This window comes from Phocoena phocoena, chromosome 21 (assembly GCF_963924675.1).
Source record: "Phocoena phocoena chromosome 21, mPhoPho1.1, whole genome shotgun sequence".
NCBI lineage: Eukaryota > Metazoa > Chordata > Mammalia > Artiodactyla > Phocoenidae > Phocoena > Phocoena phocoena.
The window spans coordinates 10,988,981-11,061,069 of record NC_089239.1 but is presented as its reverse complement, the minus strand read 5'-3'; positions in this window follow the sequence as shown (position 1 = coordinate 11,061,069).

Genomic DNA, 72,089 nt, shown 5'->3' with positions numbered 1-72,089 from the left:
ATGGATCCCATGATCATCTTGTCTGTCCGTTGCTTTTGCCCCCCTGCCAATTCTTGAATCATCTTCTGCCTGTCGAGTCTGCCTACTACTGTGTACCTTGTTGAAGGAGTCCCAACCAAGCAATATGACACTTTCTTTCCCCCAGTTCCCCCCGCCCCTACAACACAAGAACATATCAGAGAGGCTATCGTGATCGACTGGGTCCCGCTTGTTACCATGCTCTGTACAGACAGCAAGTAACTTCTTCAGACTCATGGCAATGTCAGTGTGGAGACCCACTCGGTCATGAAAGGGAAACTTGTTACCGTGGTCCTGGGAGTCTGGTGGCCACCATGGCCTAAAGGCACCCAGTCAGGACCAGGCCCTGCTAAGCTCTCCTAGAGCTTTAGTAAACGTATTTTCTCCATCAGGTCCATGATTTATCAATTCACAGTTTTAAGAGAAAATAAGGCTTCATTGGGTTCTTTCCTCCTCATTCTATCAGTAAAGCAAACTCAGTGTCCATCCTACTGCTCAGGGAAGGGCCTATGCATGAGAAATTGCCCACATTCTAAGACTTAGTCATAGAAATGAGGGTATTCCTTTTCTTCTTGAAATTAGTCTAAACAAAACAAAAGCCATATTTTAGCAAATAGATACTTGCATGGGTGGTACTTTTTGTATATTTCAAGCCTCTTCCTCACTCCTCCAAACAGAATCAGGACTTCTGAAGTGTATGGAGTCGAAGTCAGCAATCCTTTGAGATGACCACCGGCTTCCTTCAGAGTTTGAGGGTACCCTGAGTCTTCCCACCTCCACATCTGGGTGCAGTTCCTATGACCTAGTGATAGATCCATTAGCGTCACTTCCAAAGCAGTCTGGATGTCTAGGAGGTTCAAAGAGGGGACTTTGTGCCAGTTTTTTCTGTTTGTATTACCGAATTTCCAAAACTATTCAGAGTCCTCAGATTTGTAGCAATGTTGATTTACAAACACACACACACATACAAATTCTTCACACACTCTCCTGAAGTTATGACGTTCACTCATGTCCAGTCCACCCAGCCAGCCGTTCAGCACATCGAGGAGTGCACAGCATATTTAAAAATTAAAGACAAAGACACTTCGCTGCGTCTTCAACGTACAGCTGAGGGTTTGTCCGTCCCCCGAACTGAAAACCACAAGCAGCTGCCTCAGTAATTTCGGTTGAAATCGAGTCCGTGAGACATACTGATATTGGAGGTTGGAGCACGTGGGGTAGAGGGTGGCGTGGAGAGCAGCGAAGACGCACACGTAGCCACGTTCAGTATCTGGATAACCGTTACAATCCTCTGTTTACTTCACTCATGTACTCCTGCATGTCAAACCCAGGCTGGCTCTGCGGACTAGCAAACAGTCTGTCTTTGCAACCTATTGTCTTCCCCATCATTAGATTTCTTGCCTTTCTGTCCTTATGATAAATGACAAAGGGGCTTCAGGCCAGAGATTTGGGGTGAAGTGAGGCGATTCTGAGATCGAGAGGTTTGGGATGCTGGAATGAGTGGAAATTTTTGATGATCTCATGTAGCATCGCTTTGCACTCTATCTCTGACTTGCTGTTTCTACAATGGATGGGTAAAATAAATCAATGGAAACTCTTACTCCAAAAGACTAATTTGGCAGGAAACAGAAATGCTTTAAGTTTACAAAAGAGCCATCCTGCTGCTACAGGAAGCTGCAATATTCCTAACCTTTAAGGCTGTTGTTGTACATAGCAGTCAAACCCACTCCTGCGTGTACTCCTACTGCACTCCTGGGATGGCATTTGTCAGACCTCTCCAGTGAGCCTTTGGTTTTGAACTTCAGTGAGCTCCAAAACATCACCCACCAGGGGGATAGGAAAAGGCATTTGTTACCTGGAGGAAACCTATCATGACCCACCTAATCCTTTTAAAAACAGGAGAGGGAGACCAGTAGTTCCTAAAGAGGAAACAGAGACTAGTGTAATAGTTCCACCCGGGATCTTTCTCTAACCCTCCCCCTTCAAATGAACTTTTAGGGACGGAATTTGATGGAAGAAACAACACTTCTTCCCACCTCACAACATGCCAAAGAGGCTAGAGAATTATCACCTTTGTAGACATAAACATCTTTAATAGCTTATGTATGTGTTTGTTCATATGCAGAGATAAACTATTAAATATAATAACATTTTATCAAATTTTATGACTTAAAACATCCTGTATTTCTTTTTAATTCTCTTAATACGTTGGGATGTTGGTAGGCTAAATCATGAGGAAAACTTAGGCTCAGAAAGGCTAAGAATTTTTCCTAAAGCTACGTATCCGTCAGTTGTGGAGGTGATACTTGGACCTAGGTTTTCTGATTGTATTCCTCCTCTTCCCCCCCACCCCGAGCCAAGCACAAACAACTCTTTCATTTTCAGCTCTTCACCACATGGACAGTACAAGTTCCATGCAAAACCAAGTTTCTATTTGAAAGAATATGAGCCCTTGTGGCGTGGCATAAAGTTACTCTGGAATCCAATTCGCTTGGCTGAGTGACTCTATGCCCCTTTCCCTAAACATGGCTTTCCAAGGAAATGAAGTGTAGCCAGGGGGATAAATTCACAATTTCAATATGTAGGTAGCATCCTACAGTGCAAAGAGGAGGGGCTTTGCTGTCAAAGCTCTGTCCCCGCCACTTAGCGACTTTGAATTTGGACAATTTCCTCCTCCAAGCTTATTTCCTGATCTCTAACGTGGGAATTCAAGTGACTTTACAAAGCTGTGGTATAGTGAGGATTACATCTGAACACACCGAAGGAAGCCAGAAAATGTCTAGCTCATAGCGAGTATTCAAATGCTACCTTCCACTTTCTCCTTCCCCTCCAGTTCTTTATTTTGGAAACTAAATATTTTAGTCCCAAACAACACACTTTATATTGCACAAACTGATCGGTTAGACATTTTTTTTCGTATCTTCAATCTAGTGCCAGGAGGCAAATCCATTTTTAATAACAACTCTGTTGAGCAGCATAATTATTGAAAAAGATAGAAAGTTGTATCTTAAGTAAGTTCTTTATTTCAGGTATTTGCTTCTTATGTAGCCACACTGTTTCCCATAAAGTCTCTGGTTTTTTAATGGCTTATTGCATTAATGTTTCATTATAATTTCACGGAAATTTACTGAAACATAACGCTTCACAGAGTTTTCGTAATACAGTCTTCAACCTTCATTGCAAACATCTGATAAAACAACACAAAAGGATCCTAAGTTGATAGGATACCCACGCACACCCTTCTGCCTTAGCTTGCACCCAGGATGTTCAAACCAAATCCTTAGATTACATCCGGGATGTCTATTTCCTTAAAAAGCTATAATCCAGGCAAAGGTCTACAGAGTGACAAAATGAGAGGCGTCAGATCCCAGACTAAGTCCTACACGTAAGAGACCACATTATTTATGGACGGTTCTCAGCCACTTCCATTATCTAGCCCAGAATTTTTCACGCTCTATTCCGTCTTTATGCATGTATAACAGGATGATTTTTCTCATCGTTGAGTATGAAGCAATGAATAATTCAAAGACTTCAGCTTTTTCGATTCCATTCTTTAAAACTGCCTCCTACATCAAGGATGGTGGGTGACTTGGTCTTACCATACCCATCATCAGACTTAATACGGTTATACTGCTAAAGGCAAGAGAGTCTAATATCACTGCCCATACATTATCCTTCATTTAAATAAAAATGTATTTCATTGAAAATAAACCTGACTCCCTCTAGAAAGAATACATGAAGAAGTTTTCTTATATTTTTTAAGGAAATAATCTAGGTGTAAACTTTGTATCCTGTTCATTATCAGTTATCCTCAGGAGTTAAGCAGACACTTGTTTTCGATTCCATGACTTTCATTAGGTGATTCCTTCTTGCCTGACCTTGAGCCCTTTCTCTTGAAGTGAGGGGCTTAGACTGCTTCCCCAGGATTTGGGGGCTTCAAGCTAGGGTCGTTTTCTAGTGCCCCTGCAGTTTCCCACAGTTGAGCTGAAAGTGACCTTTCCGTCTTCTTTGGAGGAAATCTTCATTGGTGTGTACTTTAGCAGCTAATAAAGTAACAAAACAGACAATTTCCCCTTGGGTCCTAGACTCTCTACTATGAAGAATAGGGAAGAGAGAAAGTGCTATGGGTGAGAGCCACTTGTGCTGAGGTCCTGAATTCCCAGTAACCAGGTTCCTGCTGATTATAAGATAATTCTACTCTCGTACGAGAATCTTCCTGCAAAGATACCATCCTCCCTTCTGAATAACCTTTTTTTCTTTTCAAATAAAGACCTCCCTCAGTAACTCCTTAGTTTATAGACCATCTCTGATCTCTCTGACTTCAAATTCTGAAGTCATAGGACCATGTATCTTCACACTTTGATCAAAAATTTAATCAGAAATTATGGGGTTTAGGATTTACAGTAATTTTATTAACCTAGGAAATGTACCTTGATTTGTTGTAGGCACTGCAGAAAATTTTAGGGCAGAGCCAGAGGGTATCACATTTCCTTGACCAAAAACTCTTTCACAACGTGAAATGATGCTGACTCCACCGCTCATTTTGAGTTCTGCTCTGTTTGTCTGAGGAGTTAGATCTCTGGCCAGGAGTGTGAGGGGAAGACCTTGGAGCCTTCCTATTGACCTGTTAATGCAGAGTTCATGAGACTTAGGGTTCCACTCAGGGTCAAAATCATGTGAGTGATCGAGCAAAGGAACAACTAAGGGAAAACATCCCCTCTCCTGGCTAAGAGAGCCCCATGTCACCCATGCAACAGCCTGAGCAATATCCTAGATTTCTCCCTCCACATCTCATTGGTGACAATGGTGATTGTACCACTGACACGTCACACACAACCCTCCCTTCCTCCAGAGCCCTGCTGCTTGCATTCTTGGTCCTGCCCTCATCATGGGACCCTGTTAGCCTCCAAACTGATCTGCTTCCTTCAGCTCCTCTGGGGCATCCTTCACCTCCTGCTGGAAGGTTCTAACTTGCAAACCCTGTCGTGCCATTCTCCTGGTTCTAACCCTTCCATGGCTCCCGGTGAAGCTTAACTCAGCCTGACATAAGATGCTCTTCCCAGGCTGGCTTCTGCCAAACTCTTCCAGCTCATTTCCCACTTTCACACTTCACTCCATCTTATGAGTTTCTCTTTTCCAAATACACCCCGTCAGTGTTTATCAAACTCTAGTCATTGGTATACCGACTTCATGATGATTACCATATTCATGTACCACCTGTATTACTTTTAGCCTATGGTTTTTATTTCAATTGATTGCACTTCTAACTAAAATAAAATCATTTCCAATGAAACTTGGTATCAATGCTGTGAATGGAAAACTGCAATCAGTTGCCATAATTAAAACTGTAAAAATAAATATAATAAAAATATAACAAAATCATTAAGCTCTGAGAAGACACTGTTGCCTGTATCTGAGCTGGAAGCCTGTTCTCTGTTTGACACAAAGGGAAATCAGCAAGTGTCAGAGAAATGGGAAATAGATTCAGAAACAAGGAAAGATTTATTCCTTGAATTAAGCAAAATTCAGAGGCAGTTGACAGGGAGTTACTTCCACTGTTTTATTTAATATTATTTAATGCTAGATTCTAAAATCACTTTGGATGCAATGTTCAATCACCCACATATTTATACAACCGCGCAGTGTTATGCTTGTTATATATCCTGGCCCTTGTGCAGACCAGCTGGTTTTATAGGAACTGCCTTCTCCACTTACCCTTCTGACAAACTTCGTTCACCCTTTCTCTGGGTAGAGAGACTGTCCTTTTCTGGAAATGCACCCATGACAATTTTCCTCCTTTCCCAGATAAGTGCTTCTCCTTCGCTGTCTTAATGTGAGCTGTGTATTCTTCTACACAGAATTTTCCACCTAGCTTACAACTTCTAGTTAACTGAATTTCCTCCCTCAGTGGACCATGTACTCTTTGAAAGCAGAGACACTGTCCTATATGTGTATATCCAGTACCTAACACAGTGCCTGGAACACGGTAGATGCTGGGTGTCTAGAAAATGAATCATGGGCAACGAGAGACATGGGATGTTGACATGGGTTGGCAAGCATGTGAGGAATCTAGACGATCACAGGCATTCTGAAAAGCCAAAATCAAGGAAAGAGTGGACTGTAAGTCATTAAAACAAAATCGTAAACTTATGAGAGCGGAACCAAGCTCGCTAAATCATGGTCAGAAGACCAGAGGTCAAAGTCTAAGAGATGGAAGTTCCACGGCTTGACCAGATTTTGTAGCAAATGCTACATATGCCTTGTGATTTTAGCTTTAGCTCCCTCTCCACCCAAGAACCCTGGCTTAAAATTAACCCTTTATTCTCCCTTTTCCCTCCCACTTCTTTGCAAGATCCTGAAAATAAAGCCTTTTAATCGGGTATTGTTCGACTAGGTCAGTCTTATAAAGATGACTTCCACATTAACCACTGCATTAAAACCAACCTAAGGGCTTCCCTGGTGGCGCAGTGATTGAGAGTCCGCCTGCCGATGCAGGGGACGCGGGTTAGTGCCCCGGTCCGGGAAGATCCCACATGCCGTGGAGCAGCTGGGCCCGTGAGCCGTGGCCAACTGAACCTGCATGTCCGGAGCCTGTGCTCCGCAATGGGAGAGGCCACAACAGTGAGAGGCCCACGTACTGCAAATACAAACAAACAAACAAACAAAAACCAACCTAAGTCCCCCGTCCTTTGAAACAGTACAAAGGGAGCCTGGCACATAGCAAGATTTCAAAAAGAATTTTGAATGTACAGGTTGAGTACAACATATGAAATCAACAGACTATGGAAGTTAGTGGAATATATAATTTGTCATCTGAATAGAATGAACATTTGGAAGACCAAGTGTTTAATATTTTCTACACGATTCCATTTCAGTTAGGTCTAGTATAACTAGCTGCAAGGGAGAGGAAGGGCGTCCACCTTCTACTATATAAGATTTCTTTTCCCAATAGTTTACCTAGTCTAGAAGTATAGTCTTCTTCATCAATTTAAAAAAATCTGTCAAATTGTCTATTTAAAACTAAAGGGGGCTTCCCTGGTGGCATAGTGGTTGAGAGTCCGCCTGCCAGTGCAGGGGACACGGGTTCGTGCCCCGGTCCGGGAAGATCCCGCATGCCACGGAGCGGCTGGGCCTGTGAGCCATGGCCACTGAGCCTGCGCGTCCGGAGCCTGTGCTCCGCAACGGGAGAGGCCACAACAGTGAGAGGCCCGCGTACCGCAAAAAAAAAAAAAAAAAAAAAAAAACAAACAACTAAAGGTATTTTGTTGTTTTTAGCCTGGTGAGTCTAAGGCTGACCCCAAATTTAGTTACCCAAAGATTAAAAGAATATAACCATGTAGTTATTTAAGCTTTACTGGAATAAAAAAGCCCAATAACCTGGCTGCCTGCTGGTCAATGTAAATCTAGTCAACTTTAAACTTTTGGGGGAGGACAGTTGGACTGGAAATATTTACAGAGACTTTTGAAAATTTCAGCGCAGTGGGGTATCATTGGCATCGAGGTGATCACAGCTGCAACCCTGCCAAACTCTGTGTTTGTCAGATTTGTCGGATCTAGTGATGCCTGATGGTGCCAGCACTGTGTACAGCACCCAGGACAGCTGACACCACATTGCTCCTGACATCTTAAATTCCCCACCTAAAGTGCACCAGGTTGACAAGCATATATTTAAATATGAATAACATGGGAGCTTGTACGTGGCTAAATCTCTGAGGTCAAAATATCCTTGCTCCAAGATGAAGTCAGTGGTTTATTTTTCTTACAAAATCAAGGTCCAAGAGGTGCAGAATGAACCACTTAGATGAATTACAACTCGTCCCTTTAGATACACAACTTATGTCAAAAGATTGGGCTTGCTTCTAAACACCTAGCCCATAAGACGAAGACCAGAAAAATGAACTGGCATATTCATCTGTCATCAGGCCACACTGTTACCCAGCTTTTGAAGCCTTAGAAGAAACTTCGAACAGTAGAAACCTTCTACTCCTTCTTGCCCACACTCATTCATCCACATTCCATTTTGGAAGCCGAGACATACTGCGTAGCTTTCCCCAGCATCGGTACAAGAATAATACAGTATAAAGAATATGAGCTCTGAAACCAATGAGATCTGGGTTTGAGTCCTTCCTCTTTCACTTGAGCAGTTTGGGCAAGTCAGCATCTCTGAGTCTCAGATTCATTGTGTGGATAAAACGAGGTAATCATTATATGTGTAAGCTGCATCATGGTGCTTTGCCACATAGTAGGTGTTCAATAAATATTACCTCTTCTTCGGTGGCAAATTTCTTGTGCAGGAAAGTTAGCTTGTCTGGCAGTGAGAAGAGGACAGACAGTGTTCCCAAACTTAGCAACCCAGCCAGCTTTGAATTGTCCTGCCCTGCCTGTGGAGTAGTCCCCCGGGAAGTTAAGTGAAGATGTGCGTTGCCAGAAAACTGGATTCCAGGTTCTGCTGCCCAGATGGAGTCCCCTCTTTTGCTCACCCAGCTACAGCAAAACACAGGGAGACAAACTGACTCAGAACTGAGTTAGCCTCGTAGAGCAGATGTTTCCTCTTCCCTGAGAAGAAAACAATTTGACAAATTCAGAAATGGAAATGATCATTCTCTCCAACCAATTACCAGGAGCTCATTTGGATTTCAAGGTCACTGCGTATGGGGTACTCCTCCTCCCCATGCCTCGTATTTTGGCTTCACTCCCTCTCTGGTTTTGAGGCTCAGCATCCCTGCACACATTGTAAACAGTCACGAATTCCATTTTAGGATTTCGTCTCCTGGTGATGTGCCGCAGTCCCCATCTTGGGGAAAGTGATGCTCGGCAAACGAGTCAAGGTTTCACAGATTATGATGGTTATGCGCTTTTTTCTCCTGACTATGGCTTAATTTAATCAGATCCCCTGTAATAGTTCAGCAGCAAGAATCACTCTGCTGAATGGGCTCCAATTTGCCCATGGATAACCTTAAGAGCAGAGCACATATGAGATATACTGGATGACTCACCAGCTGATGGAAAATGCAGTGAAACCTTTTCTTTTTCAATGGGATCAGGCAAGGTGACTGGGAAAGCTTCCCTGGGAGTAGACACCTGGTAACTCCACATCTACAAAATCATTTTCAAATGTGCTTACAGTGACGTAATCAGCAAAACAACTGTCAGAACTTGAAATTATTCTGTGGCCGCTGGACCTTGAAGACACTGATGCAGGAGTTAAATCCAGCCGTCTGGGACTTCGATCAGCTATGTCTGCCCCCCACAGAGCAGCCAGGACCTCTTAGCAGGAAGCTTCTCTAGGGCATGAGGCCCAAGCAGAGAAGTCAGCAGACCAAGATGCTCTTTCTTATTCTGGCAGATGCTGAGTTACCTCATGCTTTTGCAAGATTTCAGATGTGCACAGATTCTGATAATGATTACCCTTATTGGGTACAGGAAGCTACACAGATATTGCTTTTCAAACATGGAAAAAAACCAACCCTGATGCCCTGAAGTTGCATGATATTTTGGCAGCTATGTTCAGGCTGGATAGAGAGGCATCCCTGTGGGAGCATAGCTTTCCTCTGGTTCCATTTCACTTGCTGTCTTCAGACGGAGAAGGTGGAGAGATGACGGACTGGGTGGAGGATGTGTGATGGAGATTTTCTGTTACGATGGAAATGAGGAAGGCTTTAGACAAGTGACAAATGACTTCCCGAGAGGCTACATGGAACTAGTCATCCCACTTATGAACAGGACTGCAACTTAAGACACAGTGCCAGAGATGACCTAGGACACAAGACTTACTGATGTGGTCGGTTGCCACACTGCCTGCCCATTAGTTGTGTGAATAAGAGTCTCCAACACTGTCCTGTAACTTCTTCCAGAACGGATGCTCGAAGGAGATGCAGTCAAACCTTCTTCATGGACACGAAGCCCATTATTTCACGCAGCAAACATTTACTGAGTCTATGGAATCTGCATGGTGCTGGGCTAAGAGCTGGTGATGCAAAGAAGGATAAAATACATCTCATTTGGACACATCTCATCTTTCCGAGAGAGCACGGCTAGTTCTGGGGACTAATGCGTGAACAAATGCAATGTGACTAGTTGCATTAAGGAGGTTGTGCTTTAATGAAGAAAACACGGGACTTGGATCTTCCATCATATGTTTACTGCTAACTCTGCCACACAGGTGCTATGTGAATTTTGGCCTATTATTAAACCTCTTGGACCTTAGTTTATTGGTCCAGCCTACCAATAAACAGATTATGGTAGCAGCCTACCGATGTTCTCTCTTGCGCTGTGCCAGGCACTGCGTCAGCCGTCTGAAGATGTCTGGGATGCTTCTGGAAACCTCTCTTGCTGCTGTTCTTTACTGTACCACCTTCCATAGAAAAAAGCGTTACCCCTTTGGCATTCTGACAGCTCACAGAGGAATCAACGTGTCTCTCTTATTTCTGGAATTGCTAAAAATACTGCAGATCATTTTTAACCTAACATTTGAGGAACTAAATTGGGTTCTCCCCATCAGTCTTCCAGAAAATTAAGGTTCTGATAAATGGAATATTACCTGCCATATCAGTAAACAAAGGATGTCACAGCCATCAGCCTGTGGCGAGCTGGTGAGCCCTGGGGGAACTCAGGAAGGAAAGAATATCTGCCATCTAGCAGACATCGGAAGGCGGCCACTCCCCACGGTGAGCCCTGAGGAAACTCAGGATGAGAAAACACAGGATACTGGCCGCAGATAGCTGAGGTGCATATCAAAGGAATGACTTCAGTGAGCCCAGGCTCTTGCATCTTCCCATACATAGAAAAGGGCTAAATTCCTTAACTTGACATATCTGGTTTTCTTTAATTAACAACAATATTTTGACGTTCAGATTACCTGCCCTTTGTTGCAAAACTTCTATATAGCCTGGCTTCCACCCACCCCCCTCCTCCGAGCAGTTCTCTCAGGGTTGCTTGAGATGCTGCCTCCAGCGCTTGAAGTCCCACCGAATACGACAGAACTCTCAACTTTTAGGCTGTGAGTGATTTTTTAGTCCACAGTTTTAACGTCAATTCAGTCTTCACGGAGAGTGACAAATCTTCCCTGTCAGGGAGGACTATGTGGGCCTCCCAGTGGGTTGAGATGCCTCGGCTTTGACTTGCGTCTATGGAACACGGGGGTCTGCAGAGTGAGTGGTGCTCTACAATCTCGGTCGCCCAGGTTTTCACCCCTCCTTTGGAGATGAGATATCCATGCCTGTTTTGAAAATTAGGGGATCTGGTCTCAACATGACTGTGGCAATGGAAAGCAGTTGGGTGGCCACCAAAATACAGTCACTACTACAGCTCATAGGTAAGCCTGACCACCATGAATCAAAAATCCCAGACCTCAAGGTCAAGGACCACAGGGGCGGTCTGATACTGCTTCTCTTCTTCTAGGAAGACTGGGACGCTGCTTTTTCTTTGGTTTTCAGATTACTCACTGCAGCACACACCGCATCATATTAAAACTTACATTTATGGTGGACCTCCAACTAGTTATGAGCTCTTAGGTGTTAGGGATTATGCTGGATTCGCCTTTAGCCCTAATGCTAATGTTTAGCACAGCACCTGGAACTTCGAAAGTCTTTAATAAGTATCGTTCAGAGCCACTGCTTTAGGCATAACTGTCGACAGGGACAATCATAAAGCCCTACGAAAGAAAGTAATTTAATTCACTCAAGAGTCTTCTGTGCACTCCTCTTACCCAAGATGAATGGCAAAAGAATGTGTGGGTTGGTGCGGGAGAGGGAAGGTGGATGGTTTTATAAATGAAGAGGGATTATAATATTGTAATGTGGTTCTTTTATTATGGATCTAATATATCCTAAAAGAAAAAACAATCTCACTAAAGCAAGAGTAGAAAGAAGAATCTGTGGTCTCTTCAATTAATGTAATGGGGATCTCAATTTAGCTCAAAGAGAGTCAGTCATGCCTGGGCTTGTCTATTGAATTGGTGAGAGCAGCTGCCTGGAGCCTGTTTGCATATGGATTGAGGGTCCTCTTGGGACGGTTCTCATTCTGAAGGAAGAAGTTGCCTGGCAACAAGAATTTGACCCAGGGAGACAGCCTTCCCCAACAGAGGAGCAAGGAAGCCTGTGTACAGTGTGGTCTGTCTTCTAGATCTGTCTCCCAGCTGGATGACATGAATATACGCCTAAGTGCCACAGAGAGTCTAAATGAACCAAGTGGAGAAAAATAAATCTGCTTTAATAATATTCTTTTAAAACACTGGACGACAGTGTAGTGCTTCAGAGGCCATCTGATAGACTAAAACCTTAAATGGAAAGGAGGCATTTTCCCCCTTCTTACTAAAAATCAGTTTGGGTGTGGTGATGTCGCCAAAGCATTCAGTACAGGGCATGGCTGAGCAGCAACAGTACCGGGGAAAAGATTCCAATGTCCAGTAAAGCATTAAGGATCAATACCTATAGGATGTGGTGGTATCCAGGTGACACTCACTGGGATATGTCTGCCCCTGGTATGTAGCAACAGAGTGACAAAGTGGTACCCAGCAGAGGGCTGATGGGAAACTGTTGCACCCAATGGACCTTTTAAATTTTGAAGACAATTGGGATAACCATTCCATTCCATGTTCCAGGGGAACCTACAGTCCCCTATACAAATTACAGGATGCAACTCGATGGCACCAGTGTCCCAAAGGCAAATGCGTATGTTATGTAAAAATTAACGACAATCCCTTTACCTAAGGCTAATAGCAAAAATATTATTTACAATTAATTTACATATATCATTTATTTATTTTGTGGTACGCGGGCCTCTCACCGCCGTGGCCCCTCAGGCCGCGGAGCACAGGCTCCAGACGCGCAGGCCCAGGCGCAGCCGCTCCGCGGCATGTGGGATCCTCCCAGACCGGGGCATGAACCCGTGTCCCCTGCATCGGCAGGCGGACTCCCAACCACTGCACCACCAGGGAAGCCCATAATTTACATATATATTTTAAAATATTTTTCAAAATTTATATGATGGAAGATTTTTTCACTTTTTTTTTTTTTTTTAAAGAAAAACTGTTCTAGTTACAAGATGAATGAGTTCTGAGGATGTAATTTACAGCATGGTGACTACAGTTAACAATACTACATTGTATATTTGAAAATTGCTAAGAGAGTGGATCTGAAATGTTCTCACCACACACACACAAATAGTAACTCTGTGAGGTGATGGAGGTGTTAACTAAGCATATTACGGTAATCATTTCAAAATATATATATATAGCAAGTCACATTGTACACACTAAACTTATACAATGGTATATGTCAATTGTCTCAATAAAGCTGGAAATAAAGAAAGAAAAACTGACCATTAGACCGTAGCTTCCAACTTTTGCTTAAAGAATATGCTCACAATACATATGTGACTTGTCTAGAATTTTCCCTGTGATTTCAATCCAGAAATAGAGGTAGAGAAAAGGAAAGAATAAGCAAGTCCTAGGGAAAGCTTGGACATATACAAAATTTAATTTCAGCACCTCAACATTTCTTTTCTTCCTTTTCCCCAACATCACAAGCCCTTCCCCCCCTGTGAAGTCCTGTCCTCTACAGCTCTTAAGGCTCTGCTCTGGAAAGAGTTTAAGCAGCCTTCCTTCCAGGATTGTTTGGTTTTTTGTTTTTTGATTCTATCAAAAGATTTTTAGCAAGGCCACATGAAGGGGGTGTTTGTGGGTCCGGGCAGCCCTACAAAGGACCCCTGAGGTCATGCTATGTTGTAGTTGTCCACGTTAGTTACCTTTAAAGAAAGTCCTGAGAAAAACAGATCTGACCCAGGTGACTTAATGTTAGCAGAGGGACCCAAGGGCACTGTCGCAAGCATGCTTCAGAGGAGGCTTTCTCAGGGCTCATTTAACCGTGAATGACTGTGCAACCCACAGGGACTCCAGGGTCTTCGAACATGTCCACCACTCAGTGCCCCGGTGGCTAATGCAAAACTACCGGGGGCTGGGTGGCTGGCGAGACAAGATGAGCCCCCTTGTCCCACACTTAGGAGAATGCTCTCATGGGCCTTCCTTCCCTCCTGGGACATACATCTATTTTGTCTCATAAGCTCCTGAACCTTCATAATACACATTAGAATGACAGGTGAGAAGAGAGCTTGGGTAGCTACAGACACTCCCTGAAGGCACAGAAAGAGAACAGGTGTGGAAAGAGAAGGGCGAGAGATAGAAAAGCCCCTTGCAGGCCTGAGTTTGCAAGACAAGGATTTTTTGGAGTTTGGGATGAGGAAGGAGACAGAATTTGGGTTCCCAGCCATAGGTATGAGAGGAGAAAAGAGAACAAATGGAAAAAAGAGAAATATAAGATTTCTGCGTGCATGCCTTATTAACTATGATTCCTTTTGGTTTCACGAAATTAAAGGTTTAATTTGCTTTTCTGTTACATTTTAGTCCCAGAGTGGTGTGCCTTTGAATGCAACTGTGATGATACTGAGTGGTCGCTTAGGTTTATAGAGTATATTACTGTACTTGGAAACCATAACAGTGTGTGATTCTTTGGTACAGGATATCCCACCTCCGTCTGAGCAATGTTGAAAGGACACCAATGCTGCGTTAAGGGAAAGATCGCCCCCACGTGGGAGTCCACGGTAGTGACTCCTTGACCCCAGCGTGTCAGGCCCAAATGAAACCTTAGGAGAGGGTTCTGTCTCTCGTTAACCTTGGGCTCTCTTCTCGGGACCTGCTTAATGGCCCCGAGGTTGGAGCAGCCTTCTGCAGAGGTATTTAAAGGTTATTAGTGGGACACTTTTTGAAAAGATGTCCTGCAATCCAGCACATTCATAAGATACATATCAACTCCGAGTAAACAGAGAATAGGGAAACTCTCCCGAAGACTTGGAGGGAATTAGGGTTCCCATCAATTAGGTAGGTATCTGGTCCTGTAGAAGGAGCTGAGCCCTGGGGAGGCGGCAGACCGATTACAAGTGAACGTCCTCGGCCGGCAGAGAACAGGACAGCAGGTTTAGAAAGTGTATCACACACTCTTGGTTTCTGCCCAAATCTCCTCCCATGTCTTTGTCCAGCTTGGCATGCTCATGTCCCAGTCTCTGCCAATAATGGTTAATGGCCTCTACTCACAACCTTCTGAGGACTGTTCTGTGCCTGGGCGTCTACATTCAGCCCCCTCCACTCCTGCCTTTGATCCACAGCCAGTGACTGAACAGGATCCCAGCTTCTTAAACCTCAAGGTAGAGCAACAATCTCCAAGTCTGCATTCATACTAGAGTTTTTTTTTGTTTTTTTTTTTTTGCGGTACGCATGCCTCTCACTGTTATGGCTTCTCCCATTGTGGAGCACAGGCTCCAGACGCACAGGCTCAGCGGCCATGGCTCATGGGCCCAGCCGCTCCACGGCATGTGGGATCTTCCTGGACCAGGGCACGAACCCGCATCCCCTGCATCGGCAGGCGGACTCTCACCCACTGCGCCACCAGGGAAGCCCCAGATTCATTTTTGACTACAAATCAGAGACAATTCCTGCTTGAAAGAATTACTGGTTCATCATATATATGGGGAAATATAGGCAGGATGCTTCATTTAATTTTGAGAACCTAACTGCGTGCCACGTAATACATCAAAAAAAACCCATTCTGTTAAATATATTCTCTCGTGAAAATATTTCCTTTATGTTGAGCAACTGGAGAATGATATTAAGAAATATCATGAAGACCTACACATTTGCCAAGAATTTTAATGAGACAGGAAAATATTCAAAATATATTAAGATTTTAAAAACTAATATTTTAATATTGAAAAATGTGTATTTTGTATACTTCCCAATAGTATATACGTAATATATGTATAGAAGAATATGGTAATGATACTTCAGAACAAGCATAACGGGTATATATTCCTATATGGTAGAACTATAGGTGATATTCATTTTCTTCCTTATTCTTTCACGTATTTTTCAAATTTTTTACGATGAATAGGCATTCATTTACAATAAGAGTAAACATTTTTATGGAAAAAAACCCAGTCCTGTCAGAACATGTCTAGTTTGGTCCGCAGCTTGAGTGGAATTTGGGCAAGACTATATCTCCTCCCATTTTGTAATTCGGTACCTTGTGTTGCCACCTAAGCTCCATGAGGGCAGAGACCGGCTTGTCTTTCTTGTCCATCACTGTGTGCCCAAAGCGTGGTGGCACAGAGACTTGCACATGGCAGGAGTCAACAGATAGGAGTTAAGTGAATGAATAAATAAAGGCAATGATGAGGAGCAAGGGTGGCCTCCCAAGTTCAAGAAACAACATGAACAGATCGGGCTTCCCTGGTGGCGCAGTGGTTGAGGGTCGGCCTGCCGATGCAGGGGACACGGGTTCGTGCCCCGGTCAGGGAGGATCCCACATGCCGCGGAGCGGCTGGGCCCGTGAGCCATGGCCGCTGAGCCTGCGCTCCGCAACGGGAGAGGCCACAACAGTGAGAGGCCCACGTACCGCAAAAAAAAAAAAAAAAAAAAAAAAAAAAAAAGAAAGAAACAACAATGAACAGATAAATGAGATTCGTGAGGGTCAGCATGGAACCTCCGGACAACGGTAATTCATGTGGCTGCACTACAGAGTATTGACGAGCATGGTGGGAACCAGAAGGAGCCCCAGCAGGGGCAGAACCTCCCCTGGGAGCCACAGTCCGAGCTTCTGTATGTGCAGCATCTCATTATCCTTGACCTTCCATGAGATGCTTATTTTTTCCCACATATAGATGAGACTCTGAACCCCCCTAAGCTTAAGTAAGTTGCCCAAAGTTGCAATATTGTAAGAGTAGATGAGGCCTCTGGCCACTGCTATCCTGCTCCCAAGGAGCCTTCTTGATCCCTGCGCTACAGAGGCCGTGGCCTCGAAGGCTTGTTTAAGCAGATGGACAGACTATTTCAGGCAAGAGAATGCCATTGAGTTTGAGAAGAGGATTGATTGTGACCTTTAGGGCAAGAAGCTAGAGCAAAGCGTAATGCGTATTCCTAGATGGCAGAGCTAGAGGTAAGATTTCTTTTCTTCTTTATTCTTTTATATATTTTTCGAATTATTTACAATAAATTTGCAAAGCAACAAATCACTCTTCTCATTTCTCCCTTTCATCTCTATGTTATCAATACTTCTATATTTGAAATTTCCACATTTCTTACATCTTTAGGTTAATGTACAGAACAGCTTTGGTAAAATGCCATCGTCACTTGGAAGGAGTAAACAAGGCATGAGTAATATTTTGGCATGAATTATCAGAGGGTAAACTCCTGAAAGAAATCAGACATATCTCTTTTGTTTCATTCAATAATCTTTACTGGCGACTGACTATCCAGTCATTGTCTAGGTACCTGACAAGCAACATGAACAAGACAGATAGTATCTCTGCCTTCTTAGAATTCTAGCTTAGGAAGCAGATGTGATCATTTTCATTGTAGGTGGAAGAAGGTAGAGCCAAAGGCTGAAAAGAGAAAGTCTCGAAGCAGAGTCCACAGGGTGAAGAAAAGGCGGAATGAGAACCAAGACATTTAGGAGGTGTCATGGGATGGCGTGAGAGTGAGGGAGGACCACGGCTGGGGATCCTGAAGGTACCAGTTTTCCTAATGAGATGGCCTCCTATCCCTACAGCAGCCTGACAACATCGTTTCCTTTCTAGATACCTGCAGTCTGGGAGAAGAACGAACACAGTAAAACTTCAGCATAAATCTTGCTTGCCTAAAAACACGAGATTTAATCATTAACAAGGCAACTGCTGCTACATACTAATGATACCATTTCCTGATCCTGTTCTTTTTACATGAATGCACCCCATGGTGTGGATTGGATGATATAAAAATGATCACAAACTTTGGAGATATTTCTGGGTTTGACTGTTTTATGCCATGCACCATTTGTGTAGATTATGAATTAACTAATAAATCTGTGTTACTTCCTAAGTTTTAGGATTGAAAGGTCTGACTCCTTTTTCTGATACCAAGTTAAGGTAGCTATCTCTGGTGCTAGCAAATGAAGACTAAACCATGGTCATTGGTCTGTTTTACAGACACCTGGCCCCAAAACTACCCTCATCTTTCCTAGTGGATGATGTCTCTAGTATTATGAATAGTTTACTCTAGATGCAATGCCATTTATCTCTGCTCGTAACACCCTGCACTGTGCACGTTAGACTCAATAGATTTTCCGTTCAACTTAAGCAATTGTTCACGTGCTTTGACCCATATTTAGAACTCTATCCCAATAAAATAACTCTGTCTATGACAAAGAACAAAATCATGCCAAAGGATGTTCTATTACGTTTGGTTAAAAAAATTAAACTAATCTAAATATACTAGTACAGAAAATTATTAAAGTACAGGTCCTGGGCTTCCCTGGTGGCGCAGTGGTTAAGAATCCGCCTGCCTATGCAGGGGACACGGGTTCGAGCCTTGGTCCAGGAAGATCCCACATGTCGCGGAACAACAAAGTCCGCGCGCCACAACTACTGAGCCTGTGCTCTTGAGCCCGCATGCCACAACTACTGAGCCTGAGTGCCACAACTCCTGAAGCCCACGCACCTAGAGCCCATGCTCCACAACAAGAGAAGCCACTGCAATAAGAAGGCCGCTGTGTCCGCTCACCACAACTAGAGAAAGCCCATAAGCAGCAATGAAGACTCAATGCAGCCAAAAATAAATAAATAAATTTAAAAATAAGTACAGGTCCTTTCAGATGATGAAATACTATACAGCTATGTGATTTTTTGCAGTAACACAGAAAAATGCTGATGCCAAGGTATTATGTGAAAAACTGTAGGCAAATTGTATAAACATCATTATTATAATTATGTAGAACGTATATAGGAAAAAGTCCATAAGAAATACTCTAAAATGGAAACAGTGGTTTTCTTTGGATAATGATACTACTAGTGCTATTTGTTTCTTTCTTTATTGGAAGTGAGTGTTGTTTTTAAGCTGAGAAAATTATTTTTGGAAAAGACATTTTCTTGATTTATCTAATAAACAATCATACGCTTTTCTGAAGAAGAATGGTGCAAACTGCTCTGAACATCTGTTGTCTCTACGAAGCCCAACCATCTGGTAGGATTCATGGGGGGATGACCTTGACTGCTAATTCTCCTCCCTGCCTAGAAAATCTCCAAAACATGGGGGTTATTTGCATGAAAGATAAACAAAGCCAGACACTAGTTGAAGTAGTAAGGTCAGATTTTCATCAGGAATATGTTATTGCCACAGAGGCAAGTCTAGCATGCGTTGAACTCAATTTCGATTGGTACAGAGGTGACTGGATGTTTCAAAGGGAGGATGAAGGAATGGGGAGGGAGGTGAGCACAGGCTCTGTGGAGTCAAGAAAGTAAAAAATTATAAAAACCAGAAAGGGGAGTGTTGGTCCATGTGAAACACATCTGGGTTTATTAACTGGTACTTCTCAAAGTTAGGCTTCTAGCCTCCCACAGGTACCGGGAGACAGAGGTCCTATCTTCAAGTATTGGCCAAAACAAACCATAGATTTTGGGAGAGACTTGAGTTTTCTTAGGCAGGCACTTTAAGAGCAGGCTAGGGTCATCCCAGGGATGTAGTTCTGAGCTGTTAGAAATTATGTCAGCATTTGTTCAAGACTTCAGGGGTCAAGGTTAACGCCTACTTGAGCAGAGAGCTCATAGGAGCCTGGTTCGAGTTTCGTCAAGGAGAGAATTTTGTCATTCTATGGGACATTACAAATTCCCTACACCACCCTGACCTACCACCCTACACCACCCTGACTGTTGGTCTTTGCTGCCATTTCAAATGCTGTTAGAAATGAAATTAGATTCAGTAGGAGGGAGAAATGCTTATGTAGAGATCCGATCAGCAGTACCCTACTTCCCCAGAGAGGGTTTCAGGATCACAGAGCATATGATCTGCTGTTCTCAGACAGCTGATTAGTGGTAGAATAAGACCCCCTTTCCTGACTCCTTGTTCAGTTCTCTCTGCAACACATTATGTTGTACCATGTGAATTTGCCATTTTTGTAGATCAAAAATGATGCAGTATCATTAGCTTCATTTTATGTAACCTAATAATCTTGCCTACCTTGATGCAATTTTAAGGGCACATGGAAAAAAAAGCAAAACCTGAAGATAAAACAAAGCAAACAAATCTATATTCTTTCTGAGCAATAAATTCCCTTAAGAGAAAAACTTCTCGGAACTTCCCTGGTGGTGCAGTGGTTAAGAATCTGCCTCCCAATGCAGGGCACATGGGTTCGAGCCCTGGTCCGGGAAGATCCCACATGCCACGGAGCAACTAAGCCCGTGCGCCACAACTACTGAGCCTGTGCTCTAGAGCCCACGAGCCACAACTACTGAAGCCCACGTGCCTAGAGCCCGTGCTCCGCAACAAGAGAAGCCACCGCAATGAGAAGCCCGTGCACCACAATGAAGAGTAGCCTCTGCTTCCCGCAACTAGAGAAAGCCCATGCACAGCAACGAAGACCCAACACAGCCGAAAATTAATTAATTAATTAAAAGAAAAGACTCTGCCAACCATTTTAAAAAAGAGAGAAAAACTTCTCTGCATCACCAGAGCTCTGATTCAAAACTCAGACCTGTGATTTAAAAAGAGAATGTCCCAGGGCTTCCCTGGTGGCGCAGTGGTTGAGAGTCCGCCTGCCGATGCAGGGGACATGGGTTCGTGCCCCGGTCCGGGAAGATCCCACGTGCCGCGGAGCGGCTGGGCCCGTGAGCCATGGCCGCTGAGCCTGCGCGTCCGCAGCGTGTGCTCCGCAACGGGAGAGGTCACAACAGTGAGAGGCCCGCGTACCGCAAAAAAAAAAAAAAAAAAAAAAAGAAGAGAATGTCCCAAATAAAAGTGAAACATTGATTTAGACTTTCTAGATCAATTAAAGTAGACCCATTCCTAGATGTCCAGTTAACCAGAAGAGAACTGAGTTCCTGAAAGGCTGAAAAAAATGTGTAATAAGATATAAATATCAATTAAGCAATTACTACTTGCTGATATGAGCAAATTCTTTTCATAATTGTTATCATATTTAATGCCCTTAACATCCTTGTGAACTAGATATCGTTATCCTTTTCTTAATTGGTAAACTGAGATAGAGAAGTAAATTTAATTGCCCAAAGTGATACTGATATAGTTAAGATTTATTTTGAATCTTGATCTACTACTAGATGTCTTATATTATACTGTTTTTACTATACCTTGTTGCATCCCTAAGAATTGTTGCACAAGGTTTTTTTTTTCTAATTTAAAGATAAATTTACCCTTTCTGATTCATATAAACTGGGTTGGTCCAAAATTTGAGAGTAGTAGAAGCCATCTTGTTTGAAAGCTTGTCAAATCTTGGGAAATCAGTCATACTCTAACAAGCAATAAGATCCCTTTTGTTTTTCTTATTTCTTGCTTCCAATTTTAGCCTCTCCTTATACCAACCTGAGTTTCACTTTTTAAAACTACAAACAGGAGGGAGAGTCGTTTCCAGCATGATGTATTAAAGAGGTCGATAAATCCTTTCCCCAAAAAGCAGTGCAAAGCCTGGATAAAACTGTCAAAGACGGCCATTTGAGTGCTCCAGAAATTGCCCAAAGCCTCACACAGAACTGAGGAATGCTGACTCACGAAAGCTACGGAGCTTCAGGTAAACACAGCACTGTCAGTGGTGCTCTTATCAAGGCAGTTTCCATCCTTCCTCCACCTACCCCCAGCTCTGTGGGTGTGGTAGCTGATCCAGGGCAGGGCAGGCCATGAAAACCAGTGGCTTTACTTCCAGTGCCAGGGGAGGTTCTCTTTGTTCAAGTGTTGTTAAAGCAGTGCTCTTGGTGGCAAGTGAACAAGGAAAGCAAGTGGCCCCACCAGCTGGAGGTTTGAGGTCTCTTTGGAGTGAGCAACAGAATGGTACCCGCACTAGTGATTTGGCAGGGAATTCCCGAAGGTGAGAAAGCCATAGATGGTCGATAAGGTCTCTTATCAGCCTACCCCAAACTGACCAGAGACTACGCCCATGCACAGCAGAGACCCGAGTGGCCCAAGCCTCCCACGCATCCCTGGAAGATGAAGCCTGTGCACACGTGTGGAAGAGATGCAAGAAGACCTGAAAGGGCTCAGTGGACCTGAAAATGGCCTGACGTTTGAGTGCACTTTCCATTCCATACAGATCCATCTGCAGAAAGTAAAAACCTTACTGGCACAAGGTTGACCAACCTCCGATCAACCTCTGGCTGAGCACCAAGCTATGCAGACCATCAAGCTGGCAGCCAGGCTTAGAAATAAAAATAGATACACTGAGCAGAGATATCAAGAGCCACATATGGTGGGGGAGAAATACTTAACAGGTTTGATCTGCTGGGTATTAAACAAATTAATGAAACAACAACAAATCTCGGGGAAGAAAATCAGAATCCAGAAATACTGGATGGGAAAAGTTGATTAATTATACCGCTTGGGATGAGAAGTTTGCAGCCTGGTGAACTTGGACTAGCCCAAGGGGATTGCTCTACCCTGAAGAATCTGTTTATTTATTTATTTACTTACTTTTATTTATTTATTTATTTTGCGGTAAGCGCGCGGGCCTCTCACTGTTGTGGCCTCTCCCGTTGCGGAGCACAGGCTCCGGACGCGCAGGCTCAGTGGCCACGGCTCACGGGCCCAGCCGCGGATCTTCCCGGACCGGGCCACGAACCCACGTCCCCTGCATCGGCAGGCGGACTCTCAACCACTGCGCCACCAGGGAAGGCCAGAATCTGTTGTTTTAGTGTTTGAAGGTGCTATAATGGTCGTGGTTTTTATTTACTTCTGGGCTTTTAACTCAGCATTGTGGAGTCTCTTCCAGAGTCTAGACTTGAAGCCAGTGTCAAACTGGATGCAGCTTTTCTTCTAGACACACAACATGAAACTGATAATGCAAAAAGGTCCATGGAGGAATTTACTTTTTGTTCTCAACAGTAGAAATATACTCAGTTATACTCAGATTTTAATGGTGGAGTAACAGGATATTTGTTTCAGAACATTTCCGTAATATTGGACAACTACAGCAACTGAGAAAGATTGGAGGCTTGCTTCTCATGTCACTATATATATATCACCCAGAAGAGAATTAAAAATTTGTAAAAGAAAAAAAGCAAAAATTTTAAATAGTTTAAAATGAGAAAAGAAACAACTGAAATCAGTAATATCATAGGAAAAACAACAGAATTTTTCAACAGAATATCATGATATCCAAGGGCTTTTTCTAGAACATACGTCTTAAAGATATGAACATAGAATTGCCATGGGTTTCAACCATAATATAGTGCTGGGTTCTCAAATTCTCCAGGCCTTGGGAAATAACCAACTGGAAATACTGAAGCTTACAGTTTAGATTTTTGCTTTCCAAAGTTTGACAATTATGGATTTCCTGAAGAAGATTTAGAACACTAACCCTGAAATTTTTCTAACTTTATTTTCCAAATTGCATACATTCAGAAATTAGCCTTGCAAATATTAATATAACAACTGGCTATAGGTCAGGAATTGCCTTGGAGAGGAAAAAAAAAACTACTTCCCCACTTCCCTGCTTAAATGCTATTTTTTATTGGAAAAAATATTCCTTGTATTCAGTGTCAGTAATCAAATAGCACGTGTGCTAAGACATCCATAGTAGGAGTTACTTTCCTATGGAAATCTGTTTAGAGTAGATTAAAGAACGCCACTGCTAGTATAAAAAACATTTTTTAAAAGGACAACCAAGTGACTTTTGTGCCAACAAAGGTAAGAAAACCTCACTTGCCCATGAAAGAGGACCGCGTGAAGTTTGATTTTTTGACATCTGGTTTCCGGAGGAGGGTGAGGTACTGACAAGCATGAAAGCAGTGCAGGGTCTCCATCAGGAGTGCGGGGTGAGGCTAAGGGCAGGAAGGCAGCACGCAGAGCGTGCAAGGGAGCTGAAAGCAAAGAGATGAGAGGTGACGGGAAAGGAGATAGTGGAGGGGGAAACGAGAGGGCTGGCAGGTGGCACGCATCATCACATTTGGGAAGTTTCAAAGAAGCAAGGGAGTGTCTTCCTTCCACAAGACTGCTCTACCTGGTGAAATACCACTGCTGGCTTGAAGGACTGCTTGGGAGCCATTCCAGATCAAAACTGTTATTGTCACCTGCCATGGAAGCAGCCTAGGGTCATGAGCGCTTACGCGTGGTTGTTCTTGGAGCGTTCATAAGGAAATCCATCCGAAAGGCCTAGAGATGGGAGGCCTTCCAAATCATTTCCAGCACGCATCTCTGCAGAGATATTCCCAGAACTACCTAAGGCTTAATATTACCCAATTTCTTCTTGCATAAAACGTATTTTTAGCATGGAGGTAATAAAAGTTCATTTTGGAAAATTTGAAAAAGCAACACAGACAGGAGAAGTTACACATAATCCTACCACCCAAAGTAGCCATTAACATTTTAATGCAGATTCTTATCTTTTTGTTTCTGCAGATCCTCCAAGTGGTGGAGTTGTGATTATAATGTACGCAGTTTTTTTTTGTCCTCCTTTCTTCGTTTCTGAATAGGCATTTTCTGTGATGTTGTAAATGCTTGGTAAACATCATTTTTCATAGCTGCCTGATTAAAATCTTTTTGTTCCCAATTTTCTTGCTATTATAAGTGATCTCATAATGTACATTTTTGGCATAAATGGTTTTTTCTACATATTTTCAGAGTATTTGCTTAGGATAGATGCCCAGAAATAGAATGAGTGGGTTAAAGTGGAAAAACATTAATTTTTAAGGCTCTTGATTTGTATTTTTTCCCCCAGAAATAGTTGCATGCCCACCAGCAGCGCTAGTGTCCTCTCCACCCTACCCTCAATGACACTGTATATTTTCATATAAGAAGTTGTTTGCTAATTTCATATTCTCTAATCTAATTTAAAGACATTAACGGTAAGACAACAATAAACGGAAAACACGACAAAAATAATAGTAAAACCTAATCTTCCTTGAGCGCTTACTATGGACTAAATGCTTGATGTACGTTAACCCTTTAATCCTCTCACCTAGGTCAGATAGGTGTCAGGTTACGCCTGGTTAACAAATGAGTAAATAGAGGCGTGTAAGTTAAGTAACTGGCTCAGGTTTGAATGGCTGGAATGCATATTTCTAACCTGTTTACTAACCTATAAATCTTCATTCATCTTATTTAAAATTAAGATATTTTTACCATCTTGGCTGACTTCAGCCCATTCCAGATTTTGTCTGTTTTCTCTGTATCTGCCCTTTCCTCTTTTTCTGCTAAGGGATGAGGCCGGGGCTGGGGGCAGGGGGGGACTTCTACTCATCCTTTAGAGTTGAAACATCATTTCTCTGTGAGGCTTTCCCTGAGTCATCCTCTTCCTTAAGTGATTCCCTCTTCTTGCAGGTTCTAGAGTCCTGTCCTACAGGTAACGCAATGACTTGGGGCTGTGTGTATCTTTCCCACTAAACTGTGAGCTCAGCTGGAACAGAGAAAATGTGCCATCCACTGTCTGACTTAAGCCCGTGATGATTTTTGCCTCTTTTTCTCTACTGGCCCTTCCCTCTGTTTCCTGCTAGGCTGGAGTCTACCGGAAAGCCTGGTTTCTACCTGGATTACCTGGATGGATGTGCACCAGCACAGGAATGTTCATCACTGGCTGTGGGTAGGTTTAGGCCACTCCTAAGTCTCACCAGGCCTGCCTTGCCTCCGTGGACCACTGCCATCACTGCTTCTGCTACTTACAATGCTTGCCTCCAACAGTTTATCCAACAAATCAAAAATACTGGGGCAAGAATTACTTTTTTAAAGTTCTCCAGGTGACTTTAAGGCAACAGGAGAGAGGCTCCCTCTTTGGCTCTTTTGGTTTGGTAGCTTAGTCTGAAAAACGGATGCTTTGGAATCACTGGCCAGCATTCTACTGTGTTTTATAGAGAAAGCATTCGGATCAGTTTGATCAAAGGTCAATCATTCCATCTCTCGGCAAGTACATATCAGTTAAAGGGAAAAGAAAATTAACAAATCAAAAAAGTGTTAAAAATGAACTGAGCACGAGGATAATAATACCAATAATAATAAAACTAACGTTTATTGACCATATTATATGCCAGACACTATATCTCCATTACAACTTTTAATCTAAAGCTGGTCTTATGAAATAGGGGATTATTATTTTCAGTTTATAAGTGAGTCTATGATTTAGAGACATTAACTTAGTTGACCAAGATGACACAGCTAGTGAGTTTGGAATCAGGATTTAAAACAGGCAGCCTGACTTCCAATCTGCAAAATTAACCATGACAGAATACAGGGCAGGGGATATTTATGGGAAGAAACAGCCTAACCCTAAATCTTTAATGTTTAAATACAAATAAGAAACAAGCAGAGGACTGGTATAATTTAATTAATAAACTTTGTTTTTATATTTATACACAAAGGAAAAACTCATCTTCCTTTTCTAAGTATCCGTGAAACATTTACGGAATAGGTTCAATTCTGGGCCAAAAATAAAATGTTGAAAACCAGAAATTATGCAAGCTATATTTATGGATGAAAATAAATTTTAAAATTAACAGATTTTAATAATATAATAAAGTCAGTCTTTCTTCCCAAACCCAATCTCTTATTTAAAAAACCACAGTCCCGGGCTTCCCTTGTGGCGCAGTGGTTGAGAGTCCGCCTGCCGATGCAGGGGACACGGGTTCGTATCCCGGTCCGGGAAGATCCCACATGCCGCGGAGCGGCTGGGCCCGTGAGCCACGGCCGCTGGGCCTGCGCGTCCCAAGCCTGTGCTCTGCAACGGGAGACGCCACAACAGTGCGAGGCCTGCGTACTGTTAAAAAAAAAAAAAAAAAAAAAAAAAAACCACAGTCCCAAGCAAATCCTAAGTAAGACAGGGAATTATAAGTAGAATTATGATTGCCTGTAATACAAGAGCAATGGAAGCGATACATTGAAAACAGTACTTTGATATGCAGCCAGATAAGTACTTCATATCTTAAGACAGGCAAAAACGTATCTTAAGAGTTTTCTTTTTCAGCAAGAAAGAATGAAAGTAAATAATCAATACTGAACTATTTCTTCTAAACTGGTTAAAAAAAAAATGTTATGTTACCTTTAGATACATTAGACTGGTCAGTGTGTGACCTTCATCCATATCTTTCTAATGCAATAGGATAGAAAGGAAATCTCTTCTGGGACAATAGCTACGAACTAATTAAGGTACTGTAAGGTTACATTTTTTGCTTCTCCCTTATTTACGTGACTGGTTATTTCCTTATAGAAGTCACCTAAATGGGCCTGCCACTTAGAAAACCAGGCTGATCTGCCATGCTGCATGCTATGTTCTTTGGAGAGATTACAGATTGGTGAATAAATAGTGCTGACAAATGCCAGGCTTCAAAGATGAAACAGCTAATCTGTAATTGTTAAGGTCTCCCAGCAGTTTCATTTCTAAAACCGTTCTAAGTGGGTATTCTTATGCATTTATATTAATTTGTGTGTATTTATTTGAATATATATACAGAAAAGATGCTACATCATCCATTCTCGGACTGATTTTCTTTTCTCTTCCATGAATTTCTATTAACTTATAGGATTTCTAATCACATTTGCAATTATCTTAAAGACCCTAATGGAGAGTGTCAGGCACTGATGATTTCATTAATTTCAGTCAATGTGCAAAAGTCATTAATTTAACATTCAGGTATTTAAATAATTGAAATAACCTCTTTTTCTATACTTTGCAATGTTTTTCCTCCCACTCCAATTTTTTCCTATTTCATCGTTGCTAGCAATACTCTTCTCCTTTGCTCATCTGTGATGACCTTCTATTAAAAGTTCATTTTTTTTCCTGCATTTTTCAGGATATTACATTAATACCTTTCTTTCAGCATCTGGGTTTCATCTTAGCTGTGGGAACACCATTTTCCTGGTTTTGTGTCTTGTACTTTAAATGACTGATTAATTTTTCCCGAAGGCTCATATTCTCTACAATGTATTACAATCATGTGTGTGTGTGTGTGTGTGTGTGTGTTCTACCTCCACTGTTAAAGTGTGAGCTTCCAAGTTTGCCTTATTGTGGTATTCTCCTTGGCATATATAATACGTATGTATGTACACATATAATAAAGTACTTTGCACATATTAGCTGCTAAATAAACATGTTAAACAAGAAAACAAATGGTGCCTTATCTTTTGCAAGCAACTTCCCCACTCTCATTTTTGCTTTCCTTAACTTGCCTGCATATAACCTCCCTACTTCAGGCACCTTTGTGGAAGACGTGCTCTTTCTGAGGTCTGACCACTCAGTACCAGAATACTTACCAGTAGTATTCCTAGATGAAAACCTAAGGTTTTTAAAAGTTAAACTTGGGACTCCGTAAAATCAACAGAAGGATGTGCAAATAACCACACTTAGTTTCCTAAACAATAAATTTATACTTCTCTCCCCAGCCCCAACCATCACTTCAGTTTAGATTTTATACATTTTTTATATAGTTCAATATTTGTCAGTGATTTCCTAGAAAGACTTAGCCAGGCATGTGATTTCTTTAGGCTGATGATCTCACCTTTGATTTGAAAGTGTCTTTTTATCCATCAAAGTGGTTATGAGTTGGATTCAGAAATGCAGCCAGCAAAACTGGCCTTAAATGATAAAGAGGGTCTTACCTGGTGGTCCAGCAGTGAAGAATCCTCCTTCCAGTGCAAGGGATGCGGGTTTGATCCCTGGTCAGGGAACTAAGATCCCACATGCCGCGGGGCAACTAAGCTTGTGTGCCACAACTACTGAGCCTGTGCACTCTGGAGCCCGCACGCCACAACAAGAGAGAAGCCACACGCTGCAACAAAAGATCCAGCATGCTGCAACTAAAAGAAAAAGAAAAAGAAAAAAAAAAAAACGATAAAGAATGGACCAACTCAGAAAGTATACAAAATCTGATGTTGTAACATGATAGTAGCACCTGTATATCCACAAGGGCTGAGCATTTGTGTTTTGTGGGTGCACTGATATGATGCTGTAATTTGTAATGCCCAAGAATATGACTCTCAGAATCTCATATCTGTACAATCATGTTCGGGCAAGCCCTGTCCACGTCTCCATCTTCTGAAGAGGTGGTAAAATGAACTTGTTTTAGTTCCTTACACTCTGCTCTGTCCTAAGGTTCTTGGAGATTTGTCACAAGCCCTGATTAATGTAAAGTTTTAACTTAGTTAAGATTCTGATGCTAACCCCAGTACTTGGTTGCTCAGAAATATTGTGACAACTTTATCGAGAAAGACAGACTCTTCTGAGACAGACATGTAACTTCCCTACCTATGGGATCTGTCTTTTTATAACTTCATTAATTCTTCCTGCAGAATTTTTCTGCTCAAATTCTTCTGTGCACACCCAAACATTGGCCTCTCAAATAAACCTAGTCCAGTTCCCTGGAATTATCTATTTTTTCCATTAACGCAGCACAGGTAGAGGAAGAATTGTGAATTACCTAATTGGATTTGCCCAGATTTATGTGAAATTCATCTGTATCATTCTGTCTCTTTGCCTTTTTTTCTTGCTAATTCAAACTGATTTCCAATTCTCTGTCTGTTATTCAGCTTTCTATACAAAGTGAAATTTATGTACTGCTTTGTACTTTCCCTTTATGTTTTTCTAATAGGTAAGTATAACTTACTTCTTGTGCTTACAGAATAATTTACATGAAGAACATTTAACTACTCACTGGGATCTTCCAATATTAGGAAAGATTGCTTTCACTGGGCTCCTTTGGAAGAGGAAATATTCTCTAAAACATATCTCATCTTCTGTGGCAGATTCTATTCTTGTTTAGCAAATATTCTCTCCCCCTCGTCCCACCATGGGAGGAGTATAATAATAGCTTTGGGCTTGAACACATGACTTGGTTAATGAAACGTGGACAGATGTAACAGTATATACGTTTCTACAAATCTGCTTGCACTTCTGGTCACCATGATGAAGCAATACGCCCTAGATAGTAGCTGTTCTTTCATCCTGGGACTCTGAGTAAGCAGACACGTGGGGTAGTTCTGAACCTGATTTACTGCATGGAGAAAGTTGACATAGCTGACCTGCAAACCAGGTCAGAATTTGGAGAAATACGCTGGTTGTAAACCTCTGAGATTTGGGGTTGCTTCTTATGAAGCATTTTCATAAGGAACATTTGCCCGATGGGAATTCAAAATTGTTTTGGGCCAGTGACTGCTATGTGTCTCTCATTTTTCACCTTTCCAAATGGGATTGTTTATTGCTGTCATTCTGGTCTCATCTGACCTTTATATGGTGTGTGTGTGTGTGCGTGTGCGTGTGCGTGTGTGTGGTCAAAAGAGACTATAAATAACTTTTCTTTTTAGCTCATAGGTGTCTGGATCAAGAGGAACCATATCTGGACCTACTGTAGATGCCAGCACAGGATCCTGGGCTTGGGGTGTTTTGGGGTGTTCTCCTCAAGAAGGCTAAGAGTTTATTTTGAATGCAAAGAGAAGATCCATCAATATTTGAGACCGAAAGGGTGGACTGTGGTAAATTATATTATTCTTCAGCAAATATTTACTCTCTCCTTCTCCCACCTCCATAGGAAGAGAATACTTGGTATAATTCATTATAAACTATATACAAAAATGTCATTGTTTACCCTAAATTTCACATTATTATCTTCGGCACTATTATTGAACTATACCATCAATTCCTAGAAAAGTTCAAAAGAAGCAAAACTTAAAGAATGAAGTCTAAATAATTACTATAAATTCAACAAATATATATATAATTTTTACATGCAAATTTATAACTCTTTCTGGAGAGGCAATATGAATAATATACAAATTTCAATAATAACAGCAACCCTGCCAGAGGTAGAGGGGTGGGGGGGACTGGGAGAAATGGATGAAAGAGGTCAGACGGTTAAAGAAAAAATCTGTTAAATGAATGACTATGTTGGCTGAACTGCAGTCTATAACACCTCTTATAATGAGGGTGAAGGTCCTTTCTAGCAGATTTTTATTTATTCCGTATCTTTTCATTTGGATACTGAAGCATGACCAGTTTATTTGCAAGAAGCTCTGCTGTGGGAATTACTGACCAGAAATAACAGACTGCCAGATTTTAGTCCAGTAAAAATGGTTTATTTGGGATCAGCAGAGAAATGCAATTTGGGGTCTGCAATCATGGCACACCACGGGCAAATCCCCCGCGGGGCAAGGGAAGGAGAACAGTTTCATAGAAAAAGTTAGTTGGGAGGGCTCTAGTAAGCTGAGAGTCGGTGGTTTTTCATTGGCTGAGTTCTTGCCAGGAAAGAAGAGGAGTCTTTCTTCTTCCCATTGGGTTCTGCTAACTTCACGGGGCGGGGGGGCGGTGAGAGCTCCCCCTTCTGGTCTCCCAACTCTATTTAATTGAGGTTTCTGTTTTATTATTTTACACGGTCTACTTGAAATTCAATGAACAATCATAGAACTATTACCCTTGAAACAATAATGCTTGCTTACTTGTTGGTATAAGAAAGTTTTGTCTTTTTTATTATGTATGTGTCATATGAAGTTAAAATCTCAATATTTAACACACATTTTAGCATCAACAACCTTGTCGTAATTAATTCAACTGGTAGAAAAACCTTGCATCAGTTATAGAACAAGAAAACCAAACGGTAATTATAGCAGGAACATTTTGAAAATACAAAGCAGAATCTCAAAAATTTGCCTAAAACCCTTAGTGCTGATAAGAAGACTTCTGAAAGTCTGGCATATAAAGTTAAGGGCTTTGTAAAAGTATTTTCTGTATAACAGATATATCCAGTAATAATTATTTTTAAGTTCTCATTCTTACAAAAGTTGCCAAAAATATTAACTAGAATCAACTTTAAAAGAATGTAGGGGCTTCCCTGGTGGCGCAGTGGTTGAGAGTCCACCTGCTGATGCAGGGGACACGGGTTCGTGCCCCGGTCTGGGAAGATCCCACATGCCGCGGAGCGGCTGGGCCCGTGAGCCACAGCCGCTGAGCCTGCGCGTCCAGAACCTGTGCTCGGCAATGGGAGAGGCCACAACAGTGAGAGGCCGGCATACCGCAAAAAAAAAAAAAAAAGAATGTAGGTGGGATCTAACAAACAAAAATAAAAATATCTTAAAATTTTTATTGACGGAAATAAAAGGAGACTTGAGTTAATGGAGAGGCAAAACATGTTCTTAACTGGTAAATTTAAATACTTAAAATTTTTTTCCCTGGTTAATTTTTAATGGAAATCCTGAGGTTTATTTTTTTCCCCTGAAATTTGGCAAAAAATATAATAATAAAATGGCATAAGTATCCAAGAAAGTTTTGAAAAAGAAGAGCAAATACAAGCTATAAAATTATACAATTAAGTAAATTATAATTTTATAAAATTATAATAATTAAAATAATACCCTTCTAGAACAAAAATCATCAGATGGGTCAATGGATTAGAACAAAAGAGCACAGAAACAATTTCTATGTACACAGGTTTATCACCTGATTAAGAAGTCACCTCAGATTACTGGGTGTGAGGGAAGTAAATGCTGCCAGCTCAACTAATTAACCAAGTAGAAAAAACTAAAACTTCATTATGTTAAGAAAAGGTTCTACTGACTTTCCTGGTGGTCCAGTGGTTAAGACTCCACACTCCCAATGTAGTGAGCCTGGGTCCAATCCCTGGTTAAGGAACCAGATCCCACATGCTGCAACGAAGACCCAGTGCAGCCAAATAAATAAATAAATATGTTTTTTAAAAAAGAAAAGATGCTAGGGCTTCCCTGGTGGCACAGTGGTGAAGAATTTGCCTACGAACACAGGGGACATGGGTTCGAGCCCTGGTCCGGGAAGATCCCACATGCCGTGGAGCAACTAAGCCCGTGTGCCACAACTACTGAGCCTGTGCTCTAGAGCCCACGAGCCACAACTACTGAGCCCGCGTGTCACAGCTACTGAAGCCTGCACACCTAGAGCCTGTGCTCCGCAACAAGAGAAGCCACCGCAATGAGAAGCCTGCGCACCGCATCAAAGATCAGCCCCCTCTCGCCGCAAATAGAGAAAGCCGGCGTGCAGCAACGAAGACCAAACGCAGCTAAAAATAAATAAACAAAATAAAATAAATAATTAAAAAAAATATTCTAGATAGATTGAAAAGTTATACATGAAAATGAAAATGTAGAAGAACATTTATTTATGTTATTTATTTTTTAAAATAAATTTTTTTATTTTTGGCTGTGTTGGGTCTTCATTGCTGTGCGCGGGCTTTCTCTAGTTGCGTCAGGCAGGCTTCTCATTGTGGTGGCTTCTCTTGTTGCAAGGCACGGGTTCTAGGCGCACAGGCTTCAGTAGTTATGGCTCGCGGGCTTAGGAGTTGTGGCTCACAGGCTCTAGAGCGGAGGCTCAGTAGTTGTAGCGCACAGGCTTAGTTGCTCCTTGGCACGTGGGATCTTCCCAGACCAGGGCTTGAACTCGTGTGCCCTGCACTGGCAGGCGGATTCTTAACCACTGCACCACCAGGGAAGCCCTATTTATGTTACTTTAGAACAAAGATTTTTCTTAGCAAAAGGCAATGGATGAGATTTGACCATGTGGAAATAAAAATGGGCTTGTCGAAAACTGGGAAAGAAAATGTAAAAAATATATGCAATTAGTATGGCAGTTGATATACTTTTATAATGAGGTTATTCAAATATAAAAGACAATACTCGGGCTTCCCTGGTGGCGCAGTGGTTGAGAGTCCGCCTGCCGATGCAGGGGACACGGGTTTGTGCCCCGGTCCGGGAAGATCCCACATGCCGCGGAGCGGCTGGGCCCGTGAGCCATGGCCGCTGAGCCTGCGCGTCCTGAGCCTGCGCGTCCGGAGCCTGTGCTCCGCAACGGGAGAGGCCACAACAGTGAGAGGCCCGCGTACCACACACACAAAAAAAGACAATACTCAAAAAATGTAGAAAAAAGATTTCACATATCGCAAGTTGCTAATAAACATACTAAAATATTCAACCTCAATACTCAGTGAACAATCCAAATTAAAAATTAGATACTTATCTTTCTCCTATCAAGTGATTTTAGAATTGGTAACAATGGCGCCTTGACAAAAGCACCCATACAATACTGCTGACAGAGAAATTGATGTAGATTTGCAGGAAATACATGGCCAAACCTATCAACAGATTAAAATCAGTTCATATCCTTTTATTCAATGATTTTAGTTTGAAAAATTAAAGCTACAGATAGTCAAATATATGGAAAAGCTCTACATATCAAGTTCATTACAGCATAGTTATAACAGTGAGGGTAAATAAACTAATGGTCAGCAATAATAAAATGGCTAAATGAATCATGGTCCCTCCAGATGACTATCATGAAACTGTTAACGATTATTAAAGAACATGTGACGTGGTTGCTTGATCATAATATAACATGTGAAAGTCAAGATACAGAATTGGACATAGAGCTTAATTACATACACATTATAATTCTATTTATCCCTATCTATCTATATATTTATCCAAAATATTTATCACAATACAATTATTAAACTTTTATTATACTTTTCTGTAATTTCCAAATCCTCTAATGAATTACTCTGTAGCAAGTAGGCAAAATTTCTGACCACTACTTAGATGTGCAAAAATCAAAAAAAATTTTCTATTCATTCATTCATTCCTTTGCTTATTTCTTTATTATTACATCTTCTTCCTTACAAGCTCCCTTCCTACGGGATAGTTGAGGAACTTAACTCTGTCAGTGGACAATATCTCAGTGTCTTCTTTTTCCAACGATTTCCTGGGAATTCCCTGGTGGTCCAGTGGTTAAGACTCAGTGCTTCCACTGCAGGGGGTGCAGGTTTGATCCCTGGTTGGGGAGCTAAGGTCCCGCATGCCAGCGCAGCGTGGCCTAAATAAATAAATAGACGATTTCCTTTCAGTTCGTAGTGATTGCCTTCAGGTTAATGTTCAAGTTTTCAGAGTTGAGCCTTCCATCTTTGTCTTTCCTAAGGTGAGTCTTGATGTATGGGCAAGGGGGGTCTTGTGCCCTCGGGAGGATGGAGAAGGACCCTGGTATCTTTAGTCTATTGTGGGGCTGTAGGGTCTTGCTCTCTCTGTAGGTGACAGTCAGTCTCTGGAGGATGGTGGGCCCGCCCAAGCATCTCATCTCATGCTGCTGGCATCTCTGTCTGCTGCTGATAAACAGGGGGCCTGTTTTCTCTCAACTGGTTGGAGCCCCGCTCCTGATTTCTTCCCTCAGAAGTGTTATATAACCTTGAGGTCTGCTTGAAGTTGCCATTTGACACCTATTCCTTAGCAATAACATCTCACCCTCCTCCTTTACTATAGGGATGCATGCCCCGCTCCTAAGATAGTATTATCAGCTACTTTCCACATCCCTTCACAGAGCAGATGGGAGTTTCCAGATGATTTCCATGCTATGTGGGAGCCAGGAAAGTCTCTGAGGAGATCAATTCAGGTCCTCTCTTTGCCAAACTTTGTCTTAGCACTTATTTTACCACTTGTAAGTGCGGGGTCCACCAGGAGAGGTGGTCTAATCCCAAAGTCCCCAAAGGGCAGGTGGAATTCAGAAGAATAGAGAACAGTTCTTAATAAGAGTATATAAACTGCATAGCATTTTATAAATATAAAATATGTCTAGTACTTTCACGGTGAGCTGCTGTTAATTCTGTTTATGTTTGAACTGCTCTGTAAGTTAATCTCTGTATAGACTTTCATCACAACAGTGTGTTTATTGGACTAGCTAAACTCACAGGGTCCTGTCTAGGTACAGAATTCCATGAAGTCATGCATATTTCAGCGAGAGTGATCAACTTGTTCTGGTTTGCCTGGGACTTTACTGGGTTTAGCTCGGAAAGTCCTGCATCCTGGGAAAGCCCTGAGTCCCTGGCAGCCCGGGATGGTTGACCACCTTACTTTCAGCCTACATTTGACTATCCACTCAATAATTTAATAAAGCTTATTTCATGTTCTAAGTTCCAAAATAGGAATCTAGAATACTGGGGACACATCTCCATCAACGCATTCTCTAAAGTTTCAGGAGGATGTATCTCACTTTCCTGCCCATTGGCAGTAAGAAGGACAAAAGAGCCTTGGCCCTAAACGGGAAAGATTTAACACTGTGTAACTGACCATCAGTTGGGGATAACTCAGAGTCTTCAATGCTTGAGGGTCCACAACTGAAACTCAGATATTGGAGGTTAATGAATATATAATAGATTCGGCTGACACATCTAAAGCTTTATTTTCAACTTTCTTTTCCAGCTTTATTGAGGTATAATTGGTAAATAAAATTGTAATATACTCAAAGTACATAATGTGATGACTCGATCTATACATACTACATAGAATACTTTTATAAAGATTTTAAACGTATTTTTATTATACTATTTGATTCTTTTCAAAAGGACAGGTAGGAAAGTGAATTGTGAACTCTGTGTAGAGGCAATGTGGTATAGTGGAGTATATATCAGCTTTGGATGAAATATTCCTAGCTCTAATCCTAACCATGATATTTTCTGTGTGATATTTGAGAAGTCGCAATCTCTTAGAATGCAATTTGTCTCATCTATCAAGTGGCCCTTATAACGTGTTGTGAAGAATTTCTGGGGAAACTAGAAATAATATATGTAAAGGGCTTCACTCAGTGCCTGGCACATACTATGTGCTCAATAAAAGTGGGCCCATTTGTTTGCAATGTTGGGTTCTCATTAAGGTTTTGGTGATTCTCCTCTTCCAAAGTCTACTTAAGGTAAGGTCTGTGTCTTCAGTATACTTTGGAAGGAAACTCAACACCTACTCAAGTGCCAGCTATTCAGTAAATGTGGCATTTAAGATGTAGACCAGGATACTGACTTCCTTTTCAGAACTGTTAGCTATCTCTATGATGCAAGTGGTTATGGGAAATCAATATGGGCAAGTTTTTCAAAAGGAAGAATAGTGCACTCTTCAAAGACCATTATTATCAAGTCACCACAGTGGTTGGTGTGGCCCAACCCACTGGATAGGGATCTCTTTAGACCCAATGTCTTGGTAAACAATAAAGCAGGGTTAGTATATAATAGTGGCACATCAAGAAAGCTCTTATTTGATATAGGATGCACTCCTGCGTGCTGACGGGAGTGGCTGGAAGCTGACGGGCAGGCTAAATGGTATAAATGGCAGCAAGTCCATAGATCCAGGTCTCTCAACTGGTCAATAACCAGGTAAGTTGTGTGCCTTGGGGAGGAGCTAAGGGAAGAGGTATTGGGCACCTGTGTTCACTCATCTGTGTCTTCGATCTTGGGTAGGTCCTCTGCCTACTAGTTGATTTTTGTATTAAACAGTATGCCAGGGTTTCTCTACTATTAAAATCAGTGCCAAACTATGGGATCTAGTTCAACCACAGAACTGTTAAGAAAAAAGCTGTCAAAGGGTCAATAGTTTCTACCCCTCCCACCCCCCCTCCAAAATACTAATAAGAAAATAAAGAGCAAGTTAGTATCCTTAGCTCTCAAGATAATAAATTATTGTAGTAATTCACTCTGTAAGCAATCTCATGGTATTTCTAAAATATTTTAATTGCAAGGTCATCATAATATTTTCAGAAACGTATAAGGAACTCTGAGGAGGGCATTTTTCCAACTTCTCACTACTCAGAATATAAAAATGTTCAAAAGGAAAAAGAATGATTCTTGAAATCAAAGCTCGAGACTTTATCTTATTACATAATTTAGGAGAGCAACATGGTCGACTCAGTCGGGGCAAGCTTTCAGAATTCTGATATGGGGAGCCTCTCAGACCCCCTTCCCCTTCAAGACCTCCAGTCTGTGTGTTCAGATTGGGCCGCTGGGCAGCAGACAGCGTTTTAGAAGGCAATCAAGGAAAGTGGCTATTAAAAGCTCACAGGCTTTACTGGAGGGAGAAAAATGACTTTTGCTAAAAGCTAAATCTCTAAATATCCCTGAATCTATTTCCCTCTTGACCCCTACGTGTGGCTCTGTGTATACATATTCACACTTTTCCCCTGATGCGTTGGGGCTTTTTGGTAATAATCTTACCCACAGTTAAACTGAACACTTCATGAGGATTTCAATGGCTGAGTTAAGCAAGAAGCCACTTGAGCAATTTTGGAGCCGTGCCATTCCTTGGGATCTCATCAGTGGGGGAATCACTTGCAGGACGGAAGCCAACCTCCTAACTGTTTTCTCTAATTAGACCATTTCGATGACTACGCTGGCCTGGAGACCCTGTTTCTCTGCTTCCCCTCACCTGGATAGGATGGCTTTTGTGGGAGCCTCTTTCTCCAGAACCTTTGTAATTTTGGACCATGGAATTGACACAGGGCTTAGCTGCTGTTTTCATACCATTTAGCTTTTATTTGAGCATTTTCAAGAGCACTTATCAGGTAGTTGCTCATTTTGCCTTTTGCTCTGCTCCACGATATTTGAGATCTGATCTTCTTTTCCCTTCTGCAGTCCAGTAGGTTATTAAGTTCCTGTGAATCTGTAAAAAGCTCGCCTTTCAGTGGGGGTGAAATTTTGATATTTTCTGAGCCCTAAGGCAGTGAGCCTTAGTGATGATTTCACCTCTCTGCCACTTGGCAGACAAGAAAGAAAAGTGTTCAACTGTCAACTTATCCTAACCCGGAAACGACCATGGAAAACAGCATTTCTTGCGGCACATTAGAATCATGCATAGAGCTGCTCCGATTGAGCGAATCCTCTGGAAGTCATCTGGTTATAACGGGTCCCAAATGTCCAGGGACCGCAATGCCTTCCTTCCTCTCATGTCAGGGGTTGCATTACAGGTGGGAGGTGAGTCTGACTTCTCAGAGCACCAGTAAGAGGCGTAAATGAACAGTGGGAAAACTTGCAACTTGGCTTAGCCAGATGTGATGAGTTCTTTTTATCACGATTTTAAAATAGCGGCTCAATAATCAACCAAATGTAAACTCACCGCATTTCAATATTGGAAAGGGAGCAATGGGAGAGTGAAGCCAAACCCTTGAGCAGGCTGCTACTGGGACTAGGAAGTCCGAGAGCCTGATAAACTCTACCGGCTTCTCCGTGATGGAAGCACAGGTTTGAATCGCCGCAGGCCAGCGAAGGCTGGGCAGCTGTGTGAAGGAGGTTTTCTCTACTAGTCTGCCCCACATATTTCCAATTAAACTGGGGTTTTGCCCTCTCACTTGCGTGCTTGTTCTCTGAGTGCCCTAGGACGGGGGCCTTAGACCCTGAATCTTATCTTCATAAGACATCAGACTCAGAAGATCTCTTTCCCACCACCTAGCCCAATCTCTGCATCTTGGAGAAGTTTCAAGATTTGCCCACACAACAGAGCAAGGTGAGGGCAGGGTTAGGGCTGTGATAAGGGGCTTTTACCCAGAGATCCAGCATCACGTTGGATCTGTTTTGTTTTCTCATTTTCCCTTCTCCCCTGTAATTCTAGCTCTGACCACCAGTTACTTCTGTAATTTTGCCGGGAGTGATGAGTGGGTGAAGGGCTGTGAGTGTGTGAGTTCCTTATCCACCATCCACTTGCACAGGTCCTGCAAGCAGTGACCCCAGCATCAGCAGCATTCTCCAGAGTAGTGAACTTCAGTGACTGTTTTACTACCCAACCTCATTACTTATTTACACCAGGAGCTGACATTCCTTAGCTCATAAATTATGCTCCTTGTAAATCTGGATGGCTTACTACTACGGGGGTGGTGCAAAAGTGATTTCCCCAGAGGGCAGGCAGTAGACGGAAAGTAACTCCTCCTTCACCAGGGAAGATAGATGAGGCTTTTAACTATCTATGGGACCATTGTCCTGGCAGCCAATCATCATTCAAGTGTTTCTCCTGACAGAGGACGGAACAGCTCTGGAGTCAGCATAGGGTCCCATGCCCAAAGATACAAAACAGCTGGAGAAGAGCCTGTGTTTCTTGAGACCTCAAGGAGCCAGGTATTGTGCTAAAAACTTTAAATATATTATTGTATTTAAAAATCTTCACTATAACCTAAGAGGTGGATATTTTTATAATCACCATTTTGCAGTTGAGAAAAATTAGGCTCAAAGTCAATCCTCTTGTTTAAGATCTCTCAGAAACAGAAGAGCTGACACTGAAATGGGTTATTTGACCCCAAGCTCTTCGTGTGTGACCATCACAATCTGCCCTGAGAAATCGCTGCATCAGGGCTCTGATTTCACAACTAAAGATATGCAAATCCAGGAAGATAGTGTAGTGATAACTGGTACCAACCTGTGAGTACCGAGACCTGCCTTCCAGTCCTAGGTTGCCCCACACTGCCTGTCGACCTTGGGTAAGTTGTCTATTCCCTGTGGTCTTTTGCCTTCTCATCCGTAAAACAAAAGTGTTGGATCGTTTGATTTCTAGCATCTCTTCCAGTTCTAACTTTCTGGAGTTAATCTGTAACCAAGCCAAGGGCAGAGGACAGATCACCAGACTCAGTTCAATGTTGATGCCACAGCATGAGACGGACCCCTTATACAGAACAACTTAGAGAGCATGGATCTTAGACTGCATTATGAAAGGACTTTTAAAGAGCGTTTGATTAAATTTACATTACTTTTTCTTAGTATATGATACTTATTGAATAAAACGACACTCAAAAGTAAATTTTTTTTAAAAAGGAATCATCTATAATTCAACCACTTTTTGAATATAGCACACTTAATAGTTTGATGAATATACTTCCAGGCCACCCCTTTTTTTGGTATTCATATATGCAGGCTTTTAAAAAAACAATTATGTGATATAATATAATCTGCTTTTGGTTCTGAATATACAGTACAGTTTTTCCTGTTAATATTCTAAAATATAAAATGTAGTCACAATAGCTGCATAGTATTTCACCGAGTGAATGCAAAATAATTGATGTAGCTTCTGCTTTGTTGTTTCCATTTTTTAATACTGTTTCAATTTTTTTGCTATTATGAGTAACTTGACAGGTATGCTTAAAGCTAGATAAGTATTTATACATACATACTGTCTTCACTGGGATAAAAGAATGGGAAAGAAATGTTACATTAAAGACTAGGTGGTTTTTATGGGACTTCCCCTGTGGCGCAGTGGTTAAGAATCCCCCTGCCAATGCAGGGGTCACGGGTTCCGGGAGCCCTGGTCCGGGAAGATCCCACATGCCGCGGAGCAACTAAGCCCGTGCACCACAACTACTGAGCCTGCCACTCTAGAGCCTGCGAGCCACAGCTACTGAGCCAGCGTGCCACAACTACTGAAGGCTGTGCGCCTAGAGCCCGTGCTCCGCAACGAGAGAAGCCACCACAATGAGAAGTCCGCGCACCACAACAAAGAGCAGCCCCCGCTCACCACAACTAGAGAAAGCCCGCGCACAGCAACGAAGACCCAACACAGCCAAAAATAAATTAATTAATTAAAAAATAATGAAGACTATGCCGTTTTTTAAAAGATTTTAGATACATACTATTAAAACCTCTACAGAAAGGTTTGTTTCCATTCTTCATGGTAGAATAGGAGAGTGCCTATTTTCCCAAACCCTCATCACCACTAGGTTATTATTTTAACATGACCTGCCAAACCATTGTTGACTTGTCAGTGTGCCTTCAAGGCAGGAACACATGATGGTCACAGCACAGTCAGACAACCTGGGTAGAACTGGGGCTCTGCCACTTGCTACTGTGTGAGCTTTGGCAACTAACTTAACCTCTCTGTATCTCTAAAAATGGAGCCCATAATAGGATTTACCCTTAGGGTTGCATGCTATATGAAGTGATATATATATAAAGGAAGTAGAATAGTGCCTGCATATAATTCAGATATTTTAATTAACTATTATCATTATTCTTTAATTACAAATGAATTTGAACACTTTAATATGCCTGTGAACCATTTGTGGCTCTTTCCTCTACTGCTGAGTCCAATATTCAGCCCATTCCAAGGATTCTTCTTTTAATTTTCTTACTTTATAAGAAGTTTTTATGTGTTAGACATATTATTCCTTTGCCTCTCACATATTACAAATCATCAATATATTATCCAATGAGCATACAGAGGTCCAGGTGGCTTATAACCTTGTCTATGGTCCCATCCAGGTCCCTTCATTTTTCATTCATTCATTCATTCACTCTAACAAAGCTTTGGTTTGGTCTGCTTGTGTTTTTTAACTCTTGGTGAATTGTCTTTTCACTCCTCTTTTTTTCTTCATGTTCCATCCAAACCTGATGAACACAGGTTTCTGGTGAAAAACAGTTTCAAGAAAATTATAAGATTATAAATTATAAGATTAATTATAAGGTAAACAGATGTTTACCTCTATTTGTCTTGCACGATTTAATTCACATCTTCTGAAACCTAACTCTACCCCTCTGCTCTCCACTTGAGGGAAGTGGAATTCTAAGATGGGTCCCAAGATTTCCCCGATTTATATATGCTGTATAATCCCTTTCCCTTGAGGGTGGCAAGACCTCTGAGTATGGTGGGATTTCTCTCCTATGATTAGGTCATACTACACGGCAAAGGTGAAGAGATTTTGCAGATGTAATTAAGATCCCAAATCAGATGATTTCAGGTTAATCAAAAGGAAGATTATCTTACATAGACCTGACAATCAGCAGAAGATCTTGAAAAGGGACTGGGGGGCTTCCCTGGTGGCGCAGCGGTTGAGAGTCCGCCTGCCGATGCAGGGGACACGGGTTCGTGCCCCGGTCCGGGAAGATCTCACATGCCGCGGAACGGCTGGGCCCGTGAGCCATGGCCGCTGAGCCTGCGCGTCCGGAGCCTGTGCTCCGCAACAGGAGAGGCCGCGGAAGTGAGAAGCCCGCGTACCGCAAAAAAAAAAAAAAAAAAGAAAAAGAAAAAGGGACTGGGCCATCCTGAAGAGTGATCCTGCTGCTGAAGTAAGCTGCCACATTGTGAGAGGCCCTCATGACAGGGAGCTGGGGGACCCTCCAGGAGGCCAGAGCAGGCCCTGCTGACAGCCAGCAAGAAAGCAAAGACTTCAGTCCTACAACCGCAAGGGCCTGAATTCTGCCACCAACCACCAAGCTTGAAAGAGACCCCTGAGCTTTAGAAAGGAAGCTTGACCAACACCTTGACTGCATCCTTGTGAGACCCTGAGCTGAGGACTCAGTTAAGACATGCAGTAACTACGGACCCATGGAAATCATAATAATAAATGTATGTTTTTAAACCACTACATTTGAGGTAATTTGTTACATGGCAATAGAAACATGTACACTATCCCACCCTGTGGCCCCCTCACAGGGGGTACTTGTCTCTCTTCTGTGCTCTCACACACCTCAGGCATACTCTGATAATGCACTTAGCTCGGCTTATTGAAACTGTTGGTCTCCCTCAGCCAACTGTGGGTTCCATGACAGTAGAGACCCCCTTCTAAAGGTTTCCTTCATCTTTCTGTCCTTGGAGCCCAACAGGCCTTTGGAGGATGCTGAATTAGATCCCCAGTGTTGGATGAGAATTAGCTGGGCTAGGACCATAAGCTAGCCGAGGCTCTCTGGTCAGCAGCATCTTTTTTTTTTTTTTTTTTTTTTTTTGCGGTACGCGGGCCTCTCAGTGTTGTGGCCTCTCCCGTTGCGGAGCACAGGCTCCGGACGCGCAGACTCAGCGGCCATGGCTCACGGGCCCAGCCGCTCTGCGGCATGTGGGATCTTCCTGGACTGGGGCATGAACCCGTGTCCCCTGCATCGGCAGGCGGACTCTCAACCACTGCGCCACCAGGGAAGCCCAGCAGCATCTTTTATATAAAGTTCTAAAAGCTGTTAAGCATTCACGTGATTCTTAACTTGACAACACTACAGTAGCGGTGGTTAGTTTTCAAATTTTTAAGCATATATAAAGAGCACGTGACCTCAGCATCTTCTACCAACTCGCTGTGTGATCTTGGGCATGCCACCTGACCTCTCTGATCCACACCTTCCTCATCTGCAAGCAAATGAAGTATCTGGACTCACTGGGTGATGTGTGGCCATTTAAGTTCCCGCAAGTTGTACTTCTATGAGATTGCAGACTAGAGAACATGTTTATTTGAAAGAGAAGAGGAAAAAGTACCAAGGAAAGGAGTTAACACTATATTCGCTAGATTTAACCTCTGTGTCATATACTTAGAGTCGTTTCTTATCAATGAAGAAGAAAACTAACAAAAAAACCCCAAAACAATTATGAAAATAATATCAAAATAGCTTTCACCCAATAGGACTGCATTTATAAGAACATCTTAGTTCTTTTATTTATGGGGTTAAAACATCCTTCATTCTGTTCTACATTATCTGGTTTTTCAGATATAGCAAAAACTGCAGAAGAATTCTGAGTCTTAAAGGAAAGGATAAGAAATTACTAGTAGAGTGCTGGTCACGGTTACAGAAGGCATGGCTCTGCTGGGTTTATCCGGAGTCTCTCCCATGTAGCTGATTTCTGTATGAAAATAAAAGTAATCAGCCTCAGCGCATGAAACTATTAGCCACTGCTTCAAAGTGCTGCCTTTCAAAAAAGGTCACAGAGGCCTGGCCCAGTGGCAACAGGAATTTTGCAAGTGATGTGTGTCACATTTGCATATGATAATTAGTTTCTCTATAAATACAATTTGTTCTGGAGATTAACGTTTTGTGTCCTCATTAGACAGCAAACATTTCCATATTAAACCCACAAAGCTGCCAGAGTTGGCTCTGCTTGCATTGCATGAGAGCATTAATACCTCTATTTATACTGATGCCAATTAGTAATGCTAAATCTTAGCAGAATGAAAGAGGTCACTAATGCTATTAATATAAATAGTAATAATAATGCAGAGAAGCTTTCGCAAACCTTGTCAACTTCAAAGATCATTAGCAGTAAAGTACCGCTGGGTTGTAACTGGCTGTGTTCTTGGGCACAAAGTATCATCAGGACGTCTAGAACACTTTGCTCTTTATACGGAGACTGCTCCTGGCTTACTGCAAAGAGCCTGCAATTTTAAAAATTGTTTTCTTTCGCTAACTGCATTTAGCCTAACAAGGATATCGGATGTGCTCCAGCCAGAGAAATATCAATTTGCTGAACTTGTCCAGCTCAGGGCCACACAGTTTACACTGTGAAAGATTTCGTGTGAAATCTTGGTATGAAAGATTCCTGCGGCTAACTTCTTGGGGGCAGTGAGGTGAGGCATTTTATGGTCCCATGAAAGGTTTTTATAAAGCAGGATGCCCCAGAATATGCATGAGAAGATTTAGATTTCATTGGAACAGAGTGAGAAGTTCTCTGTCCAGGGGAGCATCGAGGGGTGTAGAAGATGCTGACCGACACATGAGATGTGGGACTGTGTTCATTACCTCCCTTGTTTTATTGCCTTGGTAATAATGAGTGGAGGCTGCTTCAGAGAAACAGCACGTTGAAAATTGCTAGTTTTGCGGCTGAAGGGGCTACACCGATGTGAAGACTTACCTCTAGTTCAGTGACAGGGAATGGATATCCTGTACTCTCCATTGATAAGAACAGTTCCTGCAGAAATCAACTAACTTCACTTCCTGCATAAGTCTTTGCTTGATATGCTGTATATACTCAGATTCAGCAATTTTTTAAAAATGCATTGGTTAAGGCAAACATACTTAACTGAAATGTATATACTTTACTATTGAAGTCTGAGCTGTGATTCAAGGAAATGGTACTAAAATGCAGGATTTTATCTCATTACAGAAGTCAGGCTTAAAAGCTAGGTAAAAGTAGCTTTGTTTCACAGCTCTGCCATGACTAGCTGTGTACTTTAGGATAAGATAGCTTCTTTGTCTTAATTTTCTCATCTATAAAATGGGAATAAGACTTGTACCTACCAGACAAGATTATTGTGAGGATTAATGAGTTCCCCCAGTGTTAATGCAGTGCCTGCCTCATGAGACAGACTCAATAGGTAGAAGCTGTTGTTATCATTATGACTTACAATCATGTTTCCTGGTGCTGGGGGGAATAACAGCAATAAAGCAGCATCTCTCTTAGCAGATTTACGAGAACTCCAGTGCCCCTCAAGTCCTACCCAGATGTGCCAGATGCAGACTCCTCTCCTCTCAGCTGTCACCCCCAGCCACCATTTCCCCTTCCTACTCTAGCTGTTCCTGAACCATCTCCTGTCACTGTGATGCTGCCTCCTCCACCACTTCTCCATCCTTGGTCCTGTATTGCCGTAGAGTTAATGTTGTCTTTTCTCCTCCAATATGATATGATATTCTCCCCCACTTCTCCACTTAGGTGGTATATAACATCACCCAAGTTTAAAAACTGTGTGTTTCAACCTTGTGTTTTCAAGGTTGACCAAAGATTTTGGGCCTTTGATGCCCAATATTCCCTCTCCCCAAGTTTGGCACTAGTTCTGTTTCCCGAAAAACTGGGTTCGCTTCCTGGTGGGCATCAAGCCAAAAGACACACAGGAGAAGGAAGGATTTATTACTTGCAGCGAGTCAGGAGAACACCGGGGATCTTTCTGAAAGCGGGATCTTTCTGAAAGCAGCATCTCCCCAACAGCAAAACGGGGGAGGTTTTAAGCTAAGGGTAAATGCATATTCATGAAGGGGCTGGGCCAGTGTATGCATATTCATGAAGGGGCTTGAGCAGAGGAGAATTCAGCATAGAATTGAGACAAAGGTTGACAGAGTCCAGGCTCTAGTTGACTGAGGTCAGGAGGGTCAGAAAATGTCAACATCATCATTCCATCCTCCACCTGGGTGGGGGGCCTTTGTTCCTGCAGAACTCAAAGACATGTATCAGATTGTTACTTACATCCCTTGAGAGGAACCAGGACTCTAATTTATAGCTGAACTATTATTTCTTGATTGCTTTTCCTTTGTTCCTGCATTCCCTCACTTCCCTTAAGATCATTAATTACTGAGACCCGTTCAGGGCAAGCATTGTGGCCAGGCTTAGATCACAAAATGGCTTGGGCCAAAAATGGCTTCTCTTTTGTCAAGAAAGCCTTGCCTGGTTCTTTTTCTTCGGGGACCCCCTCCCCCGGTTGCTTACTGTTGCTGGAGGAAAGAAAGCTGATCCACAGAATGAACTGAGCCTATGCCCCTAACATTCCTCCTCCCTCCTGCTGACTGATGGCTCTGGAAGGATGACTTGTCCTTGGTTATGTAGTTACTAATCGGTTTCCTTATGAAGCTCTTTAGTCCTTCCCATAAACAGACACCCAGCTGGGCCATTCCTGCTGTTCACGTGTGAGTCCTCAAGGTGAATACATGCCAGACTCCCAGGCTGGAGTGTCTGCTGTATGTTTCTAAGTGTAGAAAGGAAGAAGGGACATTTCACATAGAGAAGAGAAAGTTTGGGAGGGACGTGTTACGTGTCTCAAGATACCTGAAGGATTGCCTGATGGAAAGAAAGATTAATTTGCTTCTGACAACCAAGACCATGGGTGGAGGCTAGAGAAAAAAAGAGATATTAGCCAAATTCAGGCAAGAACATTCTAACAGAGCTTCCCATGGAAGGTGCTCTGGGAGAAGCGAGCTCTCTGTTTCTAGAGGTATTCAAGCAGAGTCTGAAGGGTAACTGGCAGGGTGGCCAATAACGGGGATCCCTGCATCAGTCAGACAAAATGGCCTTGAACCGTTGTGGCTCTCCATTTCTCTGTAAGAGGATCTTTAGGCAAAAATCCAGTTTGAAAGGTGTATTGGAGAGTGAGTGAAGCTTTCATAATTGTCTGGAAGCCATGTTTCGCATCCTGCTTTCCATAGAATTAAGAAGTACCAATTATCCTTATCCAAGTGTTACTGACCAGGGTTCTTGGACATTTTAATCAATAGAAACTGAGAAGAGACCAGACAAGAAATTCAGGCAAGGCTTTACCGGGGTTCCTGCTGCAGCAGGGAGAAGCAAAAACAAGTTACAGGTGCCCTTGCTCGCTCCCTGAGGGGGAGATGAGCTGGTCCCTTAAATGGGGTGAAGGTAGAGGTGGGTCCAGGGGTGGGACCGACAGATGGCTTAGATGGATTGCCTACCCCTCGATGGTGCTTTGTGCAGGGGGCCTGTGCAGTACCCTGCTTCTGCTCCCTGCTCCTTAGAAGTAGCAATTGGGTTTTTGGTCTTTGGGGATCTTGTTCACAATTTGCCCCAACTGCGCATGCGTGTGGTTATTTTTAGTCCCTTATAGTTTCTTTGTATTCTGTTCCTCGAGGAGGAGGTGACGTTTGCCCAGGTGCAAGCACTGCAGTAAAGGGTCCCAGGTCCCAGCTTGTCTCAGAAATATGAATTGATAGCTGAAGGTGATTATTTATTCATTCTACAAACACTTGTTAAGCACTTATTATGGGGCACGCTCCTTTCTAGGTTTGGGGGTAGACTGGTGAGCAAGACAAAATTCCTAGAGCTTGCATTCTAGTTGGAGGCAGGGAAGGACCTGTAGAGATAAGAAAAGGCAGATAAAGCGGATGTGTGTTCAGTCTCTCCATCACCTTCTTTTTGCGACTTCCTCTAGCGTCTTTTTTCCCCCCATGAGTTTCCCTGAGACACTGTTCTCTGGCACCATGATAACCAGATTAAAGGGGGAACAGTTGATAGATGATAAATCTCTGATCCTAAGAGATGTGACAAGTGGCTTCCTTCCCCTAGCTGTTTTTCTCCCTTCAGTCAATATGGGAAGCATAACAACTCTCTCATTCGTATAGTAGATGCTCAATAAAGACCCAATAAAAGAGCACAGACTATGTCACCAAGGACCATCCTATAAATCCTCTGCATTACTGAAGAGAAAAGGGATACAAAATCGTCTTTCTGGGTCAGATGTGGCAGAGAAGGCGGGGCTGGCCCCTTTCAATCCCTGTGCCTGTGAATGTCTGTCACTTTCCAAGGACCAAGCTTTGAATTTCCCTTGGACTCTCTCAGGGCACTGGATCATCCGGACCCCCACTGTTTCCATCACAGAATGGATACTTGGAAGTGAAACAGGCCTGTTAAAAAACGCTTCTTTATGCAATGAAGGATGTAAGGAAACTGGAGGAAGTTCAAAGAAGAATAACAAGAATGATTAAGGGGCTGAGAGGATGATTTATGCTGAACGGTTAAAAGGATTAAACATGCAGAACTTGGCCAGTGCTACATACTTAGCTATATTAAACAAAAAATTAAGTGCCAAAGCGCTCAGCTCCCATGCAAAATACAAATTTGCATATAATCTGACACCTAGTTCTACACGAAGTTCAGCAGAGCCTCACTGAGGCGGCCTCCACACACTGCCAAGACCACCAGTCTTTTGGGTCAGTTAAAAGCACTGCCTGGTCACGTCGGGAAAAACTTGCTATTTGACCTAATCGAATAGACAGTTGAATCACAGTATGCCCACCCAGGGCCACACCCACATGTGCTGCAACCAAAAAGTGTGTAAAATCACATAGCTCGTAATCATTTAACCAAGAGTCACAGACTAAAATCCCTACATGGGGCAAACAGGTAGCCAAACGAGAGGAGTGAGTCGAGCTTGGAGAGAGCATGGCCCATTGAAAGGGAGCAGCCCCGATGGGTTCCAGCTCATTGTTGCCAGGGGGAATTGGGGCTAGTTGTGGCTGCCAGATCTTCTTGTCTCTAAGATGAAGCCAGTCGTCCAGGACACTTTCACCGGCAAATAATGAAAAAAATGCTCAAAGAGGAGGAGCTGGTGAGGCTAGAACCCCAGAGTTGGGTACCTTCAGCGTAGAAAGAAGGAGTATGGCGCTAGAAGATGGAAGGGGAGTAGGGATGCATGTGAGGAGGAAACCAGGGGGCATTTGTGAGAGTTTAAAAATCCAGATTGTTATATTAAAAAAGTCTACTGACTTAAAAACAAAGGTAAACACCACTAGAAAAGTCATTCTGTGGAAACTCGTTTGCCACCTCTTACCAGCCTAATTTCTCTGTTTCAGACTTAAAGAAACCGAGTTCCAGAGAAAGGGAGAGACACTCTCAAAGGCATAGGAAGTGGACGATCAGAACAAGTCAGACAGAGAAAGACAAATATCATATGACATTGTTTATATGTGGAATCTAAAAAATGGTACAAATGAACCTATTTACCGAACAGAAATAAAGTCACAGAGGTAGAAAAGAAACTCATGGTTACCAAGGGGGAGAGTGCGGGGGAGGGATAAATTGGGAGATTGGGATTGACATACACACACTACTATATATAAAATAGATAACTAATAACGACCTACTGTATAGTACAGAGAACTCTACTCAATACTCTGTAATGACCTATACGGAAAAAGAATCTAAAAAAGAGTGGAAATATGTATAACTGATGCACTTTGCTGTACGGCAGAGACTAACAAAACATTGTAAATCAACTATACTCCAATAAAAGTTAATTAAAAAAAAAAAGAACAAGAACTGAGTAGGTGCCATGGCCTGCGAGAGGATATTTAGGTTCTTTTCTGATTTCGTCATCTGGGTCAGTTACTTCTGGACTCATAATGTCTAACTTTTCTAGCTCTGTCTATCTGTTAAATAAGGAGGCCGGATCACAGGGGTTCATGATAATCTCACAGCTCTCAGCCCTGTACTGTATTAGGCCCCTCATGAGGAAAATGGACCTGAGCATTTTGTAATTATAATCCCAACATATAAAGGCACAGATGTACATCAACATACATTCATACACAAGCTAAACTTTAATGGGGCATTCATGGATATGAAGGAAGGGCATTTCTTATAGGACTGTGTACATTTGTTGAGGTTGTGCACTGCACAGTTCTAGGGATGCCAGTGTGAACTGTACACTCCACGTGTAGGCACTAAAGGAGATCTCAGCCTGGCACTGTATGCCCTGCAACATCCAGAGGAGCTCTGGTGTTGGAATTCTGAGACATCGCAGCTCAAACAGGCTAAAACTCCTTCTGCCAAATCGCCAAGATTTCTTGTACGTGCTCCCTGCCCCACCTGCAGCCACGATGGCTTCTAGAGAGAGAGAGAATCAGAGAATTCTGGTGAATAAAAAAGGAAGATGGTTACAGTTTCAAAAGAGTGAAGTGCTCATTCTAACAGGTAGTCACAACTTTAAGAGAGCAGTTGTCATTTTCAGAAAAGGAGCATTTGGACTAAACACCCTGAAAAATTATGACAGTAAGAATTATGAGATTGGGGAAATATGTAATAAAGGAAGTGGTGGAAACTCCATCCCTGGAGCTGTTGAAAGTCAACAAGATAAAGAAAATCTATTATAGGAAAGAATCCTCCACTGATTCCCCTGGGCCTGAGGGATGATATAATGGGGTTCCTCCATCTCTAATTGCTATGGTTCTTAGACTTTATGTATTTTCCAGGATTCTATAATGTTGCTGTAAGACCAACACTTCACCCCCTCCAAAAAAGGGAAAAAACAAACTCCAAACAAACCCTAAACTGGCTGCTCCAAGGAGCATAAACATTTTCCCAAATGGAAATCGTGCATCATAAAATTCTCCAGTGTGAATTTCATTATTCCCTGAAGATAGTCTACCAACAGGAGAGACCTCATCATTGTTTTAGTTCACTTATCTGGTTTTCTCTTTCTGGTTTATTTTAATTCCAGGAGAGAAAAAGTAATGGGACTACAAATCTCACAGCACTGTCTGAAAAAGGTCTACATTTTTTTCTCCTTCTGTCCATGGATATTTCGCCAAGAAGCCGGGGGGGTCTCTTAGTAATGAGTCAGTAAAAGGGGGACTAGGGCACAACCATGGGGAAATGGAGACCTCCCCACCTGCCATCTGAATGCAGGGGATGTGGATTTCTCTGAGGTTCAAGAACTGAAGAAATTGTTGGGTTCACTCAGTAAAGCGGGTTTAAGGCGTATGTGGGAATGAGTATTGGGTGTTGTGTGTGGAAGCTTTGGTGATTGTGTTTTTCATCTTTTTTCATAGTTACTATTGTGTTACCTATATTCAGGTATGGACTGAGAGATGGCAGAAGTCTGAGTCTATAACTGAAAGACCCAGGGAATTTAGAGGTTCTTCTTTACGACACACGAAGTCTAAGGAATACTACAGTGGTCAGATACCCAGTTTCAACAGTCCAGAGTTCTCTCTCCATGGCAGCATTTCCAAGGGTGGCATAATCCAGAATCATGTCTAGAATATGATGAGAGAAACAGACATTTTCATGAAATCTGGATGCAACACTAACTGTAACCTGCCTTCTGGTAAAAAAAAAGGAGTTGGTGGCGGGGGGGCGGGGGGGATGGGGGTGGGGACGGGGGGACCTGGTCTAATATTCATCTCAGTTGTCTGTATTGTAGAAAAGGGTCCACAACCCAGATACCCTTCAATGGTTACCAGCCATGGTAAATGTTGGCCATGTATTAAAAAGCTATAATTAGAAGCCAATACTTTATGAACTTTTACATGTGCTCTATGTGCATGGTAATTTATAAATTCCTGAGTTTTTATTTCTAGGAAATATTCCTTTAGAGACTTCCAGCTTTGTTCCGTTTGATATGAAGGGGCAACCTGATTCTTGTTGATGATGGCCACAGAGCGCCCCTAGTGGTCGGAAATTCCACAATGAAAGAGGTACTTTTCCCAACTCCAGCGCCAGTGAATCTAGCACTAAAGGGAGTCGGGGTGGCAGTGGAGGGGTGTGGGGAGTGAACTGAGGGGGGACCAAACTTAATTTTTTGTTCGTTGATATTCTACTGCAAATACCTCTCCTTTCCTGCTTTGTTTAGAATCTGAGCTGGTAAAAGGTCAGAGACTTTCATGCATATCTTGCAATTTAAAATGGGAAAAAAACAAGCACTGCCATGAAAGACTGGTATTTTCAAAACTGGATGATTTTAAACTCAGTGTTGCCTAACCCTCAACCCTCTTTGCTCTCCCCACCTTCACTTCCCCTTTGGAAGTGTCTGGATCTTGTTTTTCCTCGGGATAATTTCTCCAGGCAACTTTGGAGGCTTTCCTTTCCAATTTCCAGTTCTGACTCCACTGCCTCCATCAATAAACATGTTTCTTTGCTTCTAGTCTAGGGCCAAAGTCTGTATGTTAAAGTGATGGTGTCACAAAACGCCTGGTGATGTCATGAAGCCCTGGGAGATCCTGGCAAAAGCAGCCGTTCTCATTTTTATGTCCCTGGGAAATTATTGGTACCCAAAGGGCCATCACATCTTCTGTATATGCACCGGTTGTTGTAGAAATAGTGAGGTCCTAGTTCACTTTGGGCATTTACATGTTTGGCAAATTTCTATAAAATGCTGTGTAGAGAATATAGATATAAAGGGCTGAAGTTATTAAAATGGGGTGGGGTGAGCAAAAAACATGCCAATAAAAACAGACAGCGTGGGTTTTTAATCCTTTCCACAGGAATTCAGGCAAAAGGGAAATAAAATAATTCTATAGGGTCACTTGTAATTCAGCTTAAACTAAGCTCAGGAAACTGAATACTATTTCTCAGAAGGCTGATTTATGCACTTAAAGTAACTCAGTCCCAGGTGCCATAGGAAGTAATACAACTTCTAGCAATGGCCTAGCCTGCATGCTCAAACGAACTGCCTGAATCAATTTCTAACTTTTGTTTAAAACATTTCAGAGTCACTTCTACGGGGGCTTGAAGCCCTGGCTGGATTCTCTCTTTGCAGGGGCTGCTGCAGGAAGGAAAATCCAGGTTCCCAGGTAGACTCCACGTTATAAACAAATCGTGGGCCAAAGTTTGTCTGCGAATCATTCCTTTGGAAACCTAAACACATTTTCTGTAAAGAAAAAGAGGTAGACACAGTTCAGCCGCTCCCTGGCTCTCATAACCCTCCGAACTCTATTTAAACCACACGCGGGTCAAACCCCCTCTACTACATAAAAACTAGAGAACAGTCACATAATCACAGGAAACTGGGGTTGAGGGTGCAGTGGGAGGGAATCAGATTTAATAAACTTTTTTTTTCTTTTATCCCTTTTATCCCCCCTCCAGTTACCACTTAATTTGAAGACGGTAAGAGATGGATAGAAATTGGGGGGACCTCCTGATTGAGGTATGTCAACATCTTCAAGGGTTTTAGAGACTAATGGCTCACTTCATTTATTATAACTAATTTTGCTTCACTATGCATAGTTTATCTTTGCTGACGGAGAAAATAGCAAGAAAATGGCACAGCAGAGAAAGGAAAAGGAAATCTCCAGCAATTTCTATGGGTCGGAGGCCCTTTTATGGTAGCTTAAATTATCGTTGCTACGTCAAGATATCTTGGAACTAAGTGTTTTAAAGTCAGATTTACTTGGAATCATTGGGATTCATTTTGGTTTTTGGTTCCAAAGACATCATTCACCCAGCTCTTTATTAGGCATGCTAATAAAAAGTAAAATAAAAACATTTCTGGCAACCTACACTACTTTTCTCTCAAAGTGCCCCGAAGTGGTGGTACAGAGTGGAACTAATACATCCCAAATGTAGGGGGTCAGAGGGAGACAGAAGACAAACAAAGGGCCTGGTTACTTCACACAGTGGATAAGAAGCCCTTGATAACCAAGTTGACTGTATTTGGAATTTTCCTGTTTCCTTCTGGAAGCAGGCAGGGAGCTGAATGAAGAGCTTATCTAAGAAGTGTCAGAACCGTTTAACAATGTTATTACAAGGATGTTGGTAAAGCGGATTGAAGATTTTGGCAGGTACAGATGGGATTATGTTTGATGAATGTATTTTCTTGCTACATGTTAATCTGTACTTTTCTAGTATCAAGCTATTAAGGACTTTAGATAAAGACGTATCAGAAACTCTCCATTCACACTTTCCTTCGTATACATTATAAGGAATTCCACATCCCAACTGGGACGTGGATGGAGCGAAATGATTTCAGTTGAATGTTTGGGAGAAATCACTCTAAAGCAGGAATCATAGCAGGAGAAGTCTAGCTAAGAAAGAAGTCTCTGGAATGTTCCATGTGGGGCCGCAGGATGGGGTGATGGATTGTTTCTAACGGGCTACACCCAATTTCACATGAGAAATCATTTGAAAGAGTCCCAGCTGGGCTTCACAGGCCCCTAATGAGAGTGAATGATGAGGTCAGAAATACATCCACATGAAAAAGGTTAATTCGGAGGGAGTGGGCTCTAAGAGGGTCTAGATAAAGCAGTTTGGACTTTCAGAAGAAAAAAATACCATTTCTAGGAGGTCTTAAATCTTGGCCCACTGACAAAAATGTTAAAATCTCCTCTTTCTTCATTTAAGCCAGAGCAATTTTCTAGTATATAAATAATTTAAACTCCAAAGATAAAAAGAAAACCCTTACATAAGAGTTACTAAAATGGTAATAGAAGAGAAGCAAATTTCTGCTCCATAAAAATAAAGTGGGTATAGCATCACAGCACTTGGAAAGCATGTCACACTGTACTTAGCACCAGGGAGGTTGCAGATGAAGTCGGATTTTTAAAGTATGCAGGTCAAGGGCAGAGCAAAGAGCACGTGCTCAAGAACAACATAAAGGAATGACGTGAAATTTGGTAAGAACAGAATCGAGAGGATGGCTCAGAGGGAGAGAAAAGTTACTGGAAAATGTGACAGCTGGGAATCAGTGATGAACAGATGACAGACAGCAAGGGAAGGGTAGGTACGGTGCACTGAGAATGGATGGTGGAGAGGAAGCTGGGCTGTTCTACTCCCATGGAGTTCGCACTTCTCTAACAAAGACAACTGTCTTCAAACTAGAAAGAATAAAACAAACCTGGTGAAGAAGAAACTGAAGCCCCAAAGAGGTGAGCTACTTCAAAAGGCTTCTCATGGGCTTCCCTGGTGGCGCAGTGGTTGAGAGTCCGCCTGCCGATGCAGGGGACACGGGTTCGTGTCCCGGTCCGGGAAGATCCCACATGCCGCGGAGTGGCTGGGCCCGTGAGCCATGGCCACTGAGCCTGCACATCGGAGCCTGGGCTCCGCAATGGGAGAGGCCACAACAGTGAGAGGCCCACGTATTGCAAAAAAAAAAAAAAAAGGCTTCTCATTTTTAAACTACATCTATGCAACTAGAGATGAGCATACCAAGTGAAATAAGTCAGAAAGAGAAAGACAAATACCATATGATTATCATTTATATGTGGAATCTAAAATATGACACAAATGAACCTATCTATGAAACAGAAACAGAATCAGGGACATAGAGAACAGACTGGTGGTTGCCAAGGGGGAGGGGTTGGGGGAGGGATGGCGTGGGAGTTTGGGGTTAGCAGATGTCAGCTTTTATATATAGAATGGATAAACAACAAGGCCCTACTGTATAGCACAGAGAACTATATTCAATATCCTATGATAAACCATAATGGAAAATAATATTTCAAAAGAGAATGTATATGTGTGTATAACTGAATCACTGTGCTGTACAGCAGAAATTAACACAACATTGTAAATCAACTATACTTCAATTAAAAAAAAATAAAAACTACATCTAAAAGCTTTAGGTCCAGATATTTTATATCCCAAGATGTTGAAAGAACTTTGCCGATGGGACTTCTTTAAAAATATTTTTATTTGGAAATAGTTATAGATTCACAGGAAGGCACAAAGAAATGCACAGAGAGGTCCTGGGCACAGTTTAGCCAGCCTCCCCTAATGTTTACAGATGGGAATTTAAAACCACGGACCACATTTTTGAGAATTCATGGGGAATGAGAATGGTACCAGGAGACTGACAGGTGGACAAATAATTTTAGAATTGACAAGTAATTTCAGAATTGTCAGTGGGAAAGTAATTTCTGACATCTATTATTTGGGGAGCTTGTAATGGATGTCCTGTGAAATTCTAGGAATGATTGATTAATGTTTTGAGTAAATGTGAAGTGGTGGTTATAGGAATAATGCTAAGAACAAGATTGGCTATTTTTTTTTTTTGGAGAGAATTTCTTGACTGACAAACCAAGAGACTTTTTGCCTTCAGTGTATCTGTTTTCCCCGCAGCTATTGAAAAATCCTCTCATTGTATGTCTGTTGACGAATTGGTTTCAACAGTAGTATAGACAGAGGAGCTCATTGCTAGAACTGAGAGGTGAATGAATCGGCATCAGAATGGAAGGTGCTTCTAAGCAGCGGCATGTCACAGGGCTTCAGCACAAGCTCCGAGGACAGTAAAAACTGAAAAATGACTTTGGCTGTTGGATGATTAGGTGGAAACCACCAAGATGAAGTCTGATATTTTTAAAAGAATCACAGTATAAAAATACAGGATGTGAGGAACATGTTTCAATAGCAACACTTGTGAAAAGACTCTGGAGCTCTAGCTGGCATCTCAATAGGAATGACAAGTAGGGAAAACCAGAGAAACTTTAAGACATTACATGTCTCACACAAGAGGTGATAGAGTCACACTATGCCTTCCACTGTCAAAAACTACCTGGAATGCTGTGATCAGCTGTAGGTCCCACTTTTAAGAGGGATATTGACAAGTCATTACTCATTCAGAGAAAGATGAGGGTTCTGAGGGATGCTCATTTTAATAAGAGAGGCTGAAGCGGCTGGGTTTGTCATAGCTGTCATCATATATGGGAAGGGATATTACATGGAGGAAGGATTAAATTAATTCCCTGCGGCCTAAGGTACAGAAACAATGCCAAGACATGGAAAATGCAGTAAATAATCTTAATATAAGAAAAATCTTTTACTAATCAAAAACAGGGGTCAAATGCCATATTTTAGTAGGTCAATCCATTTGAGTGTTTGAAGCATAATAGAAAGATCTTAAAGGAAGACATAAGTTTGGGAATCAGCAACCTGTGGTTTGAATGAGATAACTAGGAAGTGGGTCAGAGCAGGCATTCATTTCCTGAGATTCATTTCATCATAGAGCATTTTCTTTCTGATTTCACGGAAGCCAAATTTTGTTGGTACGTGTAATTCTCAGGAGAGCTGGTCTATAATAGTTCACAGATTACCAAAGATCCCACAACCTTAAAATTCAAACTTTCTTTGTATACAATCAGAAAATAATTTTGACTAGAAAGAGGACACTTAAGGTGCGTGATATTTTAGGGTGTAGGTAGAGGGATGAAAAGAAACAGACACAGAGCTATAAGGACAACTGGGCAGTACACAGTGACAGAATTCAATGGAAGGAGATTTGAAATGGTGGGAGTCAGCAGCAGTTCAAATGCTTTGGGAAGGTTTCATAAAACAGAAATTATAACATGCCTGGAAGAAGTGCAACATACATATCGAGCAAGGTAAATGATGTGCAGAGCGACAACAGAAGAGCTGTCGGAAAGCCAAGGGGCAGACCAATGTAAAATAAATGACGCAGAAAAGGGCTGTGAGGTCAAATGAAGGAAAATGCAAGCGGAGAAAGCTAGAGGTTTAAGGAAAGCCTTGTGGAGATGACAGGACATAAGCTAGATCTGAGGGTCAAGACACCCTTTCTTTTATTCCAACCAAAGGCATTCTTATGGTTGTTTAAACATTATTTTTATTATGTTTTCTGAGCAAAAACACATCCTTCACATAAGAAGTACCTAAGTGTTTGAGGATGACTATTTGGTCACCCCTGGACCTTCTTGCCTCTAGCTTCAAGAGTTCCCAGTCCTTAGGGAGGAGGCTATTTCTAGTGAAGAGCCTCAGAGAACCTGATTACGAGTCAGAATTTGACATGAAGGGAAGAAAGAGCCTCGGCCAGGTCCTGAATAAGCGTTGTATCATGACCAAAACCAAAAATCTGAAGAACATTTTGAGTCACAATACTGTATGTGAAAAGATTGGGAAAAGGCCAAGTACAAGTCTCTTATGACCAGTCTTGGGGCAGAGCAGTGGAAATGAGAAGGAGAGGCTGGGTCAGAGAAACACGGGAGAGGAAGAATTACAGAGCTTGGGAATGTGCTTGGTGATGAATGAGATATCAGAGATTGAACTCTCCTTGACTTCATAATGTACTTAGCAGCCCCAGTCCTCAGACAGGTGCAACTTGGAGGAAAAAAAAAAAACCACAACAGCGTTCAATTGTCACGTCTTTTTATCACATGAGAAGCACAGATGTGTGATAGCCATGGAAAGGAATATGAAAACCGAGGGTGCACTCCTGATGGAGTACAGAGCAAGGAAGACCAAAAGTACATCTTGAGTAGATTTTGTGTTCTGGTTACTGAAGTGAAAGAGGAAATGCCCAAACAGACTGGAGTAACTATTACAGAGTTCGATTCTGGAAGTTCTCTAAGGATTAGCCTGTACTTTGAGCAGAGGAAGCCCAAAGTATAGTATGGAATTCCTCTGTCCATGCTCTGTACGGGGAGGGGGGTATAGAGAAGAGGACACAAGAGAACACTCCTTCCTGGGAAGGAACTCATTACCAGGGGAGGGTAACTTACATGAAATTGACATTAGTTGAGCTTCTACTGGGTGTCAGGAACTTTAGACACATTTTCTTGTTTAAACCTTACAACAACCCAACAAGGAAGAGTGAGACCTGAGGTAAGTACAATGAGGATCAAGTGAGCAGCCTGCTGACTGTCTTAATTGCTAACAGTTCTTGGAAAGTCTCCTTTCCAGAGAGAAGTAAGCACCCTCTCTATGAAGGAAGTGTGTGCCTTCTATGAAACAAGGAGAGCGCTCAGGATAAAGGATAGTGAACTTTTAGGGGAAGTGCTAGTCTCAGAATATAATCTATGCAAAAAGGGTGTTAAGATAACACGTTATGATCAAAGAATATTTGATCACAGAGAGGATAGGTCCAAGAGCTCCTGTAGTCTCCTCCCTCTAGGAAGTTGACGTATTATTGTCATTAGACCCCCTGATACAAGGCTCCCAGGGCCAGGGAGAAGGAGAACGGGAACTTAGGTGGTGACTTGCTCTAGATTCCTTGATCCTATGGGTCTTCACCAGAGTTTGTGAACCGTGAGGACCAATGGGCATGGTTCTCACTCTGACTTCTACGTCTTGGAGGAATGTTGGATCGATTTCCACTGTAAACGCACAAATCATCAACTTGCATGCACCGATTTATCTGGCCCCTGTTTATTTGACCCTCCCCATCCCAGGTGAGGAGATAGGGCATCTACAACCCACACTCCCTCAGGGCCCAGGTGGAGGATACAGATAACGGCAGGGATCAGGTAAGTGCTCTCAGGGATGTAGCACTTGAAAGGAAAGAGGTTGCTTGCTTCCAGAGCTTGCTAGAACATAAATGTGGCTCAACCCTTTCATGCTGGGGGGATTTAGCTACACTCCCCAGGGGACTAATATTTCTTCTCAGGGTTCTTTTCTTGAAATCCTTGTGAATGTCTGAGGAGAAGTCCCTATAGAGAAAACTACCTCAGTCACAGGCACAACGGCTTCTGAATTATATTGCAATTTGTAGTGTGAACGCTGTGTTAATGCAGTATCATGGGTGACAAAACGCAACCCAGTCAGGACATTCAAATTTATGACTTCCGCTACAGTCTTAACTTCTCCCACACTGGTAAGCTTGGGGTTTTATGTTATTGTACTTCCAGGGAAACTTATGCCTCGATGTGCATTGTGGGTGAGTTATGGTTACTCTGGGAACCTTCAGTTTTGCATTTCCTGACTTCTGTGCGTTCAAAGGGACAAACTTTCAAAAATGGCCCACAGAAAAGCACACCAGACTGGCTGATGTTGTATAATTCCCTGTGCCTGGGAATGGGAGTGAGGAACCTGCAAGGCTGGGGCATCTTTAAGTCTGCTCCTGGGTCCACAGATCACAGAGGCAGAGGGAGATGGTCAAGGTGGGGTGGGGATGATGTGACCTCAGGTGGATACCCAATCCAGGTGACAAGTATGAGGTAATGAAAAAGAAAGGGAACACGCATCAATGGTTGCTGTTAGGACAGCCATCACTGACTGAGCACTTATTCCGTGCCAAGAGTTGTTCTAAGTATTTTCCTTACGTTTTTCACGTTAGCTTGATCTCAAGTCTTTGAAGTAGGTTTTATCATCCCCAGCTGTGCCTACCAGGATGCTGAGTGAAGGAGAAAATGCATACATTGCCCAAGGTCACCTGAGAAGTGGAGCCAGAATGCAGATCTAGTTCTGTTGACCCCAGTTTCCATGTCCTACTCTGGGCTGCGTCTCCAGCCAGTAAGTCCTGAGAGGTGATTCCAGCTCAGTCCCTGCTAGCTGTGTAATCTCATAAGAACTTTAACCTTGGCTTCCTCTTTGGTGAAATACATAACTAACAGACTACTGTTGGCTTAAGGGCAATCAAGGTTATGTACGATTTTGCTGTTATTATTGGTATTCTCTGTCAAAGACTTCCAGATCATGGTGTTGGTCCAGCCAGGAGGAAAGGGCCAAGTCAGAAAGGTCTATCTATATTTATCATTGGTTATAAGCTACATGAGGCCAGAATTTTTGCCCGTTTTGCTCATTACATGTATCCAGTGTCAGAGGGAGTGCTTGGCACACAGACACTCAGTGTCAGTCAGTGTTGACTGAATGAATGATTAGCATTTTGCCATCTCCCACTCCCTCCTCGCTCCTGTCTCCTGCCACCTTCCACACAGCTGTGTGCATACTTCTGGACGCTTTCTGTCTTCTTTCAGAAATTGCCTGTCCTGCCCAATGGCTGCAGCAACTTAACTTCCGGCTTGGAAACTGACATACTGCTCTGCAAACAATTCAGTGTGTTTCTACTCTTGGGAATTTGCAAAGCAACAGGAGTTTTCTGCATCCTGTATGTTAAACCCACAGCGATTCCAGTGGTGGACTTCTTAATGCTGGGACAGGATTGCGGAGGTGCTTGGGGGGGGTGGGGGGGGGAGATTCTGGAGATCAACATAAGACACTCCTAAAATTACACTAGGCTGAAATCCACCTACGTCCCTGTCCAAGATCAATTGCACCAAACCTACCAAATCAGATATTGCCGTCCACAGGGGAGCCAGCTACCTCCACAAGCTGTGGTTTTTAAGAAGCTCTGAAGGCCGTCTATCTTAGCACCACTGTAATTGTTTTAGTTATTTCTTCTTCCTCACAAAGGATTTTTCTCGTGTGCCTTACCCTTCTAAAGGAGCTTTTCAGGTTTTGGACACGAGCCTTGTGTTTCTAAGCCCTACAGCCAAGAAACAGCCTCAGTGCCCTAATAACGTTTGAATGACCATTCAATAAGTTTGGGGTTCAGTGCTGCTCTGTGCGTCATCTCTCTTTTGCCCTCCTGGAGCACATGATCCCAATATCCTTATCCTTATGGCCACGTTTAAAATTCACTCTTTCTAAAATGACTCCTTGGCATTTCCAGAAATGACCCATTACCTCTGGCTCTTGAGGTCTTACTGTCTGCTCTGTTTCCTATTAAGGTAATCTTCCTCCAAGACAGTGTTCTTGCTTCTGATCACTCCCCAGCTCCCTCACCTCTCCCCTTCCCAGCTCCCTCCCTCAATTCTTCTCTGAGATTAAAAAAGGCACGTTTATGAAACTGGCAAAGACATGACTTGCAATGGTGAAACCAAGACCTCAGAGTTTGAATTACAACCTTGCCACTTTCACATCTGTGCAACCAAGAGCAAGTTGTCTTAACTCTCTTAGACCCACTTTCTCATCCGCTGAAGGAGATAACAGAACCTTCTTTATAGGAATTGACCTATCACTGGCAAGCACCCGTTAAAAGTTTACTATTCCTACAGAAGAAGTCATACCATAGATTTCCTGGAAGAAGTGTTCTATTGATAATAAAAGAAAAGTTTAAAAGCTATCAGCCATATATTTTTATTGAGAGGATAGAGGAGGAAGAGAAGGCAGAAAGAAATATTGTCATAACTGTGGGAATTATTGTGTTTAGTAATTTGATTTTCTTTACAATCAGTGAAGTAAAAGATTATTTGGGTTTTGTACCTTGGGCGTGTGTGTCTGTGTGTGTTTCACGTGAGCTTAAAATTCCTTTTTCACGTCAGAACCAGTGAATTCATTCATCCCTTTCAACACAAATTGAGAGAGCACCTCCTCTATGCCTGCTGCTCTGTAAAGTGCTGGCTGGTACAGAGTCGCATGCAGGCGAGACAGAAAATCGTATAAATGATTATAATGCATTGTGACAAATACCACCATGGAGCCTCATCCGAGAGTTCATTTTTGTGGCCTCCTGTTCCTGTTTCAGGAAATGGAAGCATTTATGGGAGATGCTCTGAAGGGAATTTCCCCTGGCACTTTTCCACGTCAGAGGGGACATTTCTTTTGAAGTGTCTCTTATTATCGGAAGACAAAGCTCTCCAGAAAGCAGCTTGTGGGAGCCTCGGGCAGTTGTAGGGGACGGAGGTCAGTCAGGATTACTGTTCTATCATAATTAATTAAAGAATCTTCCTAAGTCCCTAAAGCCCGAGAGACGTGTGCCATGAATACGAGGCAAGTTTTTTGGGTTCTGGATTTTGTTTTCTCTGCACATCTGTAGAGGTGCAACAGGGATGATGAAATGCATGATGTCAAATAGTGTATGACAGCAAGTGAAAGACCTGTGTCACAGCCGTGTTCTGGTCTGTCCAGCAGTGCTCAACAAGTGGTGTTTATTTCTTGTTTGGTTGATTTGGCAGCCGGCAGGTCCCTTTGGAACCTGCCTACGCTTCCGTGTGTACACACACAGTTTTACAAGGTGTCCACGTTCCTCAGCTGAAGGCAGTCAAACATTCAGCAGGTGACTTGGAAACAAGACAGTGTGGTGTATCAGTACACTTGGAGGACAGTCCCAGTTCTCAATATTCTGCTTCATTGTCAGATGTTGTTTCAAACCATGTGTCCTGATTCAGGGCTTACAGATACACGATCTCCTCGTGGATAGCAGATTTCAGTATTCTTCTCCTAGCACACGAAACCTTTTCTCAGTGGTGTTTCTTTGCCATCCAAGAGCCCTGGTTTTCTTTTTGTCCTTGGTGGCCCCCAGGTCCCCTTCAGCTTTCCTGTTCAGTCTACCCTTAGGGGTTCTCTCTCTCTCCAGGCTTGGTATTTCCCAACCCACGTCACCACTGGACCCTGGAGATGAGAGTGGTGGTAGGGGATGGGAGGGCAGGGGTGTGACAAGACAGTGCTCTGAGGTCATCTCAGTCATGCAGCCTATCTTCAAGCTCCCACTGCCCCCACCATGACTGGAAACTGAGTAAATAGTCAAGAAGGCAGAGGCTAGACACTCCTCGCATCCTGTTGCCCACGCCAGCTGTGAATCTTGCTGTGTGCCCTTGAGTATGTCACTTACCTCCTCTGGGACTCAAGTTTCCTCATCTGAAAAGTGGGGATAAAAGCTGTACCGACCTCATGGTGTGGCGGTGAGGATTAGCTACATTAATATATGTGATTAGAACGGTGACTGGAAAATAGTGGATACCATAAAAGTATCTGTTGTTAATATTACCGACGACGATTACTACTACAATCCATTGGTATTAGTATAAGTGCTCAGAAGTTTTCGGTGTAACACGTATAGTAGCACAGGCCACTGGGACAGTTCCTACCAGCAGAGGGAAAGAAAGAGTAAGAAGCAAACTGTAACAAAGACCAGAGCCCTCCTTTCCCCCCCTACCATGCCATGCGGGTTAATGCCCAGGGCTTTCAGGACCCAGCTGGATGGCATGGGGCCGTTCCAGCTGCTCACATCTGCTCTAGAGTCTGGCCTTCTTTTTCCTTCTGGTTTGCCTCGGCTTTCATGACAGCCCCGCCCCCCCACCCCACCAAGTTGCTAGCTGTCACTCTCCACTCTGACTCAGCCAGCTGGCATCTTAAAAATCAACACAGGGAAATCCACAGCCAAGCATCACAACTTTATCTATTGTCTTTTCTCCTCACTCTCTGTGACATAAGGTTCCTTCCAGTGAAGTTGTGGGTCTTTATGAGCACGCCCCTCTTATTCCCCTATCAACTCCATAACAAATCATGACATGTGCAGTGCCATTTGGCTTGGAATTTGAGCTCTGACTTTCACCCAAGAAATTATGTATTTCTAAATATTGGCCGTTAGTTCTGCTATCTGAGTCTAGATGATGTGTTCATACATTTCCTGTCTATTCAGACGACTGGTAACTTGGAGGACTACTAGTTTTTCTGGTTGTTTTATTTTACATAAACTCTAACCTCCTTCTCTAACCCTTGAATTATTTTTTTCAAGGGATCGGCCAATCTGTGTTTGGTTGTCTAGGAAAAAAAAAAAGGTGTCTTATGGTGATTAGATAGAGGCCAACTTGCTTTCAGAGAAAGTAATTTTCTTAAGATACGGGAGCTTGCTGACTTCCTTTCTTTGACACAAATATTACGCCTTATCTGGACCTACTAATGAGATTAACCTAGAAAATGGACCTGCAAAATGGAGGCTTTGTTTTAAACTTTGACATTTACCCCGTTTAAAAAAAAAATTCTGTGAAATCATTAATTAAAAAAAAAAAAAAAGGGGCTTCCCTGGTGGTGCAGTGGTTGAGAGTCCGCCTGCTGATGCAGGGGACACGGGTTCACGCCCCGGTCCGGGAAGATCCCACATGCCGCAGAGCGGCTGGGCCCGAGCGCCATGGCCGCTGAGCCTGCGCGTCCGAAGCCTGTGCTCCGCAACGGGAGAGGCCACAACAGTGAGAGGCCCGTGTACCGCAAAAAAAAAAAAAAAAACCCGGTGCTGAAGAAAAACAACTGAATAATATTCATTAAATTTAGAATTTCAGGCCAAAAATACAGAAAAGGAAAAAAAAGAGAGAAATGCCAGCCAAGGGAAAATCAAGGCAGTTTGCAGTCAACGGTGGCTGCCAAGTGGCAAGCGAAGGTCCCCATTGGCCTTTGATGGGATGTTCTTCTAGAACAGGAAAACAACAGACAACTGTCTGATCACTCTGACTTTTGCCAAGATTTCTGGCCACAGCAGTTCATAGGAAGTATGTATGGTGAAAGTGTGCCCATTAGTATAGAACAGAGGCCAGAAGCTAAACGGAAGGTGGACAGAAAGGAAAGCTTTGCTCTTATTCTGTTCCAAGGTGTGTAATTTTTGCTTAATCCTCTGCTCTCCATTTATCATAGAACCTTCTTGTTTTAATACCATCACGCGTAGGCCTGCATTACCTCTTAATACACTATATATTATGTCTTGTTTAGCTCATTGATTTTCTGTCCCCCTCCACTAGAATCTAAGCTCAGTGAGGGCAGTCATGTTTTGTCTATCTTATTGACTACTATATTCCCAGTCCCTAAGACAGCAACTAGTAGGTGCTCCATAAATGGAGCATAAGTCACGCGCTGAGCATAAATCACATGCTCCACAAATCAAGTGCTGAGTAAGCCCGTGATTACCTCACAGTTCCCCAAACAAAACACCACTTCCCCTAATCTCCAACAGAATATCTAGATGCCCAGTCCTAGTTACTTTTGCTAGAATCATGGTCTTTGAGGCTAAAGAAATTAGGAGGTTACCCAGTCCAACGCTTTAATTTTACTGATGAAGAGGCAGAGGTCCACAGTGTCAGCAAATTGCCCAGACGCAAGGCAGAGTCATAAAATAGCCAGGAGTAGAAATCAGGATTCAGAGCCCACTGCACTTGCCTCTAAATACCCTTTCTCACTGATTTCACTGTATCCTCTTTCCTACCACTGGAATAGCAGTGACCTTCTCCATGGTAACAGCATAATCTTGAGGGTTTCTCCTGGGTTAAGGGCTAAGTGATGCTGAGCCAACCCTGGGATCCCTCAGGTGACCTGTCTGTTGGTCACATTCCAAGGGAATGACTTCCACACTGTTGAAGCCTTTTATGCAGACTGTGGGTCTTCAAACACCAGAGGTCCCACCCATTCCATGTAGTTTTCCCCTTTGAATACGGCCCACATGACGTCACATTTCTCTACTTTGCGGAGATAACCTCAAATGCCTATAAAGGCCAATGCGGTAATATAAATGAGGGAAACGGCCCAGAATTTCTAGATCTTCCTATTTTTAAAGATGCTCAAGTTTCAGCTGAAGTTTCCAGAGTTAAGTTTTCCATTGTCACTGGTCCCTTTAACTTTTCACTCCTGCCTTTCAGGAATCAACAGGAAGAGCGATCTCCTGGCAGAGACTGAGTATTTTCGGTGTTAGAGACCAGCTCTCCTCCTGCGGGTGCCTTCCCCACTACAGCTCATCATGTAGACTGTCCGTAGGTAGGGACCCCATCCGAGTGCTTGAGGTGAGAGCACAAGCAGCCTCACTTTGAGGTGGGAAGACAGAGGCTTCTCTTACCTCGTTTCTGCCTTTGGTGTATCCTACCCACAAGAAGCTAGAAATATTACTGAGAGTGGAGGTAAATGCATGTCCTGAAGAGGCCTCGAACCTTCCAGATTTCTCTCGTTGCTTTGTCCATGTCATTGCCTCTGTTTGAAGGTCTACACCAATATGTGTCCAAACTCAACCTGTGACTCAGGGTTCAGCTCAATGGCTAACGTCTGTATGAAATCTTTCTTTCCACATTTTAAAGTTTTCTCTCTGACCGTTGACAACTGTAGCAGTTTATCTACCAGTGTTGAGCTGGAACTTACCATTATATAGTTATTTGCATACATTTATAATATTCTTGCACATCGTGATATACTATTTTCCTGAAGGAAGGATTCGAGTTCAGCATTACACCCCCTTGCAAGCACATTGTTGGCTCAAATATTAACAGAATGAGTATTTTACTTCTTCCAGCTCCGTGATGCAGTTGTTTAACACTCGAGTTTTCATTGCAGATAAGTACATTGCTTACTAACGCTTATTTACATCTAGTATTTTTTCTTCAGTTTACTTTTTAATATTAGCAGACATTCATATTTAGCACGGTAAGGTTATAATCTGACATTGATCTCAATGTGCACTTGTGTGTTTCAAGAGGCTTGAAATGAAAACAATCAAAAGATCTAGAAGCCTATAGGCTCTTTTCTTAATCATGTATCTTGGCAGTGAAAGTTGCAATGTGTTGCCACCTTTTAATTAAATCTGTACTCTGGCGAATTATTAGTCAAGAGAGAGAACATTTAAAAAAAAAAAAGAACCAAGAAGGACGAAGAGGATAATAAGCCTAAGAAACCCCCTGGGTAATCAGAGGTTTTGGTGTAGCAACACCGGAGCCACTCCATTTTCCCAGTGGCTGTGGAAACACTGTGGGGAGACATGGAGGCCAAGAAAGAATCTTTCCATTTTGGCTGGAAAATCACCGCTGAAATACATTGCTTTATAACATATTAATGAATGCTATTGAACCAAAAGAAAGAGTCGATTATGAGCTTGACTAGACAGGGAGTGTTAGATAACAGATGAAATTTTAGAGGCCATCTAGATTCTAGAATATTGCTAGCCATTACTGCAACACAGATCTCTTTGAAAGACTGTTAACAGCTATGGACCTTATCTTAAAATGCACATGTATACAAAATTAGCCTTGGTTGAGACCTGTTGATTCAGAACACATTTGCTTCCTCATAGGCAAGGAAAATGCACCTTGGGAAGAGGGGGCAATTTGCTCAAGATCAGATAGGAAATTAGTGACAGAGAAGTAGAGTCGGTGGAGAATGCCTCCAGGACTCACACTTCAATCTTGGGTCTTATCCAACACACTTTCTCTCATGTGTAGTGTCCAACAAATTAAGTAATTAATTTCATTTGAAAAAAAACTCATCATTTTGCTCTCTAGGAGGGAAACTGAAAGAAAAGTCTAAGCTCTTTTGTGTCCGGCACTGTACATACTAGGTCCTTTCACATACACTATTCTACGACAACTGTAGATAATAATATTCAAATGTGTTCAAACACTTTCTACTTTTCCGCTGAGTAATCCCACGCCAGGTCCACGGGGCCGCCATTCTGCTCTCCAGAGCAGCTCCTGGCTTCAGCAGCTGTGAGGACGGCACAGACAAAACACCCCATCCTCGTGGTTCTTCAGCCTCCAAGTTATCCATGTTTCCGTGATACCTATGCCCAGAGCCACACTCCAGCTTTCATTACCTCTTAAATTGTTCACTGATACTCACTCCCTAATACACGTGTGTCCTTCCTCCTACCTTTCTTATGCACTTTCACTTCAACAGTACTTGGACCTTGTCAAATCCTCTCCAATCCACTGTCCGTATCATTTCCCATCACTGAGCTCCTTCTTTTCTTGTCCTGTCTCTGTATTCAGCCTAGCTTTCGTGAGCCCTCACTACGGTTCTGCCCTTGTCCGCCTCTTGTTCCATTGCACCTACTTCTAAAATTGCCAGCTGTTGAATAAATCCACCCTCTAGTCCTCGGTGCTCAGAAAACCTTCACAGAAAGAAAGAAAGCTGAGATAACTAGAATGAACAAGAGAAAACAAAAATCTCTGCTTACGAGGAGCAGGATTACAGATGATATTGCTACAGGCTTTGCAGGGATATACACGTATCCCTTCAACAATCCAAGTCCTTAGTTTTTGCGGAAATCTAAGCAGAAGGGTTGATTTATGCTTGACTGTCTACATGTTTATTTATGCTCTGATTTATTTTTTTTAATGTGGCCATGGAAAGTAAGCTGTGCAGAAATGACTTCATTTAGAAAGTTGTGTATATTTGTCTTGTTTAGAATGACTGTTTTTCATGTTTAGCTCATTATTGTAGGGAATTGGTGCCCTAATATTAGAGCAATATTGCGTGTGTGTATATATATATATATATTCTAGTAATCTAACGTGACAGCCTTAAGGTTGCTGACTCATAGCACTGCTTGGAAAATGAACTTGAATCTTGGAAAACTGCAGAGTTCAGTTTGTAATTTTCTAAACCTCTTGGGCTAAAATTCAAAATGTCAATTTTGTAAGATTAGACTTCAAAAGACATTCCTTCAATAGAGTACTTACCAATTATTGGGGGGGTACTTTATCATGGTTGCCATAATTACATCGTAAGTCCTTATTCTGAGAGCCACTTGAAAATGTGTGTGGTGTAGTATTAGGGAAGAAGTCAGAATACTTATTGTGGGGGAAAAAAGAAACAAGAACATAAGTACATTCAGAGCAACAGATAATATTGACCGCCCGTTGTGTGCCAGGTGCAGGCTTCTCATTGATTTTACAAAGAACTAGATATAGCTTTTTTTTTTTTTTTTAATAAAGGAGATAAAGCTGAAGCTCTTTTTCTCTCCATGCAAAGCTTGTTTTCTAAATTCCAGTCATGAGGGGTTTTTGTTTGTTTTGGCATTTGTTTTATTTTTTTAAACTTCTGGTTTAGAAAGTAGTTCACAGACAGAAACCACACTGGAATTACTTAAAGAATTACTCTGAACTCCGTAACAATCACAATATCTGAAGTGGTCTGAAAATCTTGAAAAATAAAGGCAAGATTTAGTGTAGAAATGTTCCTAGATGATTCTGATGCGATTCTTAACCCTTGGTTAAGAATTACTGCTCTGGGGACTTCCCTGGTGGCACAGTGGTTGAGAGTCCGCCTGCCAATGCAGGGGACACGGGTTCAGTCCCTGGTCCGGGAAGAGCCCACATGCCGCAGAGCAGCTAAGCCCGTGCACCACAACTACTGAGCCTGTGCTCTAGAGCCCACGAGCCACAACTACTGAGCCCACGTGCTGCAACTACTGAAGCCCGTGAGCCTAGAGCCCGTGCTCTGCAACAAGAGAAGACACCGCAATGAGAAGCCCACGCACCGCAATGAAGAGTAGCCCCTGCTCGCCGCAACTACACAAAGTCTGCACCCGGCAATGAATACCCAGCACAGCCAAAAATAAATAAATAAAATAAATAAATTTATTTAAAAAAAAAAGAATTACTGCTCTGCTTGTTTTTGTTTTTTTTGAAAGTCCACTCTTCTAACACTGGATAAATGGCTCCCTGTGCACTGAGGTGTAGAATTAGGGCAGGTCCGTGGGACATCTGTGTTTGACAGAACCCAAATCAATCCACCTGCCTTTGTTAAGAACTTTTATTATCCATCAAATTTATCTTTGGCACTTTCTTTTCTAAGTAAATTCGTCACTCTGTTGACCTAAGGAATGAAAAGGCTGAAACAATACTCTTGGCCAGCTTTTTTCTTTTCTGAATACGGTTGGTACTTTTCACAAAACAGAATTTCATCTGGGATGGTGCTGTCACTGCCGGTAAAGAGAATAAGAGTGGTGGAGATGAAGGGAAAGAGAAAAAGGAGAAGAAATGAGGGTGCGAGAGGGAACAGTTAGCAGGATCTAGCATCTGCCGTGTGACTAACATCACGTTCAGAACCTTAAGGGCTGTGGAATAAGTAAAGCAGGACGCTGCCCTGCCTGAGAGATGGCATGGTCATCTTCACGCACAGGTAAGCAATGAGGCTGTGCCTCTAATGAGTCTTGTTTTTTTCATCAGTGCCTTCTTTGTCCACAAAATCTCCTGCAGTTTATCATGTCCAGCCAAGCCGGGGAATATTACTGCTTTATTCACCACTGTGTCCCCAGCACTAGCCTAATGGGTACTCAAATATTTGCTGAATAATAGGTTGAGAAAATGAAATGGTCAGAAATACCTGAGTGGAGACTTGTAGTGGGGAGTCAGGAAACTAGATGGAGAATTTAAAAGTGATCTGGGTGAAGAGGTAAGTTGTGGAGTCTAGAAGGATTTTGCAGCTTGAATTAATTTCTATCCAACATGGTGTTTGTATAGACAAAGGCAAGGCTGGTACCTCTGACCTAACTTCAGCCTCCACTGCCTTTTGTGACGGTCTTCGGTGTCGTTTGCCAAACATTCAGATTCTTCCCATTTGGGGGTAGGCCATGTGACTTTAGTTCTAGCCGATGAGTTTAAGTGGAAGTGACATATGTCACTTTGAAGCAGAGCAGTTAACTGGTAAGGTAAGACCCTCTGTGCTTCTTTCAGCCACAGTGACTAACAACGTTCCCAAGAGTGACTATAATCTATCAACCTGGGCCCCTGAGCAGACATTGGTGAGTAGAACAGAGGCCCCAGCTGACCTCAGTGACATGTCATGTGAGCTAGAAATAAACCAATGTTGTTCTAAAGCTCTGAGAATTTGGTGTTATGTTACCATAAGATAAGGTAGCCTCTCCTGATTGATATGCTTCTCCACCTGAAATATATAAGTAGGCCCACCCCAAGTTTTCCCATGTACTCAGCCTTCTTCTTTGCTTTTTCCTTAACCTAACTTATCCTCTTCTTCCTCTCCACTCACTGAAATATTAACCCTTCTTGAAAGACTCAACTGGAGAGTTCTACCTCCTTCCAAACCTTCCCTGATCATTTCAGTACTCAGAGCTGGATCCTTCCTCTGAGCTCCTGATGTCCTGATGATAAGTGTTTTCTGTTTCCCATCTACTTTGTGTGCTAATTTTTTAAGTGAGCACATGTTCTTTTCC